At 35.5% G+C, this 72,089-nt stretch overlaps 1 non-coding gene and 1 pseudogene across 1 annotated transcript; one reads left to right on the top strand and one right to left on the bottom strand.

Moving 5' to 3' along the window:
- Positions 1-33,043: 33,043 nt before the first annotated feature.
- Positions 33,044-33,150, bottom strand: LOC128567016 (U6 spliceosomal RNA). Its single transcript, XR_008374692.1, has one exon. It is a non-coding gene; the product is annotated as a U6 spliceosomal RNA (small nuclear RNA).
- A 19,706-nt stretch (positions 33,151-52,856) lies between these two features.
- On the top strand, positions 52,857-53,493 carry LOC128566999 (D-aminoacyl-tRNA deacylase 2-like; annotated as a pseudogene).
- Positions 53,494-72,089: the final 18,596 nt, after the last annotated feature.

The raw sequence follows: 72,089 nt of genomic DNA, 5'->3' as shown, positions 1-72,089 counted from the left end.
ATTGAAATATAGATTGTTTATAAGATTTAGTTCTAGAAATGAAAAGGGAGATATTTCTCTGTAGTGTATGGCACATGCAATTTTAATAAGTAGTATTTTAGGAGAGAAATTGTGTAAAATAAAAATTTAGATTATATGCAAGAAAAATCCCACTGAGAGTAGTTAGAATAAATTTAGTGTAACATTGCACACTGCTGTTGACAAATTCCAGTATTCACTAAATAATAACACAAAACAAATACTTTATTTAGCAGAATATAAAAGAAATATCATTAAATAAGTCATTTGGTCTGACCAAAAGCATTTTAACACTATTGTGACCTAAAAAACATGTATAATTTCACATTACAGAGAAATAACAATGTTTCCAGTTCCTATAAACATGAAAAATTATTACTGACTTCTGGGTTTCTTTTTTCAAAATCGATATTGTAGAATGAATACACAATATTCAGGTGCTGCACTGAATATAAATTTCAGAAATTATCACCTATTAGCCTTAGTTAACCAGGTTGTTCAGAGTTGTTAGTTACTTTTTGTAAATAATTATAGCCATTTGGCGATATAGTTATCTCCTCCACTTTGCTAAGAGTTTCTAACAAAATCTATAGATAAAATTCTGGAATCATCACAAACATTTATGCAATAAATCATTACATATAAACAAGCACCAAAAAAAAAAGTTTACAAAATGTGTTTTATAACATTTGACTTGCAAGTAAAGTTTGCTGAGGTTTATTATCCATAGATACCAATAGTTCAGCTTGAGATCATTTAATGATTAAGCCTTAGATAACCTTGTTTAAGATATAGGTAACAGGTATTGTTCCATATGTGGTGTATAAAATATTTTAACCAATCCTCATAAATCAAATACTTTTAATTTTGCCAATGAGAACTCTTCCTATTGTTTTAATGCTAATTAATAAAGCATTAATTTCACCAATAAAAACTATGACCATTGTTAAAATAATTAGCAAGATTTCTCATCTTGATCAGAGTTTAAGTAGCTAAAATATTTGTAGGAGCCACATCTGGAATTTTGCTTTTTGATAAAATGATAATTGACTATCCATGAAGTGTGTCTCACTAAGTTACATGCCAGCTAATCTGAATTATAATTTATTTGAGAAATATACAAATATACACACATATTTGTGCACACATTGTATGATACTAGCTTGGGAAGTATTTTTAGAGTTCTTTATCAAAAATATTAACTATGAGGATGTAAAAAGCTCAGGGGGAGATAAAACAATATTGACCTGCTATGCATTTGTTGAAAGAAGGTAGGACTGGGGAGGGAGAGACAGGTTAAATAAAGCCTGATAAAGAGAGAATTCAGAAGCAGTTCTAAGAGGATTGTAGACAAAATCCCTTTAAGTTTGATAATGATGGCATACGTTTGTGTGGCTTCAATAAATAAAGGCCAACCCTTACTAAATTTTAAGCCTTTTAAATTTCGTGAAGGCAAAAAAAATGGAAACCTAATAAACATATGTGTATGTAAAAATAAATAAATAAATAAATAAATAAATATTTTATTGATAAAATCAGCAGCAACTCATTCAGAGCTACCAGCACAAGTGTCAGGTAAGTCCTGTAATTGAAGATTTGCTGGACAGAAATGTATGGGTGACTCTCTACACATCTGAACTCTAGGAGGATAATTATGAAATTCTGACCACAAGAAAATCCTGCCCAGGTTGCTTCAAGCAGAAGTCATCAAAAGAGCCTCTATGTGGACTTCTAGTTTCAGCTCCTGCATAGAAAGTGCTTAAAAGTTGCATGGCCATTATTAAAACACTAAAATGCTAAGAAAACTGAAAATAAATGACTTTACTAAGATCCACCAATGAGATAACACTATTGAACTATGGAGATGGCTGTAGTTCATATGCTCATCAGTACCAATATGCTCATCAGTTGAGAATGCAAAGCAACAGAAACTCATTCATGGTGGAGGGGAGTGATAATGGTACATTTTGTAAGACTGGTATATCATACTAACTGTAAGATGTTAATAACAGAAGAAACTGGGTGCTTAGGGGAGGAGACAAGATGGCTGACTGAAGCCAGCTTTCCACAGAGGCTCCCGTCCAGAAGGAGAGTTAAAGGACAGAAATTCAGCAAGTAACCTGGTGGATTTGAGCTGCACTAAGAGAGAAGGTTGAAGAACGCACGTCAACCCGGCTGAGGCGAGCTGTGACCACAAGGACACAAACAAAAGGTACAAAAACAAAAGGTACAGGAGTCCCCTCCCCCATGGGAATGGCTCAGAGTGCCCCACGAACAACAGGGCAGAGTTCAAAGGTCCTCCCACTACACTCCATGGGACAGACCACCTAAAAACTGGACCTATCTCGGTGCCACGGTGTCCTCCTGCCAGTCATAAAACTGTATAAACTGTATATAGTCTCTACCTGCAATTCTGAGCTCCCAGCACTCCCCTTCGCTCACACTGGGGTCTGGAGGCCAGTCCCGGTCGGTCGGCAGAGACGGGACTGCACCAGAGTTCAGTTCCCTGAGGCACAGTGCGACAGCTGTCTTTTGGTGACAATACAGCCAGGCATAAAACTGTGTAAAGCTCTGTGTGTTCTCTGCCCGCAAACCCCAGGCTCCCAGCACTCACTGCACTCCCCTCTTCTGTCGCTCCAAGGTCTGGAGGCCTGTCCCCCAGGGGTCCGGACTCTTGGGCGATTGTTCAAGGGGTGTAGACAGTGCTGGGCTGCAGCCAGTCGGTGCAGACTCTGGGGTACGGGAGCGGAGAGAGGACGGTTGGCCGGAGGGGAACTACACCGGAGCAGCCGTTGCCTGAACCATAAAGCAGCAGCCCTCTTTTGCTAGCAATACGGCTCACTACCAAATATTCTGAAGCCACACCCCCTGTCTCCGTGGGCAACCAGAGACTCTGAGTTTGCCTGAGGCAACTCCAGCTTGCAAACCAGGGAAACTCCCAGGGTGGGGCTGACCCAGAGGTCCCCTTTACCAAACCTAAGACGCACCTGGCCCTCAGGGGATTTTCAGCCTATAGACAATACAGGAGCAAAGACAAGCTGATTTGGAGCTCAATTCAGCTTCTCTTCTGCAGGAGAACTGCAGAGTTGTTCTGTTCTGTTCTGTCAGTAACATTAATCAGGGGCGAGACTAGACCTGAGTGAAAACCCCTCAACCTTCATCAAGTGCCCGAGGTTGTCAGGCCTCACCTCCTCCTGCTGGACAGAGGCAGAGCGCAGCGGCCTGGCAGAATTCTTTGTGATTCAGGCAGGTACAAACTCTTGGAGTACTGATTCACTACAGGCAAATGGGTCAGCCAACTGCAGGGCTATCACTGACTGGATGTGAAGTGGTGCAAGGTGGGGAAGGAGGCAGCAACCTGCCCAGACTGATTTATAGGCTGGGTGGCTTCTCCTGACTCCACACAGCACTGGAGCAAGCCACACCAAAGTAGTCACCAGACCCCTGTGATCCAGTTCCCAGAGACCTCTTAAACTCTCTCACCTGAGACAGGTGCAGACTGAGACAATTGATTTGGACCTTTTTGAACTGAACCAATCACCTGAGGACAAATCAGGTGGTGCCCTGGGTGCACGGTGAAGGTATGATTTTTCTTCTCCAATTGTTTGCCGGTGGGGGGCGGGGTGACTTAATTGCTGACATTTCTCCACAGCTGAGACTTCAATCCAAAGTATCTGTTTCACTAGGGTGGAACAGAAACCAGCTGAAAACAAGACAGAACCACTTAGCCCCACCACACCAGACAGGGCCCCAGTTTCTCAGGCCACAACACTGTACAGGCCCTCGACAAAGCTCCAGGAGAAAAAAAATCAGAGGGAGTAAAACAACCATGGGGCGGAATCAGCGGAAAAACTCTGGTAACATGAATAACCAGAATAGATAAACCCCCCCAAGGAAAGATATGGCACATGCAATAGAAGATCCCATTCATAAACAACTGGCTGAGATTTCAGAAATTGAATTCAGAATTTGGATTGCAGACAAGATTAACAAAGTGGAATTAGGAATTCGAGGAGAAATTCAAAAGCTGTCGCAAGAATTTAACGAATTTAAAGACAAAACCACCAAAGACTTAGACACACTGAAGCAAGAATTTGCAGCCTTCAAAGATATGAAAAATACAGTAGAATCCCTCAGCAACAGAATGGAGCAAGCAGAAGAAAGGATTTCTGACATCGAAGATAAAACCTTTGAATGCTCCCAAACTCTCAAAGAGGAAGAGAAATGGAGAGCAAAAACGGATCACTCTCTCCGAGAGCTCTGGGATAATTCGAAGAAGGCCAATATCCAAAACATAGGGGTTCCAGAAACAGATGAAGTGGCCTTGCTGGGCACAGAGGCACTTCTGCATGAAATTATGAAAGAGAATTTTCCAGACATGCCTAGAGATTCTGAAATTCAGATAGTGGACAGCTTCAGAACCCCAGCATGACTCAACCCCAATAAGACATCCCCCAGGCATATCATAATTAACTTCGCTAAAGTTAATATGAAGGAAAAAATCCTCAAAGCTGCCAGGAGAAAGAAAACCATTACCTTCAAAGGGAAGAATATTAGAATGACTGCAGATCTCTCTGCTGGCACTTTTCAAGCCGGAAGAGGGTGGTCATCAACTTTTAATCTCCTAAAGCAAAATAACTTTCAACCCCGGATCTTGTATCCAGCTAAACTGAGTTTCATTTATAATGGAGAAATTAAATACTTTAATGACATTCATATGTTGAAGAAATTTGCCATAACCAAACCAGCTCTTCAGGATATTCTCAGACCTATCCTCCGTAATGACCAATCCAATCCTATACCACAAAAGTAAACTCACTCAGAAACTTCGGATCAAACTCCAATTTCCACACTGGCAAAAGGATTAAAAATGGCCACTGGACTTTTGAAAAATTCAATACCCAAAACTTCACCACACTTATCAATATCCTCCATTAATGTGAACGGCTTAAACTGTCCTCTAAAGAGGCATAGGTTAGCTGACTGGATACAAAAACTCAGGCCAGATATTTGTTGCATAGAAGAGTCACATCATAACCTAAAAGACAAATACAGACTCAGGGTGAAAGGATGGTCGTCCATATTTCAGGCAAATGGTAATCAGAAAAAAGCAGGTGTTGCAATTTTATTTGCAGATACAATAGGCTTTAAACCAACAAAAGTAAGGAAGGACAAGAATGGTCACTTCATATTTGTTAAGGGTAATACTCACTATGATGAGATCTCAATTATTAATATCTATGCACCCAACCAGAATGCACCTCAATTTATAAGAGAAACTCTAACAGACATGAGCAACTTGATTTCCTCCAGCTCCACAATCGTCGGAGATTTCAACACTCCTCTGGCAGTGTTGGATCGGTCCTCCAACAAGAAGCTGAGCAGAGAAATCTTAGATTTAAACTTAACCATCCAACATTGGGATTTAGCAGACATCTACAGAACATTTCATCCCAATAAAACTGAATACACATACATCTCATCATCCCATGGAACTTACTCCAAAATCGATCACATCTTAGGTCACAAGTCTAAGCTCAGTAAATTTAAAGGAATAGAAATTATTCCATGCATCTTCTCGGACCACCATGGAATAAAACATGAGCTGAGTAACAACAGGAATCTGCATACTCATACAAAACCATGGAAATTAAATAACCTTATGCTGAATGATAGCTGGGTCAGACATGAGATTAAGAAAGAAATCGTCAATTTTTTGGAACAAAACAACAATGAAGACACGAACTATCAGAACCTCAGGGACACCGCAAAGGCAGTTCTAAGAGGGAAATTTATAGCACTGCAAGCTTCCTCAAGAGAACGAAAAGAGACGAAGTTAACAACTTAATGGGACATCTCAAGCAACTGAAAAAGGAAGAACATTCCAACCCCAAACCCAGTAGAAGAAAAGAAATAACCAAAATTAGAGCAGAAGTAAATGAAATTGCAAACAAAAGAATAATACAAAAGATCAATAAATCAAAAAGCTGGTTTTTCAAAAAGGTCAATAAAATAGATAAACTTTTGGCCAACCTAATCAGGAAAAAAGAGTAAAATCTCAAATCTCATCAATCAGAAACAACAAAGATGAAATAACAACAGACTCCTCAGAAATTTGAAAACCCCTTAATGAATATTACAAGAAACTTTATTCTCAGAAATATGAAAATCTCAAGGATATTGACCAATACTTGGAAGCACGTCACCTTCCAAGACTCAGCCAGAACAAGTGGAAATGTTGAACAGGCCCATATCAAGTTCAGAAATAGCATCAACCATACAAAACCTCCCTAAAAAGAAAAGCCCGGGACCAGATGGTTTCACGTCTGAATTCTACCAAACCTTTAAAGAGGAATTAGTACCTATATTACTTAACCTGTTCCAAAAGGTAGAAAAAGAAGGAAGACTACCCAACACGTTCTATGAAGCAAACATCACCCTGATCCCAAAACCAGGAAAAGACCCAACTAGAAAAGAAAATTATAGACCGATATCACTAATGAATATAGATGCAAAAATATTCAACAAGATCCTAACAAACAGAATCCAGCAACACATCAAACAAATTATACACCATGACCAAGTCAGTTTTATCCCAGGTTTATTGAACCATCTCAAGGCTGGTTCAATATATGTAAATCTATAAATGTAATCCAGCACATAAACAAATTAAAAAACAAAGACCATATGATTCTCTCAATCAATGCAGAAAAAGCTTTTGATAATATCCAGCTTCCCTTCATGATCAGAACACTCAAGAAAATCGGTATAGAAGGGACATTTCTTAAACTGATAGAGGCCATCTACAGCAAACCCACAGCCAATATCATATTGAATGGAGTTAAATTGGAATCATTTCCACTCAGATAAGAAACCAGACAAGGCTGCCCATTGTCTCCATTGCTTTTCAACATTGTAATGGAAGTTTTAGCCACCGCAATTAGGGAAGAAAAGGTGATCAAGGGTATTCATATAGGGTCAGAAGAGATCAAACTTTCGCTCTTCGCAGATGATATGATAGTATATCTGGAAAACACTAGGGACTCTACTACAAAATTTTTAGAAGTGATCAAGGAATACAGCAGCATCTCAGGTTACAAAATCAACATTCATAAATCGGTAGCCTTTATATATACCAACAACAGTCAAGTTGAAAAAACAGTTAAGGACTCTATCCCATTCACAGTAGTGCCAAAGAAGATGACATATTTGGGAATTTATCTAACAAAGAACGTGAAAGATCTTTATAAAGAGAACTATGAAACTCTAAGAAAAGAAATAGCTGAAAATATTAACAAATGGAAAAACATACCATGCTCATGGCTGGGAAGAATCTATATTGTTAAAATGTCTATACTACCCAAAGCAATATACAATTTCAATGCAATCCCTATTAAATCTCCACTGTCATACTTTAAAGATCTTGAAAAAACAATACTTCATTTTATATGGAATCAGAAAAAACCTCGAATAGCCAAGACATTACTCAGAAATAAAAACAAAGCAGGAGGAATTACGTTACCAGACCTCAGACTATACTACAAATCAATAGTGATCAAAACAGCATGGTACTGGCACAAAAACAGAGAAGTAGATGTCTGGAACAGAATAGAGAACCAAGAGATGAATCCAGCTACTTATCATTATTTAATATTTGACAAGCCAATTAAAAACATTCAGTGGGGAAAAGATTCCCTATTTAACAAATGGTGCTGGGTGAACTGGCTGGCAACCTGTAGAAGACTGAAAGTTAACTCACACCTTTCACCATTAACTAAGATAGACTCTAACTGTATCAAAGATTTGAACTTAAGACATGAAACTATAAAAATACTAGAAGAGAGTGCAGGGAAAACCCTTGAAGAAATTGGGCTGGGTGAGTATTTTATGAGGAGGACCCCCGGGCAATTTAAGCAGCTTCAAAAATACACTACTGGGACTTGATCAAACTAAAAAGCTTCTGCACAGCCAAGAATACAGTAAGTAAAGCAAGCAAACAGTCCTCAGAATGAGAGAAGGTATTTGCAGGTTATGTCTCTGACAAAGGTTTAATAACCAGAATCCACAGAGAACTCAAACGCATTAGCAAGAATAGAACAAGGGATCCCATCGCAGGCTGGGCAAGGGATTTGAAGAGAAACTTCTCTGAAGAAGACAGGCGCGTGGCCTTCAGACATATGAAAAAATGCTCATCATCTTTAATCATCAGAGAAATGCAAATCAAAACTACTTTGAGATACCATCTAACTCCAGTGAGACTAGCCTATATCACAAAATCCCAAGACCAGAGATGTTGGCGCGAATGTGGAGAAAAGGGAACACTTTTGCACTGCTGGTGGGAATGCAAATTAATACATTCCTTTTGGAAAGATATATGGAGAACACTTAGAGATCTAAAAATAGATCTGGCATTCCATCCTGTAATCCCTCTACTGGGCATATACCCAGAAGACCAAAAAGCGCATCATAACAAAGATATTTGTACCAGAATGTTTATTGCAGCTCAATTCATAATTGCTAAGTCATGGAAGAAGCCCAAGTGCCCATCGATCCATGAATGGATTAATAAATTGTGGTACATGTAAACCATGGAATGTTATGCAGCCTTAAAGAAAGATGGAGACTTTGCCTCTTTCATGTTTACATGGTTGGAGCTGGAACATATTCTTCTTAGTAAAGTATCTCAAGAATGGAAGAAAAAGTACCCAATGTACTCAGCCCTACTATGAAACTAATTTAGGGTTTTCACATGAAAGCTATAACCCAGTTACAACCTAAGAATAGGGGGAAGGGGAAAAGGGAGGGGAGGGAGGGGGGAGGTGAGTAGAGGGAAGGGGATTGGTGGGATTACACCAGTGGTGCATCTTACAAGGGTATATGTGAAGCTTAGTAAACGGTCTGTAAAGCTAGTGAATGATGCCCCTTGATCATATCAATGTACACAGCTATGATTTAATAATAATAAAAAAAAGAAACTGGGTGCTTAGTATATGGGAACTCTCAGCCCTATTTTCACAACTTTTTTTATACATCTGAAAGTAGTGTAAGATAAAAAGCTTGCTTATAGTAATGAAAATCGGTAATAAAAATAATTGTTTCTTTTATGCATGCAGACCTTGACTTTTCACTTTGCCCTAAATCTATAAACTCAACAGGAAAGTTATACTTGGCATGCAGGCATTTGGCCTCTGCCTAATTTAAGATAATAAAAATAGCAACAACTAAGATTTCTATGGTGCTTGCTGTCTATTAGTATCTTAATTTTATAAAAAAAAATTAAAATCTCTTTCTCAGAATCACACCAATAAATAGATTTCTCCTTTGGAATATTTTATGTGAAGCCAAATAGCATTTTTTTTTGTGCAAATAACTACCTCAGCATTCAAATTTCATATTTACTCAAAATGTTATTTAATTTGAGAAACTAATAACAAATAACAACAGATATAAATTATCCTGTTTTACCACATATAATCTATATTGACTATGTTTTGATGGTGATATATTAATATTTAAAGAAATAAATCAAAGAATTACTTGAAGCCTAAGAGTGTGCCACAAATTCACAAAGATTGCATGAATTTTCTAAACTATAAGAACTTCATACCAATCAATTCATTGGTTGCTGAGCAAGAACTAAGAAATAATCTTTCCTTTTATTTTTACAGAAAACTCTACAGGTATAAAATAGAAAATTCAGGGTATCAGACTTTTTTATGTCTTATTGATATTTCTCAAGCTTTTTCTGTCCTGTTTGAAGACTATATTTGTGTTAGACTTTTTTTTTCAGTAATGTTCTGCTATGTTCAAATATTTGTCCCAGACCACTTTACTTTTGCTAAAATCTTATGTGTTTAGGAAATGATGGTTCTTTCTTAAAATTTCCACCTCTGTCTTTTTTATAGTTATGTCAATTCTAAAACAGGAAAAAGAAAATGATTTGGCTCATTTTTACTGAATGGTGAAAATGGCTGAGAGAGAAGGAAAAGGTTTCATACAGCTGACACTATTGATTCTACCTGGCTTGCAGAGGTGACAAGAGGACACCTAGTCAGGGTCAGGAGAAAATTATATTCCTGCTGGAAACAGGAAAGGGTTTGCTGAAATTTTTACTTACAAGAGTAAGTCATCTGGTGTCAAAGCTTTCCGTTAACTTTTGGTGTTATTTCCACGACTGAAATCATTCAGAAATTTACTATGGAAAATTACCAATGGAAGATTTTCTGGGGACAGAGATATTTTTGATGTTTCAGGAGTCGTTAGCTGTGAACAGGAAAATAGAAGCTGCAGTAAAAGTTTCAAAAGTTCATCAACAGTTTTGGTGATATCAAGGCAAAAATGAAAGTAAGACAATGAAAGATACATGGCATCTTCCTAGATTTGAAATATAAAATGTATATTACCCCCCAATTAATTAAAATTACCAAAATTAAGACACCTTTAAAAGGTCATAAATTTTATTATCAAACATTTATAGCCATCGAGTGTTGGAAAATGTAATAATATTCTGCAAAATACACTATTAATTTAAATAATTATACTTAGAAATTAATTATTCTAGAACCTGTGTGTTTGAATCAATTTTACACAGCATGTGTTTTATAGAACATCAACTTGTTAAGAGACCATAGGCAGTGGGGAAAAAAAAAAAGTATCAGTGATTGGGTCTGGTGTGGTGACTCATGTTTCTAATCCTAGCATTTGAGGTGATCCAGACAGGAAGATTGCTTATGGCCAGAAGTTAGAGACCACTGTGAGCAAAAGAATACTCTGTCCCTACAAAAAATAGAAAAAATTAGCTGGGCGTGGTGGCATGCCTGTAGTCACAGCTCCTGGGAAGACTGAAGCAGGAAGGTCACTTGAGGCCAGGAGGTAGAGGCTGAAGTGAGCAACAATGACACCATACTCCATTCTAGCCAGGGTGATAGGGTATGACCCTGTCTCAAAACAACCAAACAAAAAAACAGGTAAGAAAATTTTAAAAGGGAAATATTTGTGATTACACAAACAAATGCTTTTCTTTCTTTCTTTGTTTTTTTTGAGACAGAGTCTCAAGGTCCCAAGCTGTCACCCTGGTAGAGTGCCATGGTGTCACAGCTCATAGCAACCTCAGACTTTTGGGCTTAAGTAAATCTCTTGCCTCAACCTCCCAAGTAGCTGGGACCACAGGTGCCTGCCACAATGCTCAGCTATTTTTTTTTGTTTGTTTGTTTTGTTGCTATTGTCATTGTTTTCGCAGGACTGGGCCGGGTTCAAACCTGCCAGCCTCGGTGTATGTGGCCAGCGCCCTACCCACTGAGCAATGGGCGCCACTCCAAACAAATGCTTTTATTTATTCCAATATTTCCTAGAGCCTTCAATAAGCCACTTAATAACTAATGATTCTGAATTATTTTTTACAAGACTGTTTGTAGTCCCTTACTATTTGTGCCTCAGTATACAGTCTGACAATTTGTTATTTTGTTCTTCATTACTTATTGCTCTGAGTAGTCATTTTATTGTATTTTAATTCAAATGAAAAGGTTTATTTTATTTTTTTATTTTTATTTTTTTGCAGATTTTTGCCAGGGCTGGGTTTGAACCCACCACCTCTGGTATATGGGGCCCACACCCTACTCCTTTGAGCCACAGGCACCTCCTGAAATGAAAAGGGTTTTTACAACAAGTAATGATCCATACCTAATTGTAACTATTTATATCATTCCCTTTCTACTACTAACTTTAGCAAATGAATGCTCTCTCAACTTGTCTCAGGAACAAATTTTTCTTCTATTCTATTTTTTCTGTGTTTTGGCTTTTTATTGATACACAATAGCTGTTCATATTTGTGGGGCACATATAATAGTTTTATTCAAGTATACATTGTTTAATGATTACATCGAGTTATTTAGGATATCTATCACCTCGAACATTTATTATTTCTTTGTGTTGGGAACATTCTGAGTCTTCCAGCTATTCGGAAATATATAATACATTATCATTAACCACAGTTTCACAACTGTGCTATCGAGCAGTAGAAAGTATTTCTTCTCTCCAACTCTATGTTTGTATCCATTAACCAACTTCTCTTTATCCATCCCTGCTCCCCTTTCTAGTCTCTGGTAATGATCGTTCTACTCTCTACATCAATGAGATTAACATTTTCAGCTACCACCTGTAAGTGAGAACATGTGATATTTGTCTGGGTTTGCTTAGCTTATTTCACTTAACGTAATGACTTCCTGTGCTATTTATATTGGTGAAAATGACAGAATTTCTTTTTTTATTTTTTTTTCAATGGCTAAATAGTATTCTGTGAGCCTTCTAGTGGAGACGATGTTATGATCATATATCTAGAAAACACAATATACTCCTGTAGAAGGCTCACAGAATTGATAAATAAATTCATTAAAGTATCTGGTTACAAAATTAATAAATACAAATGAGTAGCATTTCTGTGCAAAACTAGCTGAGAGTCAAATCAAGAGCTCAATACTTAATTGAAGATCAGAAGGCGATAAGAGGCTGGTTTCATATCTAGGTTCTCTGCTCTATTCCATAGATCTATGTCTCTATTTTTATGCCAATACCATACTATTTAGATTACTATAGACTTATATTATAATCTGAAGTCTGGTAATGTGATGTCTCCATATTTTTTCTTATGTCATGGAATTGTGTTGGCTATTTGGGTTTTTAACGGTTTCCATGGGAAACATAGAACTATTTGTTCAATGTCTTAAAGTATGACATGGATATTTTAATGGTAATTGCATCAAATATGTAGATTGATTTGGGTTGGATAGACATTTTAACAATGTTGATTCTTCCCAGCTGTGAACATTATAAGTTCTTCCAATGTGATAACATCCCCCGCTCTTTCTTTTCTCAGTGTTTCATACCTCTCTCTATAGAGACCCTTCACATCTTTTGTTAAGTATATTCCAAAGTATTTCGTTTTCATTCATCCTCCTGTGAGTAGTATTGCATCTTGGATTTGATTCTCAGCTTGTCTGTTATTGTCATATATGAAGACAAGTAATTTGTAAATATTGATTTATATATGAGACATTTCTGTATTTCTTTACCACTTCCAGGAGCTCTGTGGTGGATTCATTGGGATTGTCTACATAAATTATCATATCATCAGCAAATAGGATGATGGTTTGACCTCCTTTACCCCAAATTGATGCTTTTTTTTTTTTATTTTTTATTTTTTATTTTTAATTTTTTTATTAAATCATAAGTGTATACAATGATATGATTATGGGGCATCATACACTCACTTCATAAACCATTTGACACATTTTTATCCCAGTGGTTAACATAGCCTTTCCGGCGTTATCTCAGTTACTGTGCCAAAACATTTATATTCTACATTTACCAAGTTTCGCAAATACCCCTGTAATATGCACCACAGGTGTGATCCCACCGATTCCCCTCCCTCTACCCACCCCCCCCTTTCCCACTTCCCCCTATTGTTAAGTTGTAGCTGGGTTATAGCTTTCATGTGAGAGTCCCAAATTAGTTTCATAGTAGGGCTGTGTACATTGGATATTTTTTCTTCCATTCTTGGGATACTTTACTAAGAAGAATATGTTCCAGCTCCATCCATGTAAACATGAAAGAGGTAAAGTCTCCATCTTTCTTTAAGGCTGCATAGTATTCCATGGTATACATATACCACAATTTATTAATCCATTCGTGGATCGATGGGCACTTCGGCTTTTTCCATGACTTAGCAATTATGAATTGGGCTGCAATAAACATTCTGGTACAAATATCTTTGTTATGTTGTGATTTTTGGTCTTCTGGGTATATGCCCAGCAGAGGAATTACAGGATTGAATGGCAGATCTATTTTTAGATCTCTGAGTGTTCTCCATATATCCCTCCAAAAGGAATGTATTAATTTGCATTCCCACCAGCAGTGCAGAAGTGTTCCCTTTTCTCCGCATCCACGCCAACATCTCTGGTCTTGAGATTTTGTGATATAGGCTAGTCTCATTGGAGTTAGATGATATCTCAAAGTAGTTTTGATTTGCATTTCTCTGATGATTAAAGATGATGAGCATTTTTTCATATGTCTGAAGGCCGTGCGCCTGTCTTCTTCAGAGAAGTTTCTCTTCAAATCCCTTGCCCAGCCTGCGATGGGATCCCTTGTTTTTTTCTTGCTGATGCGTTTGAGTTCTCTGTGGATTCTGGTTATTAAACCTTTGTCAGAGTTATACCCTGCAAATATCTTCTCCCATTCTGAGGGCTGTCTGCTTGCTCTGCTTACTGTGTTCTTAGCTGTGCAGAAGCTTTTTAGTTTGATCAAGTCCCAGTAGTGTATTTTTGAAGCTGCTTCAATTGCCCGGGGGGTTCTCCTCATGAAATACTCACCCAGACCAATTTCTTCAAGGGTTTTCCCTGCATTCTCCTCTAGTATTTTTATAGTTTCATGTCTTAAGTTTAAATCTTTAATCCAATGAGAGTCTATCTTAGTTAATGGTGAAAGGTGTGGGTCTAATTTCAGTCTTCTGCAGGTTGCCAGCCAGTTCACCCAGCACCATTTGTTAAATAGGGAATCTTTTCCCCACTGAATGTTTTTAATTGGCTTGTCAAAAATCAAATAGCGGTAAGTAGCTGGATTCATCTCTTGGTTCTCTATTCTATTCCAGATATCTACTTCTCTGTTTTTGTGCCAATACCATGCTGTTTTGATCACTATCGATTTGTAGTAAAGTCTGAGGTCTGGTAGTGTGATTCCTCCTGTTTTGTTTTTATTTCTGAGTAATGTCTTGGCTATTCGAGGTTTTTTCTGATTCCATATAAAACGAAGTAATGTTTTTTCAAGATCTTTAAAATATGACAGTGGAGCTTTAATAGGGAGTGCGTTGAAAGTATATATTGCTTTGGGTAGTATGGACATTTTGATAATGTTGATTCTTCCTAGCCATGAGCATGGTATGTTTTTCCATTTGTTAACATTTTCAGCTATTTCTTTTCTTAGAGTTTCATAGTTCTCTTTATAGAGATCTTTCACGTCTTTTGTTAGGTAAATTCCCAAATATTTCATCTTCTTTGGCACTACTGTGAATGGGATAGAGTCCTTAACTGCTTTTTCAATTTGACTGTTGTTGGTGTATATAAAGGCTACCGATTTATGAATGTTGATTTTGTAACCTGAGACGCTGCTGTATTCCTTGATCACTTCTAGGAGTTTTGTAGTAGAGTCCCTAGTGTTTTCCAGATACACAATCATATCATCTGCGAAGAGCGAGAGTTTGATCTCTTCTGACCCTATATGGATACCCTTGATCGCCTTTTCTTCCCTAATTGCGGTGGCTAAAACTTCCATTACAATGTTGAAAAGCAATGGAGACAATGGGCAGCCTTGTCTGGTTCCTGATCTGAGTGGAAATGATTCCAATTTAACTCCATTCAATATGATATTGGCTGTGGGTTTGCTGTAGATAGCCTCTATCAGTTTAAGAAAAGTCCCTTCTAGACCAATTTTCTTGAGTGTTCTGATCATGAAGGGATGCTGGATATTATCAAAAGCTTTTTCTGCATCAATTGAGAGAATCATATGGTCTTTGTTTTTTAATTTGTTTATGTGCTGAATTACATTTATAGATTTACGTATATTGAACCAGCCTTGAGACCCTGGGATAAAACCAACTTGGTCATGATGTATAATTTGTTTGATGTGTTGCTGGATTCTGTTTGTTAGGATCTTGTTGAATATTTTTGCATCTATATTCATTAGTGATATTGGTCTATAATTTTCTTTTCTTGTTGGGTCTTTTCCTGGTTTGGGGATCAGGGTGATATTTGCTTCATAGAACGTGTTGGGTAGTCTTCCTTCTTTTTCTACATTTTGGAACAGGTTGAGTAATATAGGTACTAATTCCTCTTTAAAGGTTTCGTAGAATTCTGACGTGAAACCATCTGGTCCCGGGCTTTTCTTTTTAGGGAGGTTTTGTATAGTTGATGCTATTTCTGAACTTGATATGGGTCTGTTCAACATTTCCACTTGATTCTGGTTAAGTCTTGGAAGGTGGCGTGCTTCCAAGTATCGGTCTATTTCCTTCAGATTTTCATATTTCTGAGAATAAAGTTTCTTGTAATATTCATTAAGGATTTTTTGGATTTCTGATGAGTCTGTGGTTATTTTGTCTTTGTTGTTTCTGATTGATGATATTAGAGATTTTACTCTTTTTTTCCTGATTAGGTTGGCCAGAGGTTTATCTATTTTATTGACCTTTTCAAAAAACCAGCTTTTTGATTTATTGATCTGTTGTATTATTCTTTTGTTTTCAATTTCATTTAATTCTGCTCTAATTTTGGTTATTTCTTTTCTTCTACTGGGTTTGGGGTTGGAATGTTCTTCCTTTTCCAGTTGCGTGAGATGTCCCATTAAGTTGTTAACTTCCTCTCTTTCCGTTCTCTTGAGGAAGGCTTGCAGTGCTATAAATTTCCCTCTTAGAACTGCCTTTGCGGTGTCCCAGAGGTTCTGATAGCTTGTGTCTTCATTGTCATTTTGTTCCAAAAAATTGGTGATTTCTTTCTTAATCTCATCTCTGACCCAGCTATCATTCAGCATAAGGTTATTTAACTTCCATGTTTTTGTATGGGTATGCAGATTCCTGTTGTTACTCAATTCAAGTTTTATTCCATGATGGTCCGAGAAGATGCACGGAATAATTTCTATTCCTTTAAATTTACTGAGGTTAGACTTGTGACCTAAAATGTGATCAATTTTGGAGTAAGTTCCGTGGGCTGATGAGAAGTATGTGTATTCAGTTTTGTTGGGATGAAATGTTCTGTAGATGTCTGCTAAATCTAAATATTGGATGGTTAGGTTTAAATCTAAGATTTCTTTGCTCAGCTTCTTTCTGGAGGATCGATCCAACACTGCCAAGGGAGTGTTGAAATCTCCAACGATTATGGAGCTGGAGGAAATCAAGTTACTCATGTCTGTTAGAGTTTCTCTTATAAATTGAGGTGCATTCTGGTTGGGTGCATAGATATTAATAATTGAGATCTCGTCATATTGAGTATTACCCTTAACAAATATGAAGTGACCATTCTTGTCCTTCCTTACTTTTGATGGTTTAAAGCCTACTGTATCTGCAAATAAAATTGCAACACCTGCTTTTTTCTGATTACCATTTGCCTGAAATATGGATGACCATCCTTTCACCCTGAGTCTGTATTTGTCTTTTAAGTTGAGATGTGACTCTTGTATGCAACAAATATCTGGCTTAAGTTTTTGTATCCAGTCAGCTAACCTATGCCTCTTTAGAGGACAGTTTAAGCCATTCACATTGATGGAGAGTAAGGATAAGTCTGGTGGAATTTTGGGTATCGAGTTTTTCAAAGGTCCAATGGACATTTTTAATCCTTTCGCCAGTGTGGAAGTTGGAGTTTGATCCGAAGTTTCTGAGTGAGTTTACTTTTGTGGTATAGGATTGGGTTGGTCATTGTGGAGGATAGGTCTGAGAACATCCTGAAGAGCTGGTTTACTTATGGCAAATTTTTTCAACATATGAATGTCATTGAAGTATTTAATTTCTCCATCATAGATGAAACTCAGTTTAGCTGGATACAAGATCCTGGGTTGAAAGTTTTTTTGCTTTAGGAGATTAAAAGTTGATGACCAGCCTCTTCTTGCTTGAAAAGTTTCAGCAGAGAGATCTGCAGTTATTCTAATATTCTTACCTTTGTACGTTATAGTTTTCTTTCGCCGGGCTGCTTTGAGAATCTTCTCTTTCATGTTAACTTTAGTGAAGCTAATTATGATATGTCTGGGAGATGGCTTTTTGGGGTTGAATCGTGCTGGGGTTCTGAAGCTGTCTGCTATCTGAATTTCAGATTCTCTGGGCATGTCTGGAAAATTTTCTTTCATAATTTCATGTAGAAGGGCCTCTGTGCCCTTGGCTGCCACGTCATCAGCCTCCGAAATTCCTATAACCCTTATGTTATGTTTTTTCGAATTATCTGAGAGCTCTCTGAGTGAGTGATCCGTTTTTGCTCTCCATTTCTCTTCCTCTTTGAGAGATTGGGAGCGTTCGAAGACTTTATCTTCAATGTCAGAAATCCTTTCTTCTGCTTGCTCCATTCTGTTACTGAGGGATTCTACTGTATTTTTCATATCTTTGAGGGCTGTAAGTTCTTGTTTCAGTGTGTCTAAGTCTTTGGTGGTTTTGTCTTTAAATTTGTTAAATTCTTGAGACAGTTTTTGAATTTCTCCACGAATTCCTAATTCCATTTTATTAATCTTCTCTGCAAACCAAATTCTGAATTCGACTTCTGACATCTCAGCCAGTTGTTTATGAATGGGATCTTCAATCACATCTGCCGTATCTTTCTTGGGGGGGTTGATCTATTCTGGTTATTCATGTTACCAGAGTTTTTCCGCTGATTCCGCCCCATGGTTTACTCCCTTTGGTTTTTCCCCTGGGGTTTTATCGAGGGCCCGTACAGTGTTGTGCCTGAGAAACTGGGGCCCTGTCTGGTGTGGTGGAGCAAAGTGGTTCTGTCTTGTTTTCAGCTGGTTTCTGTTCTATCCTATTGCAACTTCTACTCTGGCTTGAAGTCTCAGCTGTGTGGAAAAATCAGCAATTAAGTCACCCCGCCTGCCCACCTCTGGCCCCAGTTGGAAAAGGAGAATCAAACCTTCCTACAATCGCACACCCAGGGCACCACCTGAAAAGTCCTCAGTCTATTAGCCCAGTTCAAAAGGTCCGAATCAACTGTCTCAATCGGCACTTGTCTCAGGTGGAAGGGTTCAAGAGGTCTCTGGGAACTGGATCACAGGGGCCTGGTGACTCCTCTGAGACAGCTCACCCCAGTGCAGCGTGGAGTCAGGAGGAGCCACCCCGCAAACAGAGCAGTCTGGGAAGGTTAACGTCTCCTTCCCCACTTTGCCCCTCCGTCGGACCCAGTCACTGGTATCTCTGCAGATGGCTAACCCAGTTGCCTGCAGTGAACAGACACTCCAGGGGTTTGCACCTGCCTGAATCGCGAGGAAGTCTGCCAGGCCCCCGCAGACTTCCGCTATCTAGCAGGAGGAGATGGGGCCTGACATCTTTGAGTGTTTGATGCAGGTGATGGGAAGGAGGTGTTCACTCAGGCTTAGCCCCGTCCCTGATGCATGCTGCTAACAGAACAGAACAGAACAGACAACTTTGTGAGGTTCTGTCTCTGTTCCTGTCGTCGCCTACAGGAGACGGGCTGTTTTGAGTTCAAACGTCTTTGCTGCTGGAGAATTGCGTCTGAACACCTCTCTGGGTCGGCCCCGCCCTGGAGGCTTCTGGGTTTGTGAGTCGTGACACAGGTGGCCTCCTCTGGTTGCCCAGGGAGACAGGGGGTGTGGCCTCAGAATATCCAGAAGTGAGCGTTCTGCCGTTAAAGAAAAAACGGCTGTTGATCTACCTCCAGGGAACTGCTGCTCTGGTGTGGGCACTCAGGCGACCCTTTTCTCCTCTGTCCCGCGCCCCAGAGTCAGCACTGAGTGGCCGCAGTTTGTGCTGGGTCCACACCCCTTAAGAGATCCCCCAAGAATCAGAACTCTTGGGGGATGGGCGCCCAGACCCGGATTGGGAGTGGGGCGGGGGGAAGCTAGAGTTTCATTCATTCAGTTTCACGCAATACTACGGTCCGGGGAGGGCTCCTGCACTGCACCGCAGGGAAGTGCCACCAAGGCTTGATTTCCCCTCAGCGGAGTGCCCTCTCCTCGCTCACGTATCCCAGAGTCAGCGCTGACCTGACGCAGCTCCGGCACTGTGCACTCCCCTCGAGAAATCACCCAAGGAGCCCAACTCCGGAGGGATAGGCCCTCAGACCCCGAGTGAGAGTAGGGGCTCTCAGCTCTCAGCGGGGAGGCCAGAGTCTTATTCAGTCTTGTGCCCGGGGAGGGCTCCTGCACTGCACTGCAGGGAAGTGCCGCCAAGGCTTGATTTCCCCTCAGCGGAGTGCCCTCTCCTCGCTCACGTATCCCAGAGTCAGCGCTGACCTGACGCAGCTCAGGCACTGTGCACTCCCCTCGAGAAATCACCCAAGGAGCCGAACTCCTGGGGGATAGGCCCTCAGACCCCGAGTGAGAGTAGGGGTTCTCAGCTCTCAGCGGGGAGGCCAGAGTCTGATTCAGTCTTGGGCCCCGTATGCCCGGGGAGGGTTGGTGCACTGCACCGCAGGGAAGTGCCGCGAGGCGTGACTCCCCCTCAGCCCGGTGCCCTCTCCTCACTCGGCGCGCCTCAGAGTCAATGCTGACCAGACGCAACTCGGGGACTGTCCACTCCCCTTGAGAAATCACCCAAGGATCCGAAGTCCTGGGGGACAGGCCTCCAGACCTCAGTGGGCGGGAGGGGAGCGCCGGGGATTCAGGGTTGCCGGCAAAGGATTCCCAAAGTTTTATTCAGCCCTATGTCCGGCAGGAGAACGCCACGGCACCCCAGTAGGGGAGGTAGGTCCAGTTTTTAGAAGGTCTCTCCCGTGGAGTGTAGTGGGAGGGGCTTTAATTTCTGCCCACTTGTTCAATTGTGGGGCTACAGAGCCGGTCTCATGGGGGAGGGGGACTCCCGTCCGCTTGGTGGTGGATTTTGTACCTTTTGTTTGCGTCCTTGTGATCACAACTTGCCTCAGCGGTGTTGATGTGCGTTCTTCAGCCTTCTCTCTTGGTGAGGCTCAAGTCCACCAGGATACTTACTAAATTCCTGTCCCTTAACTCTCCTTCTGGACGGGAGCCTTTGTTGAAAGCTGGCTTCAGTCCGCCATCTTGTCTCTTTACCTGCCCCAAATTGATGCTTTTGATAGCCTTCTTCTGCCTGATTGCATCATCTATGAGTTCCAGCACTATGTTGAGTAGTAGGACATCCTTGTCTGGTTCCAGGCCTAAGTGGAAATGATTTCAGTTACTTTCCATTCAATATAATATTGGCTACAAGTTTCTTGTAGATTTCTTCTATAATTTTAAGAAATGTCTCACATATCCCTATTTTCTTAAATGCTCTTATAAATAAAAGAGGATGCTGAATTTTGTCAAATGTTTTTACTGCACCTCTTGAGAGAATCAAATTATTTTTGTTTTTACTTCTGTTTATAGGAAGAATTGTATTTATGTGTTTTTGTGTGTTGAACTTTCCTTGCATGCCGGGAATGAAGCCCACCTGGTCAGGATGATTTTTTTATTTTTTTTAATGTGTAGCTGAGTTCTGTGTGCTAAGGTTTTACCGACTATTTTTGCATCAATATTCATTAATGATATTCATCTCATTTTCATTTTTTGTTGTGTTCTTTCCTAGTTTGGATACAGCGTGATATTTGCTTCATAGAAAGAATTTGAGACATTTCCTTACTTCTCATTTTGGAATTGGTTCTGCAACAGAAGTACAAGCTCTCCTTTGAAGGTTTGGTAGAATTCTGGTTTGAAACCATCTTGTGCAATACTTCTTTGTTGTTGTTGTTGTTGGAAACATTTTTATTGTTGTAACAATATTGGTGCTTGATATTGGTCTATTCAAAAGTTTATGTCTTCCTGATTGAGTCTAGGAAGGTAGTATGAATCCAGGAATGGGTCCACTTTCCCTCCACTTTTTCAAATTTCTAAGAATGAAGTATTTACAGTATGCAAGGATGATCTTTTTTATCTCTATGGCATCTGTTGTTATTCAGTTTTTTTTTGTTTGTTTGTTTCTGATTGGCTTATTGCAGATCTTGCTTTACTTAAAGTTGATCTGGCCAAGGGTTTATCAATTTTATTTACCTTTTTAAAGGACCAACTTTGCGTTTTATTAATTTTCTGAAAGATTCTGTTGTTCTCAATTTCATTTAGTTCTTATTTACTTATGGTTATTTTGGTTATTTCTTTTCATCTACTGCATTTCAATTGCTCTTCTTTTCCAGTTCCTTGAAATGATTCTTTAGATTGTTGATTTATCCTCTTTCTGATTTTTAGATCTGGGCATTTAATATAATACATTTCTTCCTTATGACTGCTTTTGTAGTATCCCACAGGTTTTGATAACTTTTGTCTTTGTTTTCATTTTGGTAAGGGAATTTAATGATTTCCATATTTATGTCCTCCTGCTCACAGCTATCTTTCAGCAAAAAGTTGTTTAGTTTCATGACTGTATGGGTATGAGTATTTCTGTAGGAATTGAGTTTTCCTTTTATTCCACTGTGTTCTGTAAAGATACAAAGTACAATTTATATTCTTTTAAATTTTTTTGAAGTTTAATTGGTGTCCTAGGTCATGATCTCATGAGCTGATGAGAAAAATGTATATTTATTAGTATTGAGTGAAACATTCTATATATGGCTGTAATGACTATTTTTTTATAGGGTTTTGTTAAGTCTATCAGTTTTGTTTTGTTTTGATTCTGGCTAAAGTGCTATGCCATCATAGTTCACAGAAATCTCAAACTCCTGGACTCAAGCAATTCTCTTGCTTCAGCCTCCTAGTACCCTATTAGCTGGGACTACAGGCACCTGCTACAACACCTGACTACATTTTTATATTTCTAGTAGAAATGTGGTCTTGCTCTTGTTCAGTCTGGTCTTGAACTCCTGAACTCAAGCAATCCACTTGGCTTGGCTTCCCAGAAGGCTAGGATTCTGGTCTATCATTTTGTTGTTAGTTTCTGCATGGAAGTTCTATCCAGTCCTGTCAATGGGGTATTTCAGTCTCCAGCTATTACAGTGCTGTATGTTATATTGTGCAGAACACGTAGTTTTGTAAATCGGGAAACATTAGCATTGGGTGTGTAAAAACTTAGAATTGAACTGTCTTCTTGTTGTATTGTTCCCTTGACTAATATACATATAGTGTCCATGTTTGTCTTTCTTTATTTTTTTTCTTTAAAGTCAATTGTTTCTACAATAAGGATTGTGACCTACTATTTTATAGTTTGAAATATTGTTTTCCAACACTTCTCTCTGAGTCTTGATTTGTACATGGGGCTTTTATGTGTTTCTTAAAGACTGAAAATGCTTGACTTGTATTTTTTTAAACAGTCAGGTAGCCAGTAGGTCTTCAGTGGGAACTCAAGCCATTCACATTTATTGTGATAATTGATAAATAGGGTGGAGTTCCAGTCATCTTGTTGCATAGAGGTCTGTTAGCTTGTGTTTTATCACTTGGGTCATTGTGGAAGCTAGGCTTTGTCCTTTAGTTTCTAGGTGGTTTTCCTTTGCTGGTGGTCCATTGTGTTGGTCTTCATATAGTACTGGTCTGAGTGCTTTCTGCAGAGCAGGTCTTATAGTCACAAATTTCCTCAATGCTTGTCAGTAAAGATATTATTTCTTCATCAAATATGAACCTTAGTTTTTCAGGATACAGAATCCTAGGCTGGCAGTTGTTTGTACAAGAAGAATTATGATGGGAGCCCACTCTCTTCTGGCTTATAAAGTTTAAGCACAAACTCTCTTTCATTTTGACTTCGGCTGGGTCACTTACAATGTGTCTAGAAGATGCTCTGTTTGAAATGGGTCCATCTGATGTTCAATATCCATCTAATAGGTTGATGTCTAAATTTTTGGCTATGTTCAGTTATAATACCATCAATTAGGGCTTCCAAGCCATTAGTACTTTCTTTTTCTCCTTCAGAGATACCTATAACTACCATGTTTATATGTTTAGTCCTTTAATTCCTAAGAGATGGCTCTGCTTTTACTCTCTTCTGTTCTCCCTAATCTTTTAATGACTGAATTAGCTTGAAAGCTTGTCTTCAAGCTCTAAGATTATTTTTCTTCTTTACTTAATATTCTACTCCATTTTGAAACTAACTGAATGACGTCTTTATTCTCTAAGCTCTGTTTTATCCTTTCTAATTTTTTTTTTTTTTTTGGATATTTGAATACGTGGCTTTAATACTTGGATACTTTTTCTTGGCTTTAATTAATTTCTTGGGTCAATTTTTGAATTTTCTTTTGCCAATTTTCCAGTTTTCCTTCCATGCCCTTCATCATTTTTGCCATCCATAGTCTGAATTCTATCATTTCCACAATTTCACTATATTTGCGGATTTCTTCTTCTTTTTTTTTTTTTTTTTTGTATCCCCTGGGGAAGTTAATCTATTCTGATTCTTCATGTTGCCAGTATTTTTTTGTTGGTTGTCCCTCATGTCTGATTTCTTCTTTATATGCTTCCTCTACTTACTTTTAGTTATTCCTCCTTCCTTTTGATTTTTTCTTCCAGACTTTGGGGTTGAAATGGCCCTCTTTTAAACTTCAAAGACTGATGAAGCACCAATCACAGTAATAATTTTATACCTGTAGGAACAGCTATGTAGTGTCCGACTATCATCATTTTTCCTCCTTTGATGGGAGAAGCCATGTCCTTAGCTCTACTCTCACTGAGCTGCCCCCAAGATATGCAGGATCCCCCACTGCCCCAAGTTCACCCCAAAGGTTTGGATGAGGTACTTGATCTCCATCACTGCCTTTCCTGAGAGTCCAGAATCTTCACTAAAATGTATTAAATAATTATGTAACTCACTATAAAATCTTTCCTTATTTTTTCAATTATAAATGCATGTAATTTTTGTTTATGTTTATTTTGCCATGTATGCAATTATATCTTAACTACAAGATTGTCTGTACTTGATTGTATACAATACAATATTTTCTATAATTATGTATACATTATTTACAATATTTTTAAGATTGTGATAAAACTCAATTATAAACTAGAATATATGGAGAGGAAAGAATTGTTTTACTCACCAAGTTTCATTTTTATGAAAAGGCTTATTGAATACTTAGTGAGGTGAAGACTAAGTTAAATGTTAAATAACTCACTGTCAAATAACAGATGTTGAAAAAGATTAGGCACAGTAGTTGAATACACATGTTCTAAAAACAAATACATAAAATTCTTAATTATTCAGTGTTTGTACTTCTTTTAGTTTATTATTCAGATACTTCTAGAAAGAACAATATTATACAAAAAGAATAAAAGGACTCATCTGAAATAATTTCAAGTCACAAGGATTATCTCATAAACATTATCTTTTTAAGTACAAAAAATATTTTTAATTTTCTATTTATTCTTATAGTATGATGGCTATAGAGTTAAATTTTTCATAATAATGAGAACATTGCCATTTCCAATTTTAACAAAGTATGGTAAATAAAGCTAGATTCCCAGTCTTGAGATACTGTTACCTTTTTAACTGGAACCAAAAATGTTATCAGTTAAAGTTTAGTGCAATTAGTATCACTCTGATTTTATCCCACTACAATGATTTAATGAATGGACATGGAGAATTACAAAAAAAACTAGCAAAATTTGAAAAGTGGGATTCAAGAGGCTGTGCCCAAGAAAACATGTAACACTGGTTCCCAGTGATCAGACCCTGAAATGCTTTCAGATACTTCAATTACATCTGGATTCTCACATATCATTTGCCTTCCACTATAAAATTGGCCAAAAGGAACAAGAAAACACAGTACTCAAATATTTCTAAGTGTATATAATTAACAACCTCATCACCATTTACAATATCATAGCCACAAATATTACATAGATTTGAAAAAATATGAAAATGTCTAGCATATTTTTAAGTACAAAATACAGTAAAATATTGTTCATGTGAATTGACCCAGCTTTAATAACAGTACCATTTTCTACTAGGCAACTTCAAAACACTGACTAAAAACACCATTCATTTATTTACTCATAATTGTGCTATTTAAACTAGATTCTGGTGGGCTGTTTTGTGAAGTCTTTCCTCCAGTGACTGATATAAACGTAATAATATGACAGTGGGACTGGAGCTGAATGGTCAAACATAGTTCCATTGTTAGCTGTAGTTCACTTGTTCATTTTTTCTGGTCTCTTTATTACCTGAAAACTATTAAATAGGTCTATAAGCATTGCATTTAGTTCCAAGACATTTGACAAAACATTTTAATTACGATAATATTTACTTTTGATTACTTCATGCTAGTGGGTATAAAATAATTTATTATTCTACTTTTAATTATGTTCTGGTGTGAGCTCCACCCATGCTATGCTAATTAGATGATAATGAGCTCTAGGTCAATTAAATTTCACTAAAAAATGTCCTTACCATATTTGTTCTTACCAGGGAATAGTTCCTAGTTACAATTTGTTTAATAGCTACAGTTTGGTTCCTGTTTACCACCTTTAGCCACTCCTCTGCCACCTGATTCCCTCTGCCAGACCTAAAGCATTGTATACAAAAAGGAAGGCTACAATGTTTCTAAAATATGTACTGGAGGTTAGCACACTGAAGAATGCATAGATATATAGATATATAATTACAAAACCAAACAACCCAGGTATTTTTTTCCACACAATGATACAATGATATTTTATTCATGAGATTAAAAAGAAAGACAATAGGCATTAGAGAAGGATTCAGCACATTTTTGCTTATAGGAGCAGAAAATAACTATTTCAGGTTTGGAAAACTCATGCTCTCTGTCACAACTACTCAATTGTGCTTCTGAAGCACACAAAACAATGATCATTAATATGTAAATGACTAATTATGCTTAAGTTCCAGTAAAACTTATTTCCTAAGCAAGATTTGGCATGTGAGTCAACGTCAGCTGTCTCATGATTTGGGGGAAAAAAAAAAAGAACAGAAAGAGAATAACAAAATGATGACTCCAGAAATTCTCTTTGCCCTGACTCTTCTTGATGAAAACAAAGACTCCCATGCCTACACATAGATGTTACAGTACGTGGGGCTTTCTATAATCCAGCAGTTGGTCTGAGCACAATCCAAACTACCCTAGGTTTTTAGGTACTAGGTAGCAAAAATTTCTAGCAATTGTACAGAGGCTACCACTAAATCTTAGACTCTCTAATTTCTAAACATTTCTTTTTGCCCCAAGACTTATAAAACTGTTTTGATATTGAGCCTATAAAAATGAGAAAAATAGATACCAGTATACTGGAGCATAGCATTCTGCATGGGAAGCTGAAAGAATGAGGTCCTGAAAGCATATAGGTTCATCATTCATAGAGTTATTTCTGGTAATAAGTACCAAAACCCACTGTCTGTCACACAATTTTGAATTGTATTCTGTCAATAATACCAGGATACTATTAGTGAAGTAATTGCCACCTCACCAGCAATTTTGGAAATTTTGCATATAATTTTCCTTATAAAATTAACTTTGGAACATTTTGTGCCATATACTGCTTGTTTAAAACCTTTAATTCTCACATAGGGTATGTCAGATGCATGCGTAGTGAAAATTAGGGTTATGTAGAAAAAAAAATAAACCTGAAGTCCATTCTCCTGCAGTCATTTAACCTTTCAAAAAGAATTGATCACATTTACATATTATACCATGTATGTCATCCAAGAGACATATATCCTTTTTCTAAATTACAGTCAGGAAACACGTAATGACATTTGTATCACAACCTAGGAAATACACAATGGTAAACCCGTAAGATTATAATGGAGCTAAAAAGACCCTACCCACTTATGAAATCATAGCTATCCTAATGTGGAAGAGAAATATATTCCTTGCGTGTTTGTGATGATGCTTGTATAAACCAATTTATTGTCCTGCCTTTTATATATTAGTATGCTAAAACTAATCTGTACACTACATAATATTAAATACATAATAATGATTATAAACAACTAGTTTGTGAATTTGCCAAACTATTTATTTTACTCATTATTTTAGACTAGACGTCTACTTATTAAAAAAAAAAATAGTTAACTGTAAAGTGTACCCTTAAAGATCTTCTAGTGCAATAAGACGTAGAGATAGAAGACAGTGATACTGATGACTGTGTGGGCCCTAGACTAATGTGTGTGATTGTGTCTCAGTTTTTGACAAAAAGTAAAGAAGTAAAAAATAAAATAATTTAAAAATAGAATAGGCTTCTAAAAGAAGGATATAAATAAAGAAATATTGACTATATTGGATACTTGCTTTTCCAATCTTGTGATAACTAAGAAGAGTGTGTTTCAACTCCATCCAGGTTAATACAAAAGATATAAGGTATCCATATTTTTAATGGCTTAATAGTATTCCATAGTGTACTTATACCACAGTACATTTATCCCTTCCTGGGTTGATGGGGATTTAGGTTGTTTCCACATCTTGATGATTATAAATTGAGCTGTGATAAACAATTGAGTGCAAATGTCCTTTTGATGAAAGGATGTTTTTTCTTCTGTATAGATGCCTAGTGATGGGATCATAGGATCAAATGGGAAGTCCATTTTCAGTTTTTTGAGGTTTCTCCATACTTCTTTCCAAGAAGGTTGTATGAGTTTGTAGTCCCACTATCTGTGTAAAAGTGTTTCCCCTTCTCCACATCCATTCCAGCATCTGCGGCTTTGGGACTTTTTGTGGACTATTTTCACTGAGTTTAGGTGATATCTCAGAGAAGTTTTGATTTGCATTTCTCTGATGATTAGGGGTGATGAGCATTTTCCATATGTTTCTTAGCCATTCATCTGTCTTCTTCAGTGGAGATTCTATTCACATCTCTTGCCCAGTGATAGATGGGATTGTTTATTCACATTTTTGTTGATTGATATGAGTTCTATGTAAATTCTAGTTATCAACCCTTTGTCAGATTTATAACATGCAAATATCTTTTCCTTTTTTGAAAGTTGTCTATTTGGTCTAATTCTTGTGATGTTAGCTCTGCAGAAGCTTTTTAGCTTAATTAAGTCACAAATTTTTGTTGCTGTTGTATTTTCTAAAGAAATATTCCTCATAAAATCTTTCCCTAAACCAACATCCATAAGAGATTTTCCCAACTTTTCTTCTAGGATTTTAATCACTTCATGCCTTAGTTTTAAATATTTTACCATCTTGAGTCCATTATTTGAAGTGGTGAAAGGTGTAAGTCCAGTTTTGATCTTTACATTGTGGTTTTCCAATTCTCTCAGCACCATTTATTGAATACGGATTCTTTCCCCCAGTGAATGCTTTTGCTTAGTTCATTGAGGATCAGATGGTGATAAAAGATTGATTTCATCTTTTAGTTTTCTGTTCTTTTCTATGTCTATGTCTCTATTTTTGTGCCAATATTATGCTGTTTTGATCACTGTGGACATTAAATATCCCCTGAAGTCTAGTAGAGTATGTGTCCAGCTTTGTTTTTTATTACTAGGAATTGCCTTGATTATGCAGTTTGTTTTCTGGTTTCCTGCAAAATGAAAAACTAATTTTTCCATTTCTTCAACAAATGCTGTTGGTACTTCAATGTGAATTGAATTCAATCTGTAGATGGCTTGCATAGTATAGACATTTTAATATTGTTGATTCTTCTCAGCCAAGAGCATTTGTTATATCTCTTCTTAGGGTTTTAAAATTCTCTTCGTAAAGATCCTTCACCTTTTTTGTTAGGTATATTACTGGGAATTTTATTTTCTTTGCAGCTTCTGTGAAGGGAATTGAGTCCTTGATTTGCTTCTTCAACTTGGCTGTTACTGGCATATGCAATGGCTACTGATTTGTGGACACTGATTTTGTACCCTGAGATGTTACTATATTTATTTATCACTTCCAGGGTACATGTAGTTGAGTCTTTGTTTTTTTTTTTTTTTAAGTATAAGATCATATTCTCAGAAAAGAGCAGGAGTTTGATCTCCTCCACCCCCATTTGGATGCCATTTATATCCTTCTCTTGCCTGATTGCATTGGTTACAACTTCCAGAATTATGTAGAATTGTAGCAGACACCCTTGTCTGGTTCCAGATCTAAAGTCAGTTTTGCTTCATTGGGAATTATATTGGTCATGGGTTTGTCAAAAATAACTTCAATCAGCTTAAGAAATGTGCCACCTATGCCTATATTCTTGAGTGTTCTTGTTAGAAAAAGAGGCAGTATGTGTCAAATGCTTTTTCTACATCTATTGAGAGGATAATATGGGTTTCGTTTTTGATTCTATTTATATGATAAATTACATTTATGGATTTGGGTATGTTAAACCACTCTTGCATTCCTTGGATAAAACCTACTTGATTGTGATGTATAATTTTTAATGTGGAGCTGTAATACATTTGCTAAGATTTTATTGAATATTTTTATATTGATATTCATTAGTGAAAATGGCCTGTAGTTCTCTTTTTCAGTTGGGCCCTTTCCTGGTTTTAGTATCAGGGCGATGTTTGCTTCATAGAAGGTGTTGTGGAAGGTTCCTTCCTTTTCATTGTTTTGAAATAGTTTCTGCAGTATAGGTACCAGCTCTTCTTTAAAGGTTTGATAGAATTTTGGTGTAAGGTTATCTTGTCCAGGGCTTTTGTTGTTGGAAGATTTTTTATTGTTTTTTCAATCTCAATGCTTGATATTAGTCTGTTCAAGAGATCTATTTCTTCCTGGTTTAGTGTCGGGAGATGAGGTGATTTCAGGTACTGATCCATTTCCTTCACATTGCCAAATTTCTGGGCATGGAGTTTTTTGTAGTAGTTGTAGGTAATCTCTTGTATCTTTGTTGGATCTGTTGTTATTTTCCATTTTTCATTTCTGATTGAGGTTATTACAGAGCTTACTTTTATGTTTCTAATTAATCTCACCAAGGTTTATTGATTTATCTTTTCAAAGAACATTTTATTTAATTATTTTTCTGAATGATTCTTTGATTTTCAATTTTATTTATTTATGATTTAATTTTTTTTATATCTTTTCTTCTGCTAGATATGGGATTGGATTTCTCTTCGTTTTCCATTTTCTTGAGATCCTTCATTAGGTTGTTGACGTCCCCTCTTTAGGATTGTTTTTGCAGTATGTCATAGGTTTTCGTACCTTGTGTCTTCATTATTGTTATGTTCAAGGAATAATTTTTCTTCTCTTAACTCCTCCTTGACCCAACTGTCATTCAGCATAAGTTTATTTAATTTCCATACTTTTGTATGGGGATGTAAATTTATGTTGGATATGAGTTCCACCTTTACTGTCTTATAGTTTGAGAAGATACACAGTATAATTTCAATGCTTTTAATTTTTTTGAGGTTTGATTTGTGGCCTATGATATGATCTATTTTGGAGTGTGATGTGTGGACTGAGAAGAAAATATATTCCTTACATTTGTGATGGCATGTTCTGTACGTGCCTATTAACTCTAATTTTTCTAGGGTCACATTTAAGTCTTTTGTATCTGTGTTTAGTTTATATTTAGAGGGTCTGTCTGGTTCTGTCAGAGGAATGTTAAAGTACCCAGCTATTATGGTGTTGTAGGATATCATATTGTTTAGACCAGTTATGGTCCATTTTGCAAATCAGGGTGCATTTAAGTTGGGTGCATATATACTTAAAATTGACATAGCCTCTTGTTTTATTGTTTCTTGACCAATATGAAGTGATCATCTTTGTCTTTCTTAATTTTTTTTTTTGTGGTTTTTTTTTTTTGGCTGGGGCTGGGTTTGAACCCACCACCTCTGGCACATGGGACCGGCGCCCTATTCCTTGAGCCATAGGCGCCGCCCTGTCTTTCTTAATTTTAACTGCTCTAAATCCATTTCTATTTGAAAATAGATTGTGATCCTTTCTGTCTTCTGTTTTCCGTTTGCCTAAACTATTCTTTTCTAACTCTTCACCCTGAGTTTTGTTTTGTCCTTCGAGGTTAGATATGTTTCCTGGAGATGTCACCTAGATGGCTTGTGCTTTTTTTTTTATCCAATCAGCCAGCCAGTTTATCTTAAGTGGAGAATTTAAGCCGTTTACATTTATTGAGAGAATTGATAAATGTGATGGAGTTCTATTCATCTTATTTTGTGAAAGATTATTGCTTAGTTTTTATCATCATTTGGGCCCTTGTGAAAGCTAGATTTTTGTCCTTTAGTTTCTGGATGTTTACTTTCCTGATAGTCCATTGTGATGGTCAGTGTGGAGAAATGGCCTGAATATATTCTGTAGAGTTCATCTTGTAGCACAGTTCTTCTCAAGTCATTAAAAACTCGATATCTGGGCAACGCCTGTGGCTCAGTCAGTGAGGCGCCGGCCCCATATGCTGAGGGTGGCAGGTTCAAACCCGGCCCCGGCCGAACTGCAACCAAAAAATGGCTGGGCATTGTGGCGGGCGCCTGTAGTCCCAGCTGCTCGGGAGGCTGAGGCAAGAGAATCGCTTGAGCCCAGGAGTTGGAGGGTGCTGTGAGCTGTGTGAGGCCACAGCACTCTACCGAGGGCCAAAGAGTGAGACTCTGTCTCTAAAAAAAAAAAAAAAACAACTCGATTTCTCCATTGAATTTGAAGCTTAACTTATTAGGGTATCGAATTATGGGGTAAAAATTGTTTCATTTAAGAGTGTTAAATTTAGATTACTATTCACTGTTGGCTTGAAAGATTTTAGCTGAAATGTCTACAGTCCCCCTGATGTATCTACCCTTGTAAGTCATTTAGTGGTTACTCTTGGCTATTGGCAGTATTTTTTCTTTTGCCTTGAGTTTGGACAGGTTCATTGGGTTGAGACTACCCAGAGTTCAATATCACTCTGAAAGGAATAGAATGGATCAGGATCTTTGTTGATGCTTGGGAAATTTTCATTTATGATATCCTTCAGTAGGGCTTCCATTCTTTTTGTACATTCTTCTGTTCTTTCAAGAATACCTACAATTTGGGCGGCACCTGTGGCTCAGTGAGTAGGGCACCGGCCCCATATGCCAAGGGTGACAGGTTCAAACCCAGCCCCGGCCAAACTGCAACAAAAAAATAGGCAGGCGTTGTGGGGGGCACCTGTAGTCCCAGCTGCTTGGGAGGCTGAGCCAAGAGAATCACATAAACTCAAGAGTTAGAGGTTGCTGTGAGCCGTGTGCCACGGCACCCTACCCAAGGCGGTACAGTGAGACTTTGTCTCTACAAAAAAAAAAAATAATAATAATACCTACAATTTGTATGTTGAGATGCTTTGTAAGTCCCATAATTCTCTGAGTGAATGCTTTACTTTTTCTCTGCTCTTTTCTGCTTTTTTTAACTGCCTATTTTAATTCAGGAGCCTTATTCTCTAGCTCTCAGATTCTTTCTTCTCCATGGTGTAATCTGTTATTGATTCTTTCTACTGCATCTTTAAGTTCCTTGAATGACTCCTTCATTTTTTTTCTTTTTTTTTTTTAAATATGGAATGCTTCACGAATTTGTGTGTCATCCTTGCGCAGGGGCCATGCTAATCTTCTCTGTATCGTTCCAATTTTAGTATATGTGCTGCCGAAGCGAGCACTCCTTCATTTTCTTATGCTCTGAGTTATCTTTTGTAATTTCTTCATGTTTTTCATTCATTATTTGTGTCAGTTTTTAAATTTCCTTTTTTGGTTATTCTCCAGTTTCACTTCAATTCCCTTCATTTTTTCCCATCCATATTTTAAATTTCCTTTTTGTCACGTCCATTATTTATTTATAGGTGGAATCCTCTGCAGTAGCTACATAATAATCACTTTGCATAAAAGTTAAGTCTAGGTTTTTAGTGTACCATTGCCAGAATAGTGTTCATTATACCTGATAGGTAAGTTTTGTCCCTCACAGTCTCTCACCCATTCACCTTTTTGGTTTCTAAAGACTTTTTTTTTTTTTAAGGTTAGCACTTAGCAGAGACTCTCTTAATTATTCCATGATTAAAAACATAAAATGTATACATATATGGAGGTTTTTGTGTGCATGTTTGTTCACATATATAAAAATATATATGCATACATGTGTATATGTATTAAAAATAGAGTAGCTGATATTATTTCAATTTTTAAGCCTTAAGTTTTAATTCAACAGTCAAGAAAAAGATCAGTACCTGATTTTTCCTTTCCGTATTTCATTTGCACAGATATTAAACTTTTGAGAGTATATTGCCTATGTTCATAAAGTATAATATTCTTTTCTCATGTAAAATGTATGATAGCTTTTGGTATTCAGGTAATATTGTCTTCAACTGTGCTACAAGATGAGTTTGGCAGAATCCTATTTTTTTATTTTCTGATACAGTTTGTCCATTATTGACTTTTTTTCTTTAAAGTGTTAGAAGTCACCAGTGAAAGCAGTAAATGGGCACTAAATATTACTTATGAGAAAATACTTGATTTATTATCTAGATATAGAAATATTCATATTTTTTCTGTTCTTATTCCTGAAATGTTATTGATTTGTGGTTTATAAGGCCATGTTCATTTCATTTAAGCTTAAAAAATGCTTAACATGATTTTGATCCCCATATTTCATATTTGTCCTATTAATGTCTGTAGAAGTTATAGATTTATGTTTTTCTTATCTAATATTGGTATTTTATGAATATATATACATGTATGTCTGTGTTTCTCTTTTATCTTGATTAGTATATACATGGTTTTAGATAAATTTTAGCTACTAAACTGTTCTAAGAACAAAACTTTGACTTTTTAAAATTCTGTTTTACTTCTGCTTATTTTGATTTTAATTAGCCTTTTTTTCTCCCCTTTTTAAAGATGACTCCCTAGGTCAAAATTTAAAATTATTCTTAATTATCAGTATAAATATTATTATAATTTTCCCGCCAATCCATTTTAACAGTACCTTGTTGGTGGTTCACCAGGGATAGGTAAGAAAATGGACATGGCAGATTCTGTGTCTTCCAATGACTGCAAGTCAAGTAGGTTTCAGATGTTGAATTCTGCCAAGATCAGTTTTTAGTAAAATGAGAGAAATACCTTGGCTGTCTCACACATTCTTTCTAACACAGCACAAATTTAAATCTGACCTTCATTCTCTCTGTCTATCCTCAATTCTGTAGCCATGACTTCCAGATAAGTTTCCTATAGTCTGACCCAACCAAAATACCCAGCAGCCCTCTACCAAGAACTCACAGGAAATAGTGTTTTTCTTGACAACCACCTACCCCACCTCCTGCATATTTTTGTCTGCCCTGGCATCTATCCCAAGATTATGGATAGGTCTCTGTCCTTAAATTTTATCTATACTTTCTTTATTCAGTAGAACATCCCTCACCCTGAACTATTTTGAAATTTAGAGCCTTTTATCAAAGGCTTGCAATTTCCCTTGTTAGTAATCTAGGATAAAAATGGAATTCATCTAATGAGTTTTCCTCTTATTAATCACAATTTTCTACTACTTGCCTCAACACTGTTATATGTTTTGCCCATCATTATGGTTGTTTACATTGGGGTACCAGTTGTTGTTTACATTGGCCCAATGCCATTTGTTCTATCACACTAGCAGAATAAAGTGAATAAAGTAGATATCCCTCCAGATTTTTAATTCTATAATAAACGAACTTTCAAAAGAAATCTAACACAATACAATTGTGACTTCTAAATACACAAGTTACCAAACATTAATGAGTAAAAAATTACTACGATTCTATTATGTTTTCTAAATTTTTACATCACTTTCCATTATGAATAAATAAAATAACATTTTAGTGGACTTTTAAATCCTCTGTTTTACTATATAATATCACTTAGAAAAAAACATTTTCAAGGGTAAAGAAAACTTTCATATATTTTAGAAATTCACTAGTATGAAATGTTACAACATAAATGAATGATGATTTAATTTATAAGTAGTCATTTGATTCACCTACAATGGCACTAAAATTTTTAATAGAACTTGCTGTGCCATTATTATTCATTATTCACAATGTGATGTAAATGGAATTAGTGTCTCAGAAAGGTTAGGATATAGATAAATCCATACCATAAAGAACTTATAATTCTAAAATCCTTTTAACAAGCTAGCCACCATTCAACCCCTAGGCACTCATTAGAATAAGATAGCTTGTGATCACTATTCTATTTGGCATTAGGAGTGTAAAGAAATGCAACTAGATAAAAGTTATAATATAATTCAAGAATATATTTGAAAAATTGAAAACAAAACTTATAATACTTTGACAGATTTGCATTGTTATTTTAAGTTTTAAATGTATGAATATTGCCAGAATGGTTTATAGTTATAGCAGAAGAGTAACATTTCATCTAAAACTTAATGTTATTTTAACTTTTTTTACATGATAACTAGAGCTGGCAATAGAGATAGAGCAATCTCTGGTACTTGAACAATTTGACTGAAGTGAATAAATTTGTGATTTTTTCCTATACTTTATAGTTTAATGAAGATTATTCTCCCTGAGTCTGGTTACCAGTTGCTTGTCTACTCAATCTTGTAGGTCCTTAGATATTTCTATTTTAAAACTTATGGTTATAATGAGAAATAAATGTGATGAATCAGAATAGTTCAAAATTGCGAGGAAATTAAAAATACATAATGAACATTGGAATCATTACAGCTGCTTCATTTAAAACATCATTCCAGGGGTGGTGCCTGTGGCTCAAAGGGGTAGGGCACCGGCCCCATATACTGGAGGTGGTGGGTTCCAACCTGGCCCCAGCCAAAAACTGCAAAAAAAAAAAATCATTCCAGGGAAGGTGGAATAAACAAACTTTTTATGTAACATAAGAATGTAGAATATCCTTTTCCCGATGTAATTCTATTGAATGGATAATCTAAGAAATTATCTTTAATACTTCATCATTTGAGAATAATACAGTTTTCTTTTTAAAAAGCTTGTGAGTGGAAAATATAGTTTTTCTTACACTGCATGAAAAAGTTAACTTTTAAGAAAATGCTAAACCATTTTTAAGAGTTACAAAGAAAGCACAGAATTATCTTCTTCTGTAGAGGCTTGAAGAGTTCTTTAGCCCACTGCCTCTGACAGTGTGAATAATATACTGTCTTATTTGCAACACAGGTTGAGTGTAGAGATATCAGGGCTCAGGAATGAATGAGTGGGTAGTAGCAGACTCATGCCTCATCAAGTTTGCAAGTAGGAGTAATATGCCCTTGTTTCTCATGGCATTCTAGGCTCTCATCCTCCTTACTCCACATCTAGGGGGCATGGTATAAGAAAAAGTACCCCAGTATCACTGAATAGAATTGGGGATGCTACTTAGATGATCAAAAAAGTTTAATGTCTCAAGTTTCTGTATTATATTCTGTACATTAGGACCACTTCAAACTACTTTTAATAAACATATGCTGTATTCATTCTACCATGACTTTATCCTTCTTTTGAAATTTCCCCTATATGAAAAGCTTGGCAAGTTGGGTTCAAAGGTTCCTTTCACTCAGGAAGGAGAATTTTGGCCATATCTGCTAGTTTTGTTGGGGAGGAGATAATAAAAGATCATTTTATCTTCCTGAGGTTCTTTTTTCCTTCCATTGTTTTTCTCATCAAGGACCAAGATTAGAATATGTTTCTAACAGACACGTGGAGTGCCAAAGTCAGATTTAGAATTAATCATACTTGGGATTTTCATTTAAGACAAAGGGGATTAAACCCTCTAATAATTAATAGTATGCTTTTTTTTGGAAGATCCCTTATACTGTTGAGTTCCTAAATCTGCAGTGAATGGAGACAAGTGGAAGCTTTTCAAAATAAAGAATCCCAATTTTGCTGAAATTCTTCATTAAAGAAGGGTGAAGAGGAATTAATGCAAGTTATTAATATTTGTGTTAAAAGCAAGTTATTTCAAATATGGGGCTTTTCCCCCTATACTCTCGCTGAGAACTATGATATTGAATTTCCAATCTGATAATAGTATAAACCCTGAAACATGGCATTTGTCAGCATTTTAAGAAAGTCCTGTAATGGAACTTTATAATGGAGAAAATATTAATGGCTCCTTCATTTATTTTAACATATTTAGGTATATTATAATAAAATATGAAAAGCTACCAGACATGACACACTATTAATAATGTACTATTAAGGGACAGTAAATTACAAAGCAATTCATGCAATGTGATTTTTTTTTAAAAGAAGATTAAATTCCAGTCTGTGTATGGTGTGTATGAATTTCAAGGTCTCAAAAGCTTTGACAATTGTGAAGTGCAAAATATTGGCTTTACCTTACTTGTAAGTTTTATTTTTGTGTATATTTTGCCATTTCCAATGTCAGAAATGTGTTTAATAATAAGGTATCATAGTTTTAACAGGTATGGTTTCAACTCAGTGGTATACTGTAATATCAATGATCTTATAGATCTCATCAAATGCCATTTTTAATGAGGATTTTCTTATTTCTACCTGATAGCAAAAAATAATCTAGTCACAGTTTCTCATTCTAGGTCAATACATTTTTTGTCAATTTCTACTTATTTTTGTCTTGGGCATTTTTCTCTATGAATCTATACCAGTGGTTCTCATACAGAAGTTATTTTTTTTTCCAAGAGTACATTTGGAAAGTAGTCTTTCGAATGTAGTGGTAGTACATTGTAGTACAAAGTACAAAGTAGTACATTGTAATACAAAGTAGTAGTCTTTCCACTGTAGTAGTCTTTTTTTCCAAGACTACTTTTGGAAAGTAGTCTTTCCAATGCCTGCAGTTATTTTTTGATTATTATACAGTTGTTTAAATTTATTCAGTCTCAAATGTCAATAGAGCCCAGGTTGAGAAATTCTGGTAGGGTAGTTCTCTGCTGTGGGGAGCAAAATTGTCCTCCCAAAATTATTCAGACTCTGTGTTAGGAGTCATTTATAAGAAGCCCAGTGTTTGGCCATTTCAGGGAAAGCACAACACAAATCTCACAACTCTTTCTACATGTGACCTAGAACATGTAAGGTACAACATGGTCTTTACTGAAATCAGTGTTTTCAACTTTGTCTCTCTCTAGAATCATATAAGAAATGGTAAAAATGCTGATGCCTCTGTTCCACCTCCAGAAACTTTGAGGCAGTTGGCCTGAGCAGTGGGATTTTTAAAAGTCTCCCAGGTGATATTCACTTCTGTAATGTCTTTCTTCTTGTGATTAGATAGAATTTTTTCCAGCAGAATTAACTTACTTTTGAGTCTAATTTAATATGACGATGATGACTTATAAGCCTACAAATTAGAAAAATGTCATTTTATTCATTAGTATTCTAAAAACTCCCCTCTCAGCTGGGTCAAGGGGCTTGCTCCTGAAATCTGAGTACTCTGGGGGGGCAAGGCGGGAGGATTGCTTGAGCTCAGCAGTTTCAAACTAGCCTGAGTGAGAGCAAGACCCTGTCTCTACTAAAAACTAAAAAATTAGCTGTGTGTTGTGGTTGGCACCTGTAGTCCCAGCTATATGGGAGGCTGGGGCAGTGGCATTACTTGAGATCAAAAGTTTGAGATTACAATGAGCTAGGCTGAAGTCATGGCACTCCAGCCTGGGCAACAAAGTGAGACTCGGCCTCAAAAAAATAATTACATAAAAATAAATAAATAAATAAATAATAAAAAACTCCTTTGTGAGGCAAAGATTGTCCTACTTTTTATAATCTGTGAGGTAATATCAGAAAAGTAAGTATTTGTGATTTGATGCTGTATGTGTGATATCCAGAAGTGACATACAATCTCTAGAGTATTAGACAAAATCTCAATGCCTAATTAATATTACTATGATTTGGGGGTAGTACAATTATTTTTCCACAGAGCATTCTTTAATGGAACCTTATAACACTTTTATGTTAATAGTACAATATATGGAGTGTGGTGTAATTGTAGAATTATTTTTTGCACTTTTATATATATATAAAGTATATGTGTGCATTTCATATTTATGATATAGAATATTTAAATTATATGATAATTTATAATAATAATACACTTTAAATAAGTATGTATGATAGAAAATTTGTTATATTTACATGACAGATTCAATTTTTATATACACTATGCTAGAGTAAATTGCAGTGTTAATAGTTTAAAGACAGAAATTTTTCAGGATAAAAATATGTGAGTTTTATTTTCCATTAAAATATTGTGGTGGAAAGTACTACTAGGTAGCTGAAAGTATATAAAGTAGTTCATAATATGGTGAAACTATTTATATAAATTTATCAATCTTCTATAGTTAGATGGTGCTAATGATTTAACAATAAGTGGTCCTTTTCTCTACCATGGCAAACATTAAAAGGGAAAGGGTAAACAATAAGAGGTGACCTTTGGAGTAATCACTAATTGCATTTATGTGGCAAAAAGTAGAAGAGGACTAATAAAAATAGAGGAACAATCAGAATTACAACTGGTTATCACCTGCTATAGAAGGCAATAGAGGAGGGCATTTAAGGTGGAGATAATGTATTAGAAAAATGTTAAAAGGAAATGTAAAATAGGGGCAAAACAGCATGAGTTATGGACTTTGGTATAAGTAAGATAATAGCTCTATAAAAGACAGAGATAAATTTCCAAAGTTCCTTTTGTTGTTCATTTCTAGTTTTATTTATAATTAACTAAGATTCATACCATGGATGCAAGAATGTTTCTGCAAATGTAAATCAATCAGTGTGATACAACATATCAACAGAAGAAAGGTCGAAAACCACATGATCATTTCAATTGATGCTGAAAAAAGCATTTGATAAAATTCAAAAACCTTTCATGATATTAAAAAATCTAAAAAATTGAGTATAGACGGAAGTTGGCTCAACAGGATAAAAAACCATATATTGTAGGCCCATAGCAAGTATCATACTGAATGTGGAAAAATTGAAAGCCTTTTATGAAACCCAGAACAATACAAGGATACCCATTCATCATTGCTATTCAACATAGTGCTAGAAGTTATAGCTAGAGCAATCAGACAAGAGAAAGAATTAGAGGTCATCCAAAGTGGAAAAGAAGAAGCCAAATTATCCTTCTTTGCTAATGATATGACCTCATATCTAGTGAAATCTAATGAATACAGAAAACTATCACATTAGAACTAATAAATTTAGTAAAGTTGCAACATACAAAATAGACATGCAAAAATCAGTAGCATTTCTATATGCCAACATTAAACATAAAAGTAATTCCATTTATAATAGCTACAAATAAAATGAAATAACCTAAAAATAAATCTGACCAAACAAATAAAAGATCTGTATGATAAAAACTACAAAACATAGAAATTGAATGGGACACAAAATAGTATAAAGATATTCCATACAATCTATGCATTCAATGCAATCCCCATGAAAATACTAATGACATTCTTCACAGAAATAGAAAATAAACCTAAAATTTGCAGGAAACCCTAAGACCTGAAATAGCCAAATTCATCCTGAGCAAAAAGAACAAAACAGGAGAAATTGTATTGCTTAACTTCTAATTATAGTACAAAGCTATATCAATCAAAACAACATGATACCAGACACAGAGTAGACAACAGAGAAATAAATCCAAACACCAGAGAATTTATCTTTGCCAAATTTTCCAAGAACATACTCTGGGAAAAGGTAGTCTCTACAATAAGTGATGTTTGGAAAACTGGATGTGCATGTATAGAATAGTGAAACTAGACCTTTATTTCTTACCTTATATAAAAATCAAACCAAAATGGGCTAAAGACTTAAGACTTAAAACTATGAAACTACTAAAAGGAAACATTGGGGAAAAGCTTCAGGACATTAATCTGGGCAACTTTTTTGTTGTTATTGTTAAGTAATACCTCTAAACACAGACAACTAAAGCAAAATTAGACATATGAGATCACACATCAGGCTAAAATTTTCTGCACAGCAAATAAAACACTGAACAAAGAGAAAAGTCCAATGGAATTGGAGAAAATATTTGCAAATTACTAATCTGCCAAGAGATTGATAGCTAGAGTATATAAGGAGTTCCAATAACTAGATAAGAAAAAAATTATGTAATCCAAATAAAAATGGGCAAAATATGCAAATAGATATTTTTATTTTTTCTTTCTTTTTTTTTTTTTTGAGACAGAGTCTCACTTTATTGCCCTCAGTAGAGTACTGTGCCATCATAGCTCACAACAACCTCCAACTCCTGGACTTAGGCGATTCTCTTGCCTCAGCCTCTCGAGTACCTGGAACTACAGGAATCTGCCACAATGTCTGGCTATTTTTTTGTTGCAGTTTGGCAGGGCCGGGTTTGAACCCGCCACCCTCAGTATATGGGGTTGGTGCCCTACTCACTGAGCCACAGGAGCTGTCTGAATAGACATTTTTCAAAAGAAGACATACCAGTTATCATCAGGTATTGAAAATAATGCTCAATATCATTAGTAATCAGAGAAATACAAATTAAAACTGTGTGAGGTATCATCTCATCACAGTTAAAATTAGTTTTATCCAAAAGACAGACAATAACTAATGCTGGTGATAATATAGAGAAAGGGGAGAAGATAAATTAATGATAGCACTATAGAAAATGTATGGCGGTTTTTCAAAAAACTGAAAAATAGAACCATCACACCATCACATGATTCAACAATCTCACTGCTAGGTATATATCCAGAATGTGAACTCATTATACCAAAAAGATATCTGCATTCCAATGTTTATTGTGGTCAAATGAAATAAGCCAAGCAAAGAATGACAAATAGCACATATTCTCACTATAAGTGGCAATTAAATATTAAAGGACTATTGTTGTCTAGAAGACAGAGAGTAGAATGATGGTTACCAAAGTCTGGAAAGAGTAGCACTGGGGTGTTTGGAGGTAGTGTGATAACAGTGGATAAAGTATGAATAGTTAGATTCAAATGTATAGCTACCTAGATTGAAAGAACAGTATTTGAAAACGCAACAAAGTAAATATAATCAACACTAAGTTAGTGCTTATTTTAAAATAACTAAAAGTGGAATTGGAATATTAATAACATAAAGAGGGGTTTTTTGCCTGATGTAACATATTCCTAAATTACCCTCATTTGGTTAATTCATATTGTATGCCTATATCAAAACTTCATATTTATCCTATAAAGATATACAACTTTTATGTACAAATAATAACTAAAAGTTTAAAAAGGAATAAAAATGAAACAACTGAAAATCAGTCAATAAGTGAAGCTCCTACATACAAAGTATGATAATATATTTTGATAACACAAAAGTAAAGGACTGTACCTTGAGAGGATAGCCATGTACAAATGCAATATATATCTACTTGCTTTAAGCTTTTGATTTCTAATTATCATATGTATATATGTATATGTATACATGTATCTATCTATATATCTGTATCTTTGTATATATGTATATGCATTCCTAGAGAAAGGAATATTACAGACTAAGCTTAATTATGAAGGAAAAGAAAGATAGGGCCTGTAAAAGCTAAATAAAAAAGAGAGAGAGAGAGAGAGAGAAATTCAACCATTAAGTGTTAAAAAAATAATTGAAATACCCTGAGAAAATAAAAGACAACTTAAGTTACTATTGCATAGTGGTTAAGAAGCATTGGTGGTCACTTAACTTTCACTAAAGTTACTTAAATGAAGAAGAAAAAGTAGTAAAGAAACATTTTATAATGTTACAGTACAGGTGATATAATTTTAGAGTGAATTCGAGGTTGACTAAGACTTGCCTTTGTGTATTCCAATATTTTCCTCATAATTACCATGTGTTATTGAATGTAAACTAAAAGTTGCAACTAGTTTGGTAAAATAAAACTAAATGTTTATCCTAAGGCATCTAAATTGGGCCTAAATTTACTTTCTCAAATTAGAAAGTACATGATAAACTTCAATTTATTTCTCTTTACACAAGCAATGAGAAATACATGTCTGGAACATGTCCTGTGTGTGAAGCAAAAGCTTTCCTCCTCTGTGAGATCATGGATGAGGTTCTCAGAAAAGCATAATTAACTCCAAATATATTAAAGAGGAATCCAAAGTAAATTATGGTGGAATTGATCATGGTATTTCCTTTTGCTTCTTCTTTTCCTATCTCAATCCTAGTTACCTTTTCCTTAGTAAACTATAGAAAGTGACATTCATATACTGATCAAGCTAGAACTAATTAAACATTCCTGTATGAAATTTCGTGTGTAAATCTTCATTGTCAAATAAAATTAGGGAAAGCAGATGATATCACAAGGAATGAAATCTCTGGTATATGCTTAATATACAAAAAATGTCTAAAGTCCTTAATTATTTATTTTCTAAATTTAATGCCTAATTGACTTGGTTTTCTATTCACTTTTGATCTTGGAACAACCACATTGTAAGATTGCACGTCTATCCATGTGGATGTAAACAGGGTAGAATATTGAAAAATAACCTTTTCATAGTTAAAAAAGGAAACACAGGAAGCTAAAAACCAGCCTCTCTTTGTGTAGATATCTACAGGTGAGAGCAATAGTACTTAGAAGTCTTTAAAGTCAGAATAATTGTAATGTGAATATTCCATATTACTTGTTGTATATGCTTGACAATTTATTTAGACATCTTGGTATTTAAGTTTCTTCGGTTAAAAAAAGAGAGAGAGAGAGATGTGATAGCAATGGATCAAACCTGTAAGGTACTAATTACTGCCTAGCCCAGGGAAACCAGGAGATTTCTGCATCAAGTTAATAAGTTGGATTAAGCTTTTGTGTATGCATCAGTGACCTATAGTTTTATAATAACATATTATGAATGCATGAAGCACTCTTTTCCAACCCAAGTAAAGATTGCCTGAAACAACAACATCAAAAAGGACGTTAACAATCATTAAAAAATTCATTGTTATTTGTGTAATGTTTGAATAAACATCAGTAAAAATATACTAATATTTTTATTAATAATTATAAATTACAGGTGACGATAATAATGTAAACAGCAACAATTAAATATAGTAAATATTTGTTTATTCTTATTATTGGAGATTGTTTTTCTTATAATATGAGGGTAAAAACAATGTAGAAAAATTTTGGTGGTATTCAGAAGTAACTGTTCATAATCTAGGTTAAGCTTTGTTTTAAAATTTGTTTTTGAACTTGTCATCCTATTTGACTTAGTTTTCCAGCTGCCTCATTGACCATTTATCCCCCTCAGTCCTCCAACAGGATCTCCTCTTGTTTCAAAACCATGAGTGGAAAGAACCAAGTGCATGTTCTCCTAGGTTAATATAATCAAGCTACACAATGGGGCTATATTACCCTGTTTCCCCGAAAATAAGACAGTGTCTTATTTTAAGGTGTGCTCCCAAAGATGCGCTAGGTCTTATTTTCAGGGGACGTCTTATGTTTCCTGTGAGTTGGTCTTATTTTTGGAGGATGTCTTATTTTCGGGGAAACAGGGTACCTCTATTTTCTGACTGATTTATGTGCAAACATCACTGAGGATAACCTGCAAACAGAGTAATGTGTTTTCAGATATAGATATTCTATGCATCTAAATCAAGCAAGTTTTAAATATAGGCAGAATAGATAATTACATAGGATTTCAATTCAAAAGGAAATTAATCATTTCTCCAAGTAATTGGTTAATGTCAGGCTGGAAAGATTTTTTTTTAATCATTTGGAAAGCAGTGGCTCATTACCAGCCAATAAATGGTGTGGTTTGTTTTCAGTATCCTGTGATTTATTTCTTAACTATATTATCTAGATAAGAATTTCTAGAGAATTGCATCTTAGTCTCCCTTCATGATGACTAGAGATATATAATAGTTTTATAATATTTTTAATAACATCTTGGACATATATAGTGATAACAAGTTAGTCCCTAAAACCCTTTTAATGAGATTTGTGATAAATCCTCAACATTCTATAATTTTTACTATATTTCAGGTAGAGTAAACTTAGTATAAATGGGTATATGTGTGTGTGTGTCTGTATTTCTCTGTGTGTATGATTATTGACGGGAAATCTCAGGTAAAAATATTAATGATAGTTATAAGAAAACCACTTTCAATATCAGCTTATTTTAATTTGTTATTTTTTTAACTATTGCATACAGTATGTAAATATTTTAATTTAGATTTCTTAAAATTTTAATTTCAATATAAAGTTCAAATTAGGTAGACAATTTAAAACAACTCATTATTATGTGTTTTATAGCATATAATATTTTATAAATCCATAGAATATTGTTTGCAGATCTGAAGTCAGAGTATAAAATAAAGATTATCATAAATTGATTTGACCCTATATTTTCTATTAAATAGAAGCAACAATGTTCTATGCCCTATGTTGTAACAAAGCATGATTACTTGTAAAGATATTTTAGAAAAGATTAATGAAAGTTTGAAAATAAAATGTTTTATGCCAAGATTGCAAGTTAAATATATGAAACCCTTGGTTGAATAAAAAAAGGTTTCTATAAATTCTGTCTAAATTCTTTATTACCATGAATCTATGTGGATAATATTGCTATGCTCAGTCTGGAAAAAAATATTTAACTCAGAGTTCGACAACTACTGCTGATTACATAAGTATCAAATTTTCCATCTAGAAGACAGAGTTGTGAACCTTGCCTTCTTCATACAGCTTTGTGCCTGTTTACACAGTTTTGTTTTCCTTTGGCCCAGTAGGTGGCACTTATATGATATTCCATTCAAACTAAAAACAGTCTCAACAGCTAGTCCCAGCTGAATCATGTCACAATCTACAGCTTTTCTTCCTTTCCCAGAACTGAACCTCAGCTATTAGAATTCAAATAACATTTACCTTTATTTTAAAATATAAATTTATAATTATATGCATATTATATAAATATAAAATTAATATTCTGTCCTGAAAGCTAAATGTGATTAAATTCCAAGAAACATAATGTAGGAGAGAGGAGCAGAGCAAGATAGCTGAATAGATAACTCCAGCAATTGTCCTTCCAAATGAACACCTAATTCAACAACAAGGTGTGCAAGCGAGCACCTTCAGAAGAACCAAAAATAGAGTGAACTATTGTACTACAAGGAAATAGGCACTGAAAAGAACAGAAAATACAGTCTTGCATTGCCTACAGCATGCTTCCCAACCTCACCAGCAGAGTTGTACCAACACAGCAAGTGGAGAAAAATCTTTGTGTCCAGGGGAGGGAAAATGAAGTGACTTGAGAAACTTTGAATTTAAACTCATAGCTTCCCTGTCACAGAAACAAAGGGCAGGCAGAATTCTTCTGGTGCCCATGGGAGCATTTTGACTAGTTCAGCCAGAGGAAAATTCTCTGCCCCCAAACCAGAGTTCCTGGTTGCCCCATCATTAGCAGACAAAGTGCAGGTAGAGGTATACACTAAATTTGTAAGGCAGTTGGGCCACAAGGGCTGCAGTCCATGGCCAGTGGAGTTGCCGTGCTTGTGACCCAGTTACACATCAACAACTGTGACCAAGCCAGTGTCTGTGTCAGCCTTCCGCAAAACCAACAGTGTGACTCAGGGAGTGGCTTCTTCCACTTATAGGAAGGGAAGAGTTCGGAGGACTTTTTGTTGCATCTTGGGTACTAGCTCAGTAATAGTAAAATAAAGTAATAATCAGACTCCTGAGTCTAGAACTTAGTTCCTGGATGCCATTTCTACATCCACCCTGGGTAAGAAGGAAACATGATACCTTAAAGGGAAGCATGCAGTCTCAGCAAGGTTTTACCACTCTCTGACTAAAGACCCCTTTAGGAGTAAGCAGGCAACAATCACCACTAGCTTTGGGCAAGACTAGGCTGTATCACGTGTAACCTGGCACTCATGGCCACAAGTACCCACATCAATACTCCCTAACTCTAGCAGTCCAGAGCAGAGAATGAAGAAGAGAGTGAGAGACTTTGCCTAGAAATCCAGGGACTTCTTACTTAAGCTTACCAAAGTGGTACCACCAGGAGTCTGCAAGAATCACAGAATCACTGGGCCTGTGGCATCCCCACTGTTAATATGGCTGCAGGTACCAAGGCTTAGATCACAAGATACAATTCCCTTTGAGTATCTTCAAAGCCTTCTTATGGGTTCAAACAAGCCCAGAGTGTGAAATTTAAAATAACTAACTCTTCAATGCTTGGACATTGATGAACATCTACAAGCATCTAGAACATCCATAAAGACATGACCTCACTGAACAAATTAAATAAGGTACCAGTGATCAATCCTGGAGTAATGGAGATAGGTGACTTTTCAGACAAAGAATTTGAAGTAGATATCCTGAAAAAGTTCAATGACTGTGGGGGAAATATAGAGAAGGAATCAGAATTCTATCAGAAAAAAAATTAACAAAGAAATTTGAAAAATAAAACCAAATCAAGCAGAAATTCTAGAGTTAAAGAATTCAGTGCATAAACTGAGAAATACACCAGAGTCTCTCAAGAGCAGAATTAATCAAGCACAAGAATTAATGAGCTTGAAGAGAGATTGTTTGGAAACACACAAAGGAGAAAAAAGAAAAAGGATAACAAATGAAGCATACTGACAAGACATAGAAAATATGTCAAAAAAAGGAAATGTAAGAGTTATTGATTTTAAAGAGGAAGTAGAGAAAGAGAGAGTAAAGTAGAAAGTTTATTCACAGAGATGATAATAGAGAAACATGTAAATATTCAGGTACAATAAAATCATAGAACATCAAGTAGATTTAACCCCCCAAAAGCGACCTCAAGGCAAGTAATGATTAGGTTCCTAATGTCACAGAAAAAGAAAAGATCTTAAGGAACTCAAGAAAAAAGAAACCAATAGCATGTAAGGGAGCTCCACTACTCCCTTAGCAGACTTCTCAATGGAAAGCTTACAGGCCAGAAGACAGTGGGAAGACATATTCCAAGTAGTGAAAGAAAAAAATGAAACAAATAAATAACGATAATGACCGGCTCTGTGCCCATAGCTCAGTGATTAGGGCGATGGCCACATACACCAAGGCAGGCAGGTTCGAACCTGGTCCGGACCTGCTAAACAACAATGACAACCACAACAACAACAACAAAAAATAGCTGGGCATGTGGTGGGCACCTGTAGTCCCAGCTACTTGGAAGGCTGAGGAAAGAGAATCGCTTAAGCTCAAGAATTTGAGGTTGCTGTGAGCTGTGATGCCACAGCACTCCACCAAGGATGACTTAGAGAGACTGTTTCCAAAATTAAAAAAAAAAAAATCTTACATCTTGCAAAAATATGCTTCAAACATGAAGTATAAGTATTTTCCCAAACAAATTAAAGTGGAGGGATTTTATTAACACCAAAACTGTCCTATAAGAAATCATAAAGGGAGTTCTCCAATATGAAAGAAAGGGAGTTGAGTGAACAATAAAAACCTTCTGAATGTATACAAATCATTGGCAACAGTATGGAGACATATACAGAATATTCTATTGCTCTAATTATAGTGTATAAACCACTTATATCTTGAGTAGAAAGGCTAAAAGACTAACCTATAGAAAACAATGATCACAACTTTTTGAGAGATAGATAGTAAAGAAATATATATGTGTATATGTATATAAATATGTATATAAACAAAAAGGTAAAAAGCAACAGAAGGTAGAATTAAAGGGTAGAATTTCTGTTAGATTTATCTTTGCTTGTTAGTTTGTAAGGAGAGTTCTCATATGTTTAATTTGGTATAAAACAATTTTTTGAAAGCCTCGTGGCAACCTCAAATCAAAAAAACCCACAACAGATACACAATAAATAAAAAGCAAGAAATTACAACACCCTACTAGAGAAAATAGTTGTTAACAAAAGAATACAGGAAGGAACTAAGAAAGAAGGAGAAAACCACAAAACAACCAGAAATTAATAACAGCATGGCAGTAGTAAGTCTTTATGTACTATTAATAACATCGGCTGTGAATGTTCTAAATTCTCCAATAAGAGCAGAGAATTCCTGGTTGGATTTTTTAAAAGCTAATTTTCCATTGTCTGCAATAGACATACTTCACCTATAAAGCTCAAGAGATTGAAAATAAAGGAATAGAAAAATATATTTCATGCAAATGGAAAAAGAGAAGCAGGAGTGATCCTTTCATCATTGGATACTTTCATTATGATATTTTTATAAACTACATTTCAAGACAAAAAAGTATAAAAAAAGAAAAAGAAAGTCATTAATAATAACAAAGGAGTCAATTTAGCAAGCAGATATAATATTTTTAATATATACACACAGAACACTGGAGTGCCCAAATATATAAAACAAATATGTACTATCAAAGCTAGATAGAGAGATAGGCCCTAACATAATAATTATTGGATCTTAACACTACCCTGTTAGCATGAGACTGATTGTCTTGACAGAAAGTGAACAATGAACATTGGACTTAACGTGCAGTATATAGCAAATGAACCTAGTAGATATTTACAGAATGTTTCATCTGACAGCTGCAGAATGCACATTCTTCTCAGCTCATGGATCATTCCCAAGGATAGATGACATGTTCCGCCACAAAACGAGTCTGAAAACATCCAAAAAATTTAAAATCACACCGACTATTTTCTCTCATAACAGTGGAATAAAACTAGAAATCAATAACAAGACCAGTGAAAAATATACAAACGCACTTTGTATATTTGGCTCTTCGGCACTTCGTGCTCTTTCCAGATCCAAATAAAGTGTAGAATTATTTATTTCTAGATCTGTGAAACATGACATTGGTATTTTAATGGGGTTTGCATCGAGTCTGTAAATCAATGTGGGTAGTATGAACATTTTCACAATGCTGATTCTACCAGTCCATGAGAATGATTTGTTTTTCCACATGTTTGTATAATCTGCAATTTCTTTCCTCAGTGTTGTGTAGTTTTCTTTGTAGAGGTCTTTCACTTCTTTAGTTAAGAATATTGCTATACAATTTATGCTTTTTGTAGACATTTGAATCTTTGATTTCAGTCTCAGCTTGATGGCTATTGATGTATAAGAATGCTACTGATTGTATGTATTTGTTACTTGATACTTTGACTACTTTATTAATTCTAGGAGTCTCTTGGTGCAATTTTTTGGTTTGTCTAGATACATAATTGTATAATAATCAAACAATGGTAAGTTCACTTTCTCTTTTCTGAATTAGATATCCTTAATTTTTTTCTCTTCCTGATTATACTAGCTCAGACATCCACCACTATCTGGAATAAAACTGGCAATGTTAGGAATCCTTATCTCTTCTACTTCTTAGAGGGAATGCTTTCAATTTTTCCCCATTCAGTATAAAATTGGCTGTAGATTTGCCATATATGGCTTTTATTATTTTGAAACATGTTCATTCTATATTCATGTCTATTTTTGTGGTTTATTATCATTAAGGGGGGCTGAAATTTGTCAAATAACTTTTCTGCAATTATTAGCATGGTCATATGATCATTGTTCTTGCTTCTGTTTTTGTGGTGAATCACATTTATTTATTTTTGCATGTTAAACCATCCTTGCATTCCCTGGGGTGAACCTACTTTGCCATGGTTGATTTTTTTTAACGTGCCTTTGAATTTAATTTCTAGAGAATTTTTGCATCTATAATCATAAGTAATGTTGGTGTGTAGTTTTCTAGTTTGTTTAGTTTTTCCTGCCTTTGGTATCAAGGCGATATTGGCTTCATAGAATGAGGTGGGGATGATTCCCTCCATCTCAATAATATGGAATAATTTCAGGAGTATGGGGACATACTCTTCATTGTAGGTTTGATAAAATTTGGCTGTGATTTCATCTAGGTCTTCCTTTTTTTGGAAAATTTTTTATTGTTTCGTCTTGCTGCTTCTTATTGGGCTGTTCATGATTTCTATTTCTTCCTTATTTAGCTATGGGATGTTGGGGCATGCTGTGTGCTTCTGGGAATTCTTCCATTTCCTTGATGTTTTTGAGTTTGTATAGATATTTTCATTATATTCACAGAAGATATTTTGTATCTGTAGTATCTGTGGTATCTTCTGATTAAGCTTACTTGACTCCTTTATCTTCCATTCCTGTATAATCTAGAAAGAGGTCTTTCAATTTTATTTATCTTTTCAGAGAACCAACTTATTGTGTCATTGATCCTTTACTGTACTTTTTTGTTTTTGTTTGTTTTCATTCCAGTTTATTTAGTTCCACTCTAACTTCAATCATTTCTTTTCTTCTGCTAGTTTGGGGTTAGGTTTGCTCTTCCTTTTCTAGTTACTTGAGAGGTGTCATTAGTTTTTTATTTTTGATCTCTCTGTCTTTTCAATATAGGCATTTGTGACTATGAATTTTCCCCTTAGGATTGCTTTTATTGAATCCCATAGATTTTGATAGTTGTGTCTCCTTTTTCATACACTTAGAGGAATCTTTTGATTTACATCTTAGTTTCATTATTGACTGAATAGTTATTCACCAACAGGTTAATTTCCATGACTTTGTGAAGAATTAAGTGTTTCTCTTGGAGTTGATTTCTAGTTTTATTCCACTGTATTCTGAGAAGATACAGAACATAATTTTTATTTTTATTTTTGTATTAGTTGAGATGTGTTTTGTCACCTAAGATGTGGTCAATCTTGGAGAATTATACACATGTTTAAAAGGAGAGTGTGTAGTCAGTAGTTTTGGTGTAAAGTGTTGTGTAAATGTTAGACCCACTTGTACAAAAGTCCTGTGTAAATACAGTGCATATATATTTTCTTCTTGAATGATTTGTCCAGTTAGGTCAGTGCGGTGTTGAAATTCCTGTTAATTATAACACTGCTGTTTATCTTTTTTCTTAGATATAGGAGGATTTACTTAATGAATCTGGGTGCTCCTGTGTTAGGTGCATAAATATTTATGATATTTCCTTTTCTTGAATTTCTTCCTTTATCATTATTTAATGACCACCATTTTCTTTACCATCCTGATTTAAAGTAAATTTTATCCAATATGAGAATGGCTACACCTGCTTTCTTTTGGTTTTCATTTGCATAGAATATTTTTGTATTCCTTCACATTGATTCCATATAAATACTTGCAGCGGGGTAGATGTCTTTCTTGGAGAAATATATGCTTGGGTTGTATTTCTTCATCCATTCAGCCAGCCTATGTCTCTTGATTTACATTGATTAATAGAATTTATACATAGAATCCTGTTTTGTTCATCCTGTTATGTAGTACCTTATTGCTTGTTTTACCTTTTGTGCTATTGTTTTATATGAGCCCTGAGCTTTAGATTTTGGATGGCTTTGGGTGTCTATTGTGCTAATCTTTGTTTAATGTGGTTTTAATTATTTTCTGCAGGGCAGGTCCAGTTTGACAAATTCCTTTAGGGTTTGCTTGTCTGGAAAAGTTTTTATTCCAGGCCTGAAGCCGTAGGACCGCAGCACTGGCGGGAGCCATGGCCGAGGGAGGTCAGAGGTTTCAGGCCTGGGCACTCCTGCAGTAGTGCCTGCATGCCTGGCTGCAAGTTCACCCCACTGATGGAGATGCTGGAGCCCAGTGGGTGGAGATTCAGAAAGGATTAGTTATCTATGTGTGCTTTTTCAAGGGTGCTGATAAAAAACTTCTTCCCCAAATGGGCTTTAACCAGACTAATTCCATGACTTGCAGAGTGGGGCAACCATACTGAATCCTTACTAATATTTGCTACAGATCACATAGTAATGGAAGGACTGTTCTTTGCAAGAAATCTTTTATATCTTTATAGAGTTAATACACTGTTAAATGTGAAATTAAGCGAGACAGAAAATGGCAAGCACGTGTCTATATTGGATCTGCCTGGTGACATCCTTATCATCCCTCGAGCCACCCTTTGGTGAAGAGTAAAAGGAAGAAACATGCAGTATCACTCTAACTCTGGAAAAGAAGAAGGATTAGAGCTTTATTCTCAATTTGTGACTCTATGTGAAAAAGAAATAGCTGCTAACATCAAGTGGGCTGAAGCTGGGATTGTAGTGGAACATGGCACTTACAGGAACAGGCAGGTGTTAAAGCTGGATACCAATGGACCATATACACACTTAATTGAGTTTTGAAAATTACAAACTAGTTTTTACAGCTGTTTCCTGATACTAAATGATCTGAACTATATTTTTTTCCTCTTCATCTTAAATACATTAATCTGCAGCGTTTGTAAATAAGAAAATCCTTGGTCCTATATGTAACTCTGTAACTTGTAATTGTTGACCTTGCCGTGGTCCGGTAACCTCTGATCTCAGTTACCTTTTGTTCTGCTTTCTCCTGCCCTTCCACTTGAAATTCTGAAAAGGGCTGTCTATTCACTTCACAATAATTAAGAAATGTTTCTTAGATATATTTTTTTAAATTAATAGACATTTAAATTCTTTGCAGTGAAGACATTTGTGCTAGCCAAGGAAAGACATTTATTCTATCAAGTTTGTGTAGTATATAATAACTATTTGTATTAAAATTAGGTAAAATCTAGAACAAACCAATTATATTTTGTTAATTTTACTGTTTTCATTTTCTATATTTTGAATGAAAGAATATGTGGTTCATCATTCCTTTTAATATACATGAACATGTAAAAAAAAAGTCTTTATTCCACCTTCATGTATGAAACCTAGTTTTGCAGCGTACAGTATTTTAGGTAAGCATTTGTTGTGTTTAAGAAGACTGAAGATAGGGCCCCAATCCCTTCCAGCTTGCGAGATCTCAGTTGAGAATTTTGCACTTAGCCTGATGGATTTTCCATTGTACATTTCTTAAGGTTTTTACTTCATGGCTTGTAGGAGTTCCTCTTTCATATTGACTTTGGTTGGTCTGATAATGACATGATTACCTTTTTGTAATGAATCTCCCAGAATTCCACTGAATTTCTTATACCTGGATATCTAGCTTTCTAGGAAGACCAGGGAAATTTATCTCAATTATTCCCTCAAATAGATTTTCTAGCCCTTGTGTGTTTTTTTCTTCACTCTCAGGTATGCCAATGATTCTTATATTTGGCAATTTACCTAATTCCATATTTCTTGTAGGCTTTGTTTAATTGTGTAATTTCACATTGACCTTTTACTCTTCTGGAGTTCTTTCATTGAGTCTGTCTCATCTGGGAAAGCTGACACTTCTTATTTTTTATTTAATTGTTTTTTCTTTTTCTTCCCCCTTTACTCATAAGGGAGGATCTGGAGCGTATTTTGGGTAAGAAACTTTGGTATTACTTGTACTTGCTTTGTTGGGGATCTGGGTTCTAGATGGATGCCTCAATATCAGATATCCTTAGTGTGGTGGTTTTCACAGTTTCTGGTTGTTTGTAGGCTATAGCAGTGGTTAATTACACATGTGGGCATATTCCCTGTCTCTCTTTGATGAGGGAAGATGGAGGCATTTGAAATCTTTTCTTTTTTCCAAGCCCTGTGGTCTTCTTAACAGTGTAAATTGTATTGGCATGCCCAGTTTAATATCTGAGACAGTTACTAGTGCTTGTGGGTAAGACTCAACCATGTCCTAGGTGATTGGGTCAGTAGAGGGCTATGGAAATTCACTTCCCTGTCAGTCAATGGCAGATTGCTGGAAGAAACAAATTCCAGTGTTGTTTTGGCAACCTATGACTGGCTCTAGCCCCTCAGGAGAATCACTCAAATGCCCCATGCTACGAATGGGACACAGAGACTTCAAAGGAGGAGTCTTTTTTCTCCACAACAGTAGAGGAGAAGTGCAGTGAAGCTAAGCTAAGCTAAGCTAGGCTGCATTAGTTGAACCTGCCCTTGAGTTCCATAAAAGCTGGTAAGGTAGCCATTTCAGTGGGAACAAAGGTCTATAGCCATATTTCTGTGGAAAGCCACCAGAGATGAGCTGAGGTGGCCCCACACAGCCAGAAAGTCTTTCTGTGGAGCCAGAGGTCATCTGTGAACCATAATCTCTTTGTTGGAAGATTTCACTTCTTTATCCCTCTTCCCTACTCTGTAGTTTCCCTCCAACATCTGCCAGTAGGCAGGAACTCAAAATGACTGAGCTACCAGCAATGTTGCTGTAGACTGAGAGTTTCCACAGTCAGGATCCCACTTAGGGCTGAGAGTGCAACTTTTCTGTTTGGGAGAGTGGTGTGCTCAACAATTGTGCTATGGCTAGAATGCACAATGCACTCTCATTTCAGTTCTGCCCACAAGGGCTCCCTGGCCTCCTGGATTAATTCACAAGTCTCCCCTTAGTGCTCTCAATCAACGCCACTGAGGGCATAGGATCTGGCCCATGGGACCTTCACTGAGAACCCATTTTAGTCCTCTGCAGGACTTTAAGAGGAAAGGTTTGAGCTTCACTTTCTGTGGAAGAACCAGCAGAAGAGAAGCAGCATCTCCTGAGAGCCCCTATTTAACAGTCTCTCTCAGCATGCATGGGCAGGGGAGGGAAGAAATTTTAGGGAGGAAATCTAGTTTTATCATCATTCTGTCCCTCTCTCCAGAGGGAAGTCCACCCAGCATTTCCACGTCTGAGGTCATGTAGATGCCCTGGGACTCAACAGCATCCTGTGGCTCCCACTAGCTCTCATCATCTGTGCCAGAGTTAGATGAGCAAGACAAAAACTGAGGGGATGAAGCCACATTAGTAGAACAAAGGCACACTTTTTATCCCTCGTCCCTACTCTGTAGATTCCCTCCAGCATCTGTCAGTATGGAGATGGAGAAGCTACATGGTGACTGTCATCTCAGCTTGGGTCTGTGGCAATGTGAAGTACCCTAAGGGTGGCTGGCAGCCTAATACTTTTTCCTCAAGAAGCTCCCAGTTCACTGCAAGTGGCAGTTCTGGGCTCATGAGGGTAGAAAGGCTCTTGAGGAGCTCAGGAGCCTGCTAACTGTTCAAGATATAAAAGAGGGAGAAACAAACTGCTTCACCTACCCTTTTACTGTACACTAAGTTTCACAGGCATTGACCTCTGCCAATATCTTGCTCCTTCTTCTGCTCTACAGCTCCTTCTCCTGGAATCTTTTTTAGTCTGGCAATTCTTCCTTGTTATTATCCCCAATTTATAATGGGTTGTTTATTTGCTTTTGATCCAAAACTTTTCCTTCTTTCTGAGACAATCTGGCAATTGGTATCTGGTCAGCCATCTTGCTCTTGTCTCTCAATATGCAACTTATATTTCATATTTTAATAATATCCTTCTAATAAAAAGTTTTATTTTTGATAAATATTTTTTCTTTAATTTCATGCATGTTCATCCATGAGGTCTTTGTTCAATCCAAACTTACAGTTTTCTTTCTATATTTTCTTCCAGAATTTCAATAGATTTTGATTTTTCATTTACCTTATGATCTACATCAGTTAATTTTTTTTTTAATTTTTCTTTTTTTCTTTCCATTTTGTTGTGGGGTTTTTTTGTTTGTTTGTTTTATTTCCTTGTCCCCCCATTTGTTGTTGTTGAGTTAAATTTTTTAGTCATGATGGTGGATGGAATATTTTTTTCCATAGAACTACAAAATTTTATATTATTTGTTGAAAATACTAGTTTTTCTATACTGAGTTGACATCTTTGTCAAAACAGTTATTGACTATATAAGTGTGAGTCTAATTCCAAACTCTAGTCTATTCTGTTGAATGATATGTCTACCTTTTTGATAATAGTACAGTTTATTTATTACTGCAGATTACTAGTACATTTCTAAATTTGTTCTTCTTTTTCCAAATGGTTAGGGTGTTCTAGTTCATTTGCTTTGCCACAGAAATTCTATAAACTTGTCAATGGTTATGAAAAATACTGCAAAGGGCCTGACTGCCAATATCGTCTTACATGTCTGCACTGCCAGCAACAGTTTCTCTATCCTCTCTCTTACTCTTAGATTGTCATTTGAGTAGCAGAAGTTCTAAGAAAAGAGAGTATGAACTTTTTTTTTTCTTTTTGGATGGAAATCTTACTGTTCCTATACATTCACACTAGCCTATACTTGATAGATAACCATTAAAATTTTAGCCTGTTTCTTATCTGCTTTTATGTGAAATACCCCTTCATCCCATGCTCTACCACAAATGAGACAATGACCACATATCATCTTCCCTTGACAGAAGACTATCTTCTTTACATTTCTGACTGTTCCAGTGTCCTACGTTCTTATCAATGTTAGGGGTTAAAGACAAATGTTTGTTTAGTAGTTCATCTGAATTTTTCTCATTATTAAGGAATTTTTTTTTTTTTTTTTTTGCTTTCTGCCTTGTAGGTAGAAACAAAATGAAACCCTTTTATTATTATTTTATTTTAAGAAATTGTATTTGTTCAATCATACTGTTTAAACTTCTTTTCCAAAACTATTTCAGAAGAGGCTTTGATCCAAAGTGGTTGGGTATCAACACAGGAAATTGTGACTTTGAGAGTAACATCATTATTGACTGAGACTAAATACTTTTATAAAAGTCAGATGCTATTGGAGTTGTTAAAGTTAATAATACAGTTAAAAACAGATTAGTTTTAAGAAGCAGCAACCAGGAGTCAACTTTAGAGAGTCAATTTTTATGGTTACATAGCTTTCCAGAAATAAGCACTTCTTCTTATCTTCTTTTCCTTTTTCGTTTTCTTCTTTGATTCCTTTTTTCTTTTTCCCTCATCTCCCTTCCTTCCTTCCTTCTTTTTCTTATTTTATTCTCGTCACAGTATCGTTTTATTTTTATGTTCTCCCTCTTACTATACTTCTCCTTAAGCCATTTCTAAAATTCAAGTAATATACTTTCTTAAATGCTAGATACACAAATATGATAATATTTTCAGTTTTGACTAACTCAAAGACTGATGAATTAAAATGTATCATAATATGATGAATGTTAGAACAGATATGAATAAAAATTTGGAAATATAATGGAGTACAAAAGTAAATATTTTTGAGCTAGGTGTGGGTTGATACAAAGATGTATTTTAAAGAAATTTCAGAGTGTGGTACATGGAGAAAATGAAGATTTATAATTTCATATGTCACCTGCAGAATCTCAATAAAAAGAATGCAACATAAATTTTATTATTACTAGTGTGGTAAAATGGGCATTCTAAGAACAAAAGTCTAAAAGGTATATGAGGCTGTGAACTCTGCAAGTTATACAAATTTTGTTTCTCTTTATGAATTATAGTCTTTTCAAAATCAGACAAAATGGTGCAGAAAGTTAACATAATTTTGATGGTGCTTTTCAATTGAGAATTAACTTTAAAAAAAAGTTTTCTTGAAGTATAGAGATGGCATTAAAAATATCCTCTTAAAAGTTATGAGACTATCCTTTTTCTTTACGTGTAATCAAAAATCATTACTTTAACTGTTCAAAGAATAAGAACAGATTTACTACTAATAAAATCAATATATTTTCTTGCTTAGAAACTGTATGTCCATTTTTTATGAATATTTACTAGTCTTGAAATGTAACTGGCATAAATCAAATATGTACTTTTCGATTGCTAAGATTTGATAGAATGAATATAGTGTTAAGAAAAGAAAAAAGCATCAATGTTAATATTTTCAATCCAATATTATTTAACAAAATTTTTATGTAGAAACTTATTTTATCAACTTTCATATCAAATACATTTCATCATAATGATGCTAATTTGATTTATGCATTATATTTTTTCAAAGAAGTGAGTGAATACATAAAATTCCTCAGCATGTTAATGATGGAGATGGCTTTAGGAGTGACATAGGGCCTGGAGATATAAAAAAAATCAGTTGCACACAAATGAGCAAAAGATAAATGAGCAAAGAAATTTTGAGACAAATGATTCTAAGATAGAGTGAATTTGAACACAAGTGAGAATCCATGCTGTTGTAGAATACTTTTTTAAAAGCAAGCTCACAGTTTGTTCTCTGAGTATTTATATGCTAGGTTAACCATGTAAGTGTATTTTTAATAAGTAAATGAACAAATTAATACAAAAATCACTTTAATTTTTATGAAGTACAAATACAAAACTTAATCTGACTATCATTATAAGCACATAACCATTGATGTTCCTTAAATATCAAATATCCTTGGTATGTAGACTCATATATGAGAAACCATGCCTCTTTGTTTATTTTATTCACAGTTCAAATTTTCAATTTCATTTTGTACATAATGAAAACAGATGGTCCCAAATTTGGTTGACTGCTTCTAAGTAATTTTTATGTGGCTATAATTTTGCTTAAGATAGCATCTCATCAGAGAAGCAAATAATTTAGAGGTGAATATTACATGTATATATGTATTTGTGTGTATATATATGTGTGTGTGTGTGTGTGTCTGTGAGGCTAACTATTTTGGCTCTATTTATCTGGATAGAAATAGTAGTAATCAGAATAATAGTAATTTAAAATCTGGTGAAGATATCCGCATTGTATTTTGTTAATCTTTAAATGTTTAATATTAATCGTTATAGATAATACTGAAAATATATTCTAAGCATTAACTTAGAGCCATAATATAAATAGAAACCAAAGAGACTTATCCACATCCTAGGAGGAAGAGGACTCCCTGGCCAGAATTTTCACATTGGAACAGGAAGAGCATCCTTTAGAACCAGTTTCAATACCTACTGTCTTTGTTATGCAGAAGTTATGCAGCCTTTCAGTATTGCAGTTGCCACCTTACATTTTTCGAAAAGTGAATTTTTATGCTAGATTGCTTTTGTAATACACTCTGTGTGTATTTAAGTGAATTCTTCTTCCTTCTAGCTCTAAACAACTTTGTATTACAAATGACTGTTTCAGGATTTGTTACATAACCTGTCTGTTTTTGCTTCAAAATATTACTTTTCAAAGTAATAATATGATTTATAAACATTAATGTATATTCTCAATTCGAATACATTAGAAAAAATTGAACAAATAAGAGATAATCTGTTTTATGTAAATACTAGATTTTCCCTGTCCTTGTACAAATGTACATCAGCATATCCATTTATATAAAATATTAAAAAATATCTATGTTTAAAAATACTTAAGAAATCATCAATGCTTTATAAGGCAGATTATACAATTGAATTTAGTCCCATAAGGATATATCTTTGAGCATAAAATATTATAATTTGATTTTTACTATGATCACATATTTACACTGAAACTACTTTTTCACTTTAGAAGGGGAACAATAGGAATGACAATACTATGAAAGCATGATTTTTGCCTCATTCATCCCTAAGGAAAAAAAAAAAGTCCATAATTGTTGTTAATGTAATGCATATATTAACATTGTATTTTTGCTATCAGTTTCTAGGCCGTAATAAAAATAAATGGGCAGCTGACACAGCTGCGAAGATACCATTCCAAATGTCTGGCTTGTAAAAAATTCATCATACTGTCTAATACTTACCAATGAAAGTAATTCAAGGACAGCATACTCCAAACCAGCAGTTCATCATTTCAAAAAGCTTACAGCCAAAGGATAGTTTTTAATTGTTTATGTGATATATGACTTGATTGTCTCCTTCATTCTGTACCTATGAAGAAGAGAGTAAATTAATAATAAGCTTAGGCAAAGGAAAGTTGCTAGGGAATTCAGATGATTTATATCATGGGTGATGATGCTGGGACAGCGGATAAATAAATAAGGAACATCAATTTTCATCTATATCTCAAGTCAGAATGTACATTTTCCAAATTTCAGTTGAAATAATCTCCGAACTATGAAGGTTAGAAAGAATACAATTGTGTTTTAAATTTCCATGCCAATTTACAACCCCCATACTGTACGAGGCAAGGTTAGTGATTGAATGACTTTCTGTACTGTGTTCCTCAGGTTTGTCACACATTTATATGGAGCAGAAGGTACTGAGTTTCTACAAGGAAGCAATAATGAAAAGTAATGCAGACAGAAATAGCTTGCCTGCAGCCAGACTAATGGCAAGGTCAGATTACATCAATTAAATCAGAAAGTCTCTGAGATAAAGTTCACTAACACACTCAGGGATTTTATTTTTCCCTAAATAAATGTCCACTTTTATAAGTAGAGAAATTTCACTGTATTTTCACACAGGTAACAAAATGAGGTGAATAACAGCAATTAAAAGTCAAAGATAGTATATACATACACACAAAGACGCACACACATACATTCATACGTAAAACACTGTAATATTTGCAGGAAGCTAATGAAGGACAGACTAAACTATAAAAAAATAAATATATCATTACATTTATTGATGTCATTATAATATTGCTAGTAATTGTTGTGCTTTATTTTTTGATTCACAAACATATTAACTTGAGCACCCTAGATCAGTCATTTAAAAAAATGTTTTTTTTAATATTATGTTAAATCACAGTAATCATTTGAGAATTACAAGACAAGGTTAAGCAATAGAGTTGACCAAGGTGGATGGGGAGCGGGGGGCATAGGAAAGCAGTAGGTCTATTTGGAAAATAAACTTAACAGCAAAAAAACTGTATTTGTGGATTATTTTTCTGCTTATTTTTTAAGCAGTTAAAAGCAGTGCATCAGTTTTTGATACAGCAAGAAACAAAGTAAGATGATATCTAATAATTAGTTTCTATTAATTAACTTCTACTAATCACCTACTGTGTCCAAAGCTTTGTGGTAATGAATACAGAAAAAATGAAGATGAACTCTACATGGGTCCATCACTTAGGTAGCTAACAAATTAGTGAACAAAATAGGAAAGCATACAAATAACTGTGCTACAAGGTAATTCAGAGGTTTAATGCTGAAAGAACTGTTAGAAGTGACAATTTTTAATGAAATCATATGTGAACAGATATATTCAATTAAGTAACAATTTCTGAGTATTTGTAGACTAAAATATGAGTCCTGTTCCATCATTTTGATACTCATGACAGATTTAAAACAGGAAATCTTCAACATATATCAGTAGAAAAATAGGTACCTAAAATTTTAAGTATAAAAATAGTTAAGTTTAAAATGAAAGTGTAAAATACCTACTTGAATGTACAAAATAAAAGTTATAAAGGTATTTAAAAATATTTTAAAAATTAGAAATCTTTTAACTATCTAATAATTTTTCAATTAATTGCTATAGGGAATGTATGTGATTGTTTTAAAATATTACAGTTTTCTACTTCTTCATGGCTTTCTGTGGATAACTACATATATTAAGTGCATAATAAGTAAATTTTGAACCTCAATATTTAATCTGAGAAACTGTAACTCTTTGGACATAGTAGCTTCAAGAACTTTTAAAATTAATGATAACTTCTGAAATAAAATTATTAAATTGGTCTTGATTTGAATCACCTGAAGTTAATTAGAAATATAATATTTTGATTGCATTTATTTTAAATATAAACAATTTATAAAGAGGCCAGTATTTTCATCAATGCTTACTTCTTTGGTAAACTTGCATTATCAATTGGTTTGTTAAGGGTTACTTAGTTTCCATTAACTAATATTTGTATATGTATACACACAAAAAATTACATATTATAATTTTTTCTAATTTCTCTTTACTCTCAATTTCCTTTTGCATCATTGTTACTGACTCACCCATTTATTTTTTCTCTACTGTAAATTTCCTTTAAATGAGTAACTTTTCTTGACATCTATACAAGTTCAAAGGTAAGTACATACAATTTGCTAGGCAATCTCCTAATTCTATTAACAATGCTCATTCCCCCGTTGAACCTGGATCTCGTGTTTTGCATTGCCTCAATGCTTTTATACCTCTTTCAGTGAATTCCACGAGTACTTTTAAGCCTGGTCCATGTCATCAGACTTTATGTTGCTCTTGTTTCAGCTTGATTATTATCTCCTCTGCAGGGTGGATCTTGAGTCCTCATCCTTTGTTAGGTGAGCTACCTACGACACATCACTCTCTAACTCCCTGTATTGGTACAACTCACCTGGACCACAAGCTAATTGATAAGCAGACACTTTGGCTTATTACAGGGTGTCCATAAAGTTTGTGTACAATTTTGATGCCATTTAAATTGCACATGAACTTTATGGCCACCCCGTATACACATTACCTTTATAGTAGGTATTAAAACATTAGGTATAAAATAACCGAATATTTCAGTACATTAATAATTATGAGTTATACTTAATATCTCTACTTTTTATACAAAATCTCTTACCAGAACTTGTTCCATAATATATTCTCATTTTCTTGCATTCAGCTGATTTCATTCTAAAATGTATTTTTATTCTCTCATGCCTATATTACTACATTTATTTTCATATTTTGTTTTCTTATTCAAGGGCTCCTCTTCCAATCTATTATGTGCACTATAATCACAATAGTTATTCTTGAAGGCTGAAAGTTTTAAGAATTATGTTCACCTAAGGATGCTTGTATCATATTAAAGATCTGACTTTATCACTCTGAAGTGGGACGCTATTGGGCTAAACAGTGATCACTCTAGTGAAAGAATTCAAATTCAAAGGTTACATATACTCTAGCTGTGAAAATGTAGGCCATAGCAGAACTCTACGGCATAAGTGAAGAGTAATTAGGATGCTAAAGGGATGTGGGGGTCACCAGATTAGTCTTGGTGCCAGGAATGAAGAGGCTTGACACAAAGGGAGGCCGAGGCCATCTGAGAGGAGCCCTACTGAGTTAACCTCAGGTTCCATATTTATTATTAAAAAGCAGGAAAAAGTAGTTAAAAGCAACTTATCAGACATCAGCACTAAAAAGGGATAGCATGGGAAGCGTCAGACAGAATGTCTCCAACTTGTTTTTGCAAAATGTCAGACCTTAAGCAAGACCTCTGCCTCCAGCGTCAAGGGACATTTGGAATGTAGAGGATCTTTCCCATAACTATTAGGCCTGGTATTGCCACACCTCACACATACATTTTCCCTTGGAGGCCAGTTTTCTGATCTGCACATACACAACTCACACGCCATTCTCATGATTCTGCAGGTCTCTCAAGCAAGATGCGAGTTTTATGCTAAAGATCAAGGCTCAGTTTCCTCTACAGGATGCTATTTTATTAATCTAGCAGGGGTCCTCAATCTATGGCCCGTGGGCCACATGTGGTGGTGTGATTGTATTTGTTCTGGTCTTGGTTTTTTACTTCAAAATAAGATATGTGCAGTGTGCATAGGAATTTGTTCATAGTTTTTTTTTTTTTCTTTATAGTCTGGCCCTCCAACGGTATGAGGGACAGTGAACTGGCCCCCTGTTTAAAAAGTTTGAGGACTCCTGAGATAAATAATCATGGTGAGCTAAACCATGGTAAGAACTGAGAATGTCTAAGAAATGGTCATATTTTTTGTATATTTTAAAAGTACATCAAACCTTAAAACTGAGAAGCCAAATACTAAAAGGATACTTACCAGTGTTTGTGACAGAAATAGCTAGTGGCCAATCCCCTTCATCTAATCTATTTTTTTTTTTAATAAATAGACAACTGATTTTTCTAGTGTTATCAATTTAAAAATTTCTCACTTATCCTTGAAGATATGTTCACTGTTTATTATATCACTACTCATGAAGGAAACTAAAATTAAAATCATTATGAGATATCACCACATATCTTTGGAATTATAATAAAATAACATAATACCTAACAATGACAAGTGCTGCTGAAGATGTAGAATAAGTTAGAACATAGTCTGATAATTTTTTTACAGTTGATCATAAAATATTACATAACCCAGTAATCCAATTTATAAGTACATCCTCCATGTGAAATAAAGGTTATAACATAAAACATGTTCACAAATTTTGTATTACTGTATTCACAATACCAGGAAATGGAAACAAACAAAATGCCAAGTTGATGCAAAATAAAAGATTTATTTTCTTATTGAAGTTATAGTTACCAATAAAGGGTAACTCTCTACCAATATAGGCATAATTAAATCTTAAACGTAATGTGCTGAGTGAAATAATTCAAATTCAAAGTTTATGTATATAATACTATGTCATTTCTATTGGAATTTACCCAAAGTAAGAGTATAGATAGTACCAGGTACCAGATCAGTGATTGCCAAGGTTAAGGGACAGAGTAATGGATTGACTGGTGAGGGGCAAAAGGAAACCATGTGCTATTATGGGAAAGCTTTATATTTTAAGGATAGCAGATGTTACATGGCTGTATGCATTTGTTAAAACTCATAGAAATATACATTATAAAGGGAAAATGTTTTAGAATGTGAAATATATCTCAATAAACATGACTTAAAAATCTGTAAACATGATTCAGGGCAAACTGATCACGCACTTCTAATATTTGAATCCACATATTAATCATCAGATATTAGTTGCACTTTTTGCTTAAAAGATCATTATTCCAGTGTATGGCAGAAGATAAATAAAAATTAATGAAAACTGTGGTGCATCATTATCAACAATGGCATATGATCAAAAAATATCTTTGTATGTGTATACAATAGTAGTGAATGTAGTCAAGCTCCATTAAGTACCTCTGAGCTTAATCTCCTAAAATTGGAGATACTTATCAAATACAAATTTCTCATTATATTATCACATCTTAAATATAAAGAAGAAATATAATGCACATTTCCAATTGCATTGCTATTATTTTAAGTTGGGCAATTACCTATTCCAGTGTACGACTGATGAAGTGCTTCTGGCCTTTGTTCATCAATTAGAGAAATCTTGGAAAAGTACTAATGTTAGGCTGAGAGTGGCGGCACTCTCATCTAGTTTAGTTCCAGTTGCTTGGGAGGCTGAGGCAGGAGCATAGCAGGGGTCTGGAAGTTTGAAGTTATAGTGACTGATGATCCAGGCACTGCGCTCAGCCTGAGCAATAGAGCAAGACTCTACCTTTAAGAAAAAAAGAAAATTACTGACATGCACAAAACATAATATATATATTTTTTACTATTGGTCTAAAATAGCTAGTTGAATATGCTATCTGAAGTCTCCTGATCCCTTTTGTTTTGTTTTTTTTTTTCATTTTTTTATTAAATCATAACTGTATACAATGATATGATTATGGGGCATCATACACTCACTTCATAAACCATTTGACACATTTTTATCACAGTGGTTAACATAGCCTTTCCGGCGTTATCTCAGTTACTGTGCCAAAACATTTACATTCTACATTTACCAAGTTTCACAAATACCCCTATAATATGCACCACAGGTGTGATCCCACCGATTCCCCTCCCTCTACCCACCCCCCCCTTTCCCACTTCCCCCTATTGTTAAGTTGTAGCTGGGTTATAGCTTTCATGTGAGAGTCCCAAATTAGTTTCATAGTAGGGCTGTGTACATTGGGTATTTTTTCTTCCATTCTTGGGATACTTTACTAAGAAGAATATGTTCCAGCTCCATCCATGTAAACATGAAAGAGGTAAAGTCTCCATCTTTCTTTAAGGCTGCATAGTATTCCATGGTATACATATACCACAATTTATTAAGCCATTCGTGGATCGATGGACACTTGGGCTTTTTCCATGACTTAGCTATTATGAATTGGGCTGCAATAAACATTCTGGTACAAATATCTTTGTTATGTTGTGATTTTTGGTCTTCTGGGTATATGCCCAGCAGAGGAATTACAGGATTGAATGGCAGATCTATTTTTAGATCTCTGAGTGTTCTCCATATATCTTTCCAAAAGGAATGTATTAATTTGCATTCCCACCAGCAGTGCAGAAGTGTTCCCTTTTCTCCGCATCCACGCCAACATCTCTGGTCTTGAGATTTTGTGATATAGGCTAGTCTCATTGGAGTTAGATGATATCTCAAAGTAGTTTTGATTTGCATTTCTCTGATGATTAAAGATGATGAGCATTTTTTCATATGTCTGAAGGCCTTGCGCCTGTCTTCTTCAGAGAAGTTTCTCTTCAAATCCCTTGCCCAGCCTGCGATGGGATCCCTTGTTTTTTTCTTGCTGATGCGTTTGAGTTCTCTGTGGATTCTGGTTATTAAACCTTTGTCAGAGTTATACCCTGCAAATATCTTCTCCCATTCTGAGGGCTGTCTGCTTGCTCTGCTTACTGTGTTCTTAGCTGTGCAGAAGCTTTTTAGTTTGATCAAGTCCCAGTAGTGTATTTTTGAAGCTGCTTCAATTGCCCGGGGGGTTCTCCTCATGAAATACTCACCCAGACCAATTTCTTCAAGGGTTTTCCCTGCATTCTCCTCTAGTATTTTTATAGTTTCATGTCTTAAGTTTAAATCTTTAATCCAATGAGAGTCTATCTTAGTTAATGGTGAAAGGTGTGGGTCCAATTTCAGTCTTCTGCAGGTTGCCAGCCACTTCACCCAGCACCATTTGTTAAATAGGGAATCTTTTCCCCACTGAATGTTTTTAATTGGCTTGTCAAAAATCAAATAGCAGTAAGTAGCTGGATTCATCTCTTGGTTTTCTATTCTGTTCCAGATATCTACTTCTCTGTTTTTGTGCCAATACCATGCTGTTTTGATCACTATCGATTTGTAGTAAAGTCTGAGGTCTGGTAGTGTGATTCCTCCTGTTTTGTTTTTATTTCTGAGTAATGTCTTGGCTATTCGAGGTTTTTTCTGATTCCATATAAAACGAAGTAATGTTTTTTCAAGATCTTTAAAATATGACAGTGGAGCTTTAATAGGGAGTGCGTTGAAATTATATATTGCTTTGGGTAGTATGGACATTTTGATAATGTTGATTCTTCCTAGCCATGAGCATGGTATGTTTTTCCATTTGTTAACATTTTCAGCTATTTCTTTTCTTAGAGTTTCATAGTTCTCTTTATAGAGATCTTTCACGTCTTTTGTTAGGTAAATTCCCAAATATTTCATCTTCTTTGGCACTACTGTGAATGGGATAGAGTCCTTAACTGCTTTTTCAATTTGACTGTTGTTGGTGTATATAAAGGCTACTGATTTATGAATGTTGATTTTGTAACCTGAGACGCTGCTGTATTCCTTGATCACTTCTAGGAGTTTTGTAGTAGAGTCCCTAGTGTTTTCCAGATACACAATCATATCATCTGCGAAGAGCGAGAGTTTGATCTCTTCTGACCCTATATGGATACCCTTGATCGCCTTTTCTTCCCTAATTGCGGTGGCTAAAATTTCCATTACAATGTTGAAAAGCAATGGAGACAATGGGCAGCCTTGTCTGGTTCCTGATCTGAGTGGAAATGATTCCAATTTAACTCCATTCAATATGATATTGGCTGTGGGTTTGCTGTAGATAGCCTCTATCAGTTTAAGAAAAGTCCCTTCTAGACCAATTTTCTTGAGTGTTCTGATCATGAAGGGATGCTGGATATTATCAAAAGCTTTTTCTGCATCTATTGAGAGAATCATATGGTCTTTGTTTTTTAATTTGTTTATGTGCTGAATTACATTTATAGATTTACGTATATTGAACCAGCCTTGAGACCCTGGGATAAAACTAACTTGGTCATGATGTATAATTTGTTTGATGTGTTGTTGGATTCTGTTTGTTAGGATCTTGTTGAATATTTTTGCATCTATATTCATTAGTGATATTGGTCTATAATTTTCTTTTCTTGTTGGGTCTTTTCCTGGTTTGGGCATCAGTATGCTGATGCTCCCAGCTTTATTTTTGTTACAGAGAACTGCCTTAGCTATACGGGTTTTTTTCCGGTTCCATACAAAACGCAGAATCATTTTTTCCAAATCTTGAAAGTACAATGTTGGTATTTTGATAGGAATGGCATTGAATAGGTAGATTGCTTTGGGAAGTATAGACATTTTAACAATGTTGATTCTTCCCATCCATGAGCATGGTATGTTCTTCCATTTGTTAATATCCTCTGCTATTTCCTTTCTGAGGAGTTCATAGTTTTCTTTATAGAGGTCCTTCACCTCCTTCGTTAGGTATATTCCTAGGTATTTCATTTTCTTTGAGACTACGCTGAAGGGAGTTGTGTCCTTAATTAGCTTCTCATCTTGACTGTTATTGGTGTACACAAAGGCTACTGACTTGTGGACATTGATTTTATATCCTGAAACATTACTGTATTTTTTGATGACTTCTAGGAGTCTTGTGGTTGAGTCTTTGGGGTTCTCTAAGTATAAGATCATGTCGTCAGCAAAGAGGGAGAGTTTGACCTCCTCTGCTCCCATTTGGAGTCCCTTTATTTCCTTGTCTTGTCTAATTGTATTGGCTAGAACTTCCAGCACTACATTGAACAGTAAAGGTGACAGAGGACAACCTTGTCTGGTTCCAGTTCTAAGAGGAAAAGCTTTCAGTTTTACCATTCAGTAAAATATTGGCTGTGGGTTTGTCATAGATAGCGTCCATAAGTTTTAGAAATGTGCCACCTATGCCTATACTCTTCAGTGTTCTAATTAGAAAAGGATGCTGGATTTTATCAAATGCTTTTTCTGCATCTATTGAGAGGATCATGTGATCTTTATTTTTGCCTCTGTTAATATGGTGGATAACGTTTATAGACTTGCGTATGTTAAACCAGCCTTGCATCCCTGGGATGAAGCCTACTTGATCATGATGAATGACTTTTTTGATGATAAGCTGTAATCTATCGGCTAGGATTTTGTTCAGAATTTTTGCATCTATATTCATGAGTGAGATTGGTCTGAAATTCTCCTTTTTGTTTGGGTCTTTTCCTGGTTTTGGTATCAGGGTGATGTTTGCTTCATAGAATGTGTTGGGGAAGATTCCTTCTTCCTCAATTTTTTGGAATAATTTCTGCAGTACAGGAACAAGCTCTTCCTTGAAGGTTGGATAGAATTCTGGAGTGAAGCCATCTGGACTAGGGCATTTTTTGGTTGGAAGATTTTTTATTGTTTCTTTGATCTCAGTGCTTGAAATTGGTCTGTTCAGGACCTCTATTTCTTCCTGGCTGAGTCTAGGGAGAGGGTGTGATTCCAAATATTGATCCATTTCCTTCACATTGTCAAATTTCTGGGCATAGAGTTTCTGGTAGTATTCAGAGATGATCTCTTGTATCTCTGTGGGATCAGTTGTTATTTCCCCTTTATCATTTCTGATTGAGGTTACCACAGATTTTACTTTTCTATTCCTTGTTAGTCTGGCCAATGGTTTATCTATTTTATTTATTTTTTAAAAAAAACAACTCCTTGTTTCATTAATTTTCTGAATGATTCTTTTGTTTTCAATTTCATTGATCTCTGATTTGATTTTGGATATTTCTTTTCTTCTACTGAGTTTAGGCTTAGATTGTTCTTCTTTTTCCAATTCCATAAGATCTCTTGTGAGATTGTTGATGTGCTTTCTTTATGTTTTTCGAATGTAGGCATCTAAAGCGATGAATTTTCCTCTCAAAACAGCTTGTGCAGTATCCCACAGGTTTTGGTAGCTTGTGTCTTCATTGTTGTTATGCTCAAGGAAGTTAATGATTTCCTGTTTTATTTCTTCCTGCACCCATTTGTTATTCAACAGAAGATTGTTTAATTTCCATGCCTTTGGGGGGGATCGAGTATTTTTGTTAGAGTTGAGTTCCACCTTTAGTGCCTTATGGTCTGTAAAGATACAAGGTAAAATTTCAATTCTTTTGATTCTGTTGATATTTGTTTTGTGTCCCAGGATATGATTAATTTTGGAGAATGTTCCATGGGGTGATGAGAAGAATGTATATTCTTTATCTTTGGGATGGAGTGTTCTATATGCGTCTATCAAGCACGGTTGTTCTAGGGTCTCATTAAATCTCTTTTATCCTTGTTTAATTTCTGTTTAAAGGATCTGTCCAGCTCTGTAAGAGGAGTGTTAAGGTCCCCTGTTATTATGGTATTATCAGATATCATATTGCTCAGACTGTGTAAGGTCTGTTTCAAGAATCTGGGAGCATTTAAATTGGGTGCATACATATTTAGAATTGAAATGTCTTCTTGTTGTAGTTTTCCCTTGACCAATATAAAGTGACCATCTTTGTCTTTTTTGACTTTAGTTGCTTGAAATCCACATGTATCTGAAAATAAGATTGCAACTCCTCTTTTCTTCTGAATTCCATTTACCTGAAAAATTGTCTTCCAACCCTTGACTCAGAGCTTTAATTTGTCTTTTGAAACCAGGTGTGTTTCTTGCAGACAGCAAATGGATGGCTTGTGTTTTTTAGTCCAGTCAACCCCTCTATGTCTCTTCGGTGGGGAATTCAAGCCATTAACATTTATTGAGATAATAGATATGTGTGGTAGTATTCTATTCGTCTTATTTTGTGAGAGTCCATTGCTTAGTTTTATCTTTTGCATCAGTGTGGAGGTTAAGTTCTGTCCTTTATTTTCTGAGTTCTTACTTTGCTGCTGATCCATTGTGGTGGTCAGTGTGCAGAACAGGTTGAAGTATTTCCTGTAGAGCTGGTCTTGTTGTGGCGAATTTCCTCAATGTTTGTATATCCGTAAATGATTTGATTTCTCCATCAATTTTGAAGCTTAGCTTAGCAGGGTACAGAATTCTGGGCTGGAAATTGTTCTGTTTAAGTAGATTAAAGGTAGATGACCATTGTCTTCTTGCTTGGAAACTTTCATTAGAGAAGTCTGCGGTCACTCTGATGGATTTGCCCCTGTAGGTCAACTGGCGCTTACTCCTGGCAGCTTGCAGAATCTTTTCTTTTGTCTTAACTTTGGACAGGTTCATCACAATGTGTCTTGGAGAAGCTCGGTTAGAGTTGAGGCGACCTGGAGTCCGCTATCCCTCTGAAAGCAGTGTGTCAGAATCTTTGGTGATATTTGGGAAATTTTCTTTTATAATATTCTCTAGTATGGCTTCCGTTCCTCTGGGGCATTCTTCTTCCCCTTCTGGAATTCCTATAACTCGTATGTTGGAACGCTTCA

Source organism: Nycticebus coucang, chromosome 15, assembly GCF_027406575.1.
Source record: "Nycticebus coucang isolate mNycCou1 chromosome 15, mNycCou1.pri, whole genome shotgun sequence".
Taxonomy (NCBI): Eukaryota; Metazoa; Chordata; class Mammalia; order Primates; family Lorisidae; genus Nycticebus; species Nycticebus coucang.
Note: the sequence above shows the minus strand (reverse complement) of the source record. Positions and strands in the feature narration are given on the sequence as shown.